Raw genomic sequence first — 72,089 nt, 5'->3', positions numbered from 1 at the left:
AAATATAACAACTGCACTGACCACACATTTCTTTGTGTTCAGTGTTGCCAAATTAGAGTTTATTCTATTGCATACACTATACTTCTCTAACCCCCTCCATATTTAGCCTAAACCTAGGAGCAGTCATTTTATACCTAACTAAATGCTAACGGATTAAAGTAAAAAGATGCCAAGAAATAGAATAATCTCATTTGTCTGAGAGAGAGAGAGAGAGAGAGAGAGAGAGAGAGAGAGAGAGAGAGAGACTGACTGACTTCAGGCTAATTCAAAATTGTTTATCAGAAATAATCATAAGACCATTGAAAGCATGATAACCTTGAGTGTTCAGCAATTGTGTGTTTTGCCCAGCAATCACTTATTGAGTATGTCCTGTGAGTATCACTGCAGTAGGCATTGTGAGAGATACAGAATATATTAACTGAGTCATAAAGTAAGTCCATAAGTGACTGGTGAATTTGGTCTCTAAAAGAGTAGCATATTTGCCTCATGGTTGACTGTGGCATTGAAGATAAAACTGGAGGACCAGGGTCATGCTGTTTGTCCTTGAGTCACTCACTGTCACTCACTTTCTGGTTGGGGGAGTCACTGATTGGTAAATAACTACAGATCCCTTCATGGGATGAGGGCAATGATTAGAAGGGATCATCTTCTGGAAGTTTGATAGCAGTTATAATTATGCAAGTATGCCAGCATTAACTTTTCTCCACTGTCTGACACTCCATGTAGGATATCCAAGAGTTATACAGCATATCCTTAATATTCCTTTTTTCTTTGTACCCTTTGTATGAAACTTCCTTATTCTGATGGTTTCCCGTTTTGGTTTTAAAATGGTGAATTTGTTCATTTGTCTAAGAGGTTACTATCCTTTGCTCCTGGGTCTTCCCTCTGCATCCACAATAGCAAATTTTATCTGCTTCATGGACATTCACATTTGCTTAATCTCAAGGTGACGTCCATTTTTTGTTTTAACTGGGACATGTGGCCCAAATTATTGTGCATTTTTTTTTCATGTGGATCAATTTTCTTTTTAATTTCTCCCACTCTCAGGAGTAAAGGGTAGACCTGCTTGGGGTTCTGTGTATTGGGCTAGTCTCAACTGAGGTCACATAGCCTGGATGAGATCATACAAAATGTGAAATTCCAGGAAAATTAGCTTCAGCTAAAACCCTATAGGGCCCATTTGCAGGCCAACAACTTTCATGTCAAATTCAAACCCAAACATTAGAGACTACAGGGTCACATCATAATCTCAGGGTTAGCAGTGGAGAGAATGCTTAATGATGTCCTGTCTTTCAACTCCTAGTGATTTAATCACACTGTCTTTTATCTTTTATGATGATGAGTTATTGTGAAGCTCTGCCCCCTTTAGGTAAGGCCAATGTTTGAAGCAGCAATAAATTTTCCAAATTCCATTGTCCAGGGTTTGAATTCTCTTTCCACTTTCATAGCTCTCCATTTGTACACAGGTACTCTAAAAGTCATTGAAGACCATGAATTCTACTCTTACATTGTCCCTTGCCTACAGTATGTTCTCTAATTCTCCCAGGTAATTTCCCAGTTTTCCTCTAGGTAGATAGCTTGTCCCTAAGAATTTGAAGGCAATTTTTATCGAAGACTATTTTTAGGAGGCAAGCATAATTTCAGCAATGGAAAAATACAGGAGATATAGAAAGACAGATCTTCCCATCATCTATGGTTCTGTTCTAGACACTACCTCTGTGGTTTGAAATACATAATTGAGGGAATCATCTTTAGTTTGTTACTTTGGGTATCCACCAGACAAAGATTAAATTTTAGAAATGCTAAACCTTCCATCAGTTAGGCTCAAAAAATATGTATTGGTGCTATTATTTGTTTCACACTGTCTTAGGTTTGTAACTGAATTGTATAAGTCAGTATAAGACATTATTCTATTTTCTAAGCTTGTAAACAGGTTTTTGTAAAAAAAAAACTTAAAAATCAAATCAGAGAAAGATAAACAGACTGTATAAATACATACTAGAATGTATGATGTAAACAAGTGCTACGTGCTTTAGGAGACAGGAAATTAATGTTTTGTGGAGAAATCATGGTGGATGACCTGGACAAGTTCTGAGTCATAACTGATCTTAAAGGGTAAGTCCAATAACAAAACGAGTAATAAAGCACATTGGCATTCTAGATACATTATCAAAAGTGTTGACATGGTGTTCTCTTTATTCTAAATCTCTAAACAAGTATTATTTCAGATAAATCTTTAAAACAGTCTGAAAGCAATGATGTCCTTCTGTCACCTGATGATGAATAAGATGCTTATTGGTATCCTTCTCCTTTCTAAAATGGAACTACACATAAACATAAGTATAGATAACCCATACATAAATGGACCTAAAACAGATAATAAACAATTCTTTAGATCATGAAGTAGCTAAAGTAGAAATGATAGGAGAAAGTCTAGAATAGTCTATAGACTATTTACCCTTATCCCCACTCACTGTTTTATGGTTCAATAACAGGCATGTTTGGAGCAGTTATGGTCAGCTAAGAAGGTGTGCAAGAGTAATTATCCTTAGGTTCTTACCTCATTTTCTGAATGTATGCAATTTGTCTTAAAAACATCAAATAAAGTCCTTAAACAATTATAGAAAAACTGAGGATGGTTCTGAAATGTGTGAATAGACCCCATTATGAGGGAATTGCCATTCCAACACCGACTGGCATGGGATAAAGGAAGATCTATCTATGGAAGTTGAAGAAAGAGTCAAAACAAAACAAAGCCAGGAACTACTCTTGGCTAAACAATCATTATTTTGAGAGAAATCATTAGAGTTCAACTTCAAAACCAAAATGTATGTATAACCTTGTAGTATAATTTAATAATTTAAATACAGTTCTATTAGGTAATTAGAATATCATTCAGAGTATTAGTCATTCTTTTTTAAAGGTGAAATGATCACCACAATCAAGCTAATTAACATATCCCTCACATCACATAGTTACTATATACTTTTAAATTCTTTTTTTTAATTTTGGTTTGTGATGAGAACACTTAAGATCTATCCTCTTAGCAAATTTTAAGTATATAATGGAGTACTGCTAATGTACTCACCATGCTATATGTTATATTCCCAGAACTTACTCATCTTGCATAACTGAACATTTGTGTCCTTTGACCATATCTCCCTATTTACTTTTCACCCTAGCCCCTGACAACCACCATTCTGCTCTTTGCTTTAATGTGCTTGACTATTTTATTTTATATTCCACATAAGTGGTATCATGCAGTATTTGTCTTTCTGTGTCTGGCTTAGTTCACTTAGCATAATGCTGTCCAGATTCATCCATTTGTCACAAATGGAAGGATTTCCTTCTTTTTTTATGCCTCAATAGTATTCTGTTGTGTATTATAATGCTACATTTTCTTTATCCATTTATTTGTCAATTGACATTAAGGTTGTTTCCGTATCTTGCCTATTGTGAACAGCACTGCAGTGAAATGGGGGTGCCCATATCTCTTTGGGATACTAATTTCATTAACTCCACATATTATACCCAGAAATAGGTATTGTTGAATCCTATGGTAGTTCTTTTGTTTATTTGTTTATCTGTGTACACACACATGCGCGCGCACGCACACACACACACATATAAGTTTGCAGTTTTATTTGAATTCTATAATATACAGTTAATTAATATACAGTTAGTTAATATACAGTATAATATTAATTACAGGTGTAGATTTAGTGATTCATTATTTACATATAACAACCAGTGCTTATCACAAGTGCCCTGCTTAATACCCATCACCTATTTAACCCATCTCCCCACCCACCAATCCTCTATCAACCATGTGTTCAGGGGCACCTGGGTGGCTCAGTTGGTTGGGCATCTGAATTTGGCTTAGGTCATGATCTCACAGTTGGTGGGTTTGAGCCCCGCACCGGGCTCTGTGCTGACAGCTCAGAGCCTGGAGCCTGCTTCAGATTCTGTGTGTCCCTCTTCTCTGCCCCTCCCTGACTCCTGCTCTATTTCTCTCTGTCTCAAAAATAAATAAATATTTTTAAAAAAATTTAAGAAATGTTTGTTTGTTTGTTCTTTATAGTTTTATGATTTGCCTCTCCATCTGCCCCCCCCCCCATGTTCATCTGTTTTGTTTCTTTTTTAAATTTATTTATTTATTTTTGAGTTACTTCACCTACAGTGCAGTATTGGTTTCAGGAGTAGAATTTAGTGATTCATCACTTACATATAACACCCAGTGCTCATCCCAACCAGTGCTCTCCTTAATGCCCATCACCCATTTAGCCCATCCCCCCACTCCCCTCTCCTCTACCAACCCTCAGTTTGTTCTCTGTATTTAACAATCTCTTATATTTACCTCCCACTCTGTTTTTATCTTATTTTTGCTTCCCTTCCCCTATGCTCATCTGTTGTGTTTCTTAAATTCCACATATGAATGAAATCATATGATATTTGTCTTTTCTGAGTTATTTTGCTTAGCATAAGAGTCTCAAGCTCCATCCACATCATTGCAAATTGAAAGATTTCATTCTCTTTTATGGCACACTTTATCCATTCATCAGTCCATGGACATTTGGGCTCTTTCCATGATTTTACTATTATTGATAATGCTGCTCCAGGGTGTATATATGCCTTCAAATTAGCATTTTTGTATCCTTTGGGTAAATACCTAGTAGTGAAATTGCTGCGTTGTAGGGTAGTTCTATTTTTAACTTTTTGAAGAATATCCATACTATTTTCCACAGTGGCTACACCAGTTTGCATTCCTAGTAACAGTGTAAGAGGATGCCCCTTTCTCTGCATCCTTGCCAACACCTGTTGGTTTCTTGTGTTATAATTTTAGCCATTCTGACAGGTGTGAGGTGATATCTCATTGTCGTTTTGCTCTGTATTTCCCTGATTCCCTGATGATGAGTGATGTTGAGCATCTTTTCAGGTGTCTGTTAGCCATCTATATGTCTTCTTTGGAAAAATGTCTATTCATGTCTTCTGCCCATTTTTTAACTGAACCAGTTGGTTTTTTTTTGAGGGGGAGGTTGAGTTTTATAAGTTCTTTATACATTTTGGATATGAATCCTTTACCAGATATGTCATTCAAAAATATATTCTTCTATTCTGAAGGTTGCCTTTTAGTTTTGTTGATTGTTTCCTTCGCTGTGCAGAAGCTTTTTATCTTGATCAAGTCCCAATAATTTATTTTTGTTTTTCGCCTCAGGAGATGTATTTGGTAAGAAGTTGCTATGGCCAATGTCAAAGAGGTTCATGCCTCTGTTCTCTTCTAGAATTTTGATGGTTTCCTGTCTCACATTTAGTCTTTCATCAATTTTGAATTTATTTTTGTGTATGATGTAAGAGGCCATATATGAAAAACCCACACCTAATATCTTTCTCAATGGGGGAAAACTGAGGGCTGTTCCTCCATGGTAAAGTCGGGAACAAGTGAGGGATGTCCATTCTCACCATTGTTATTTTAACATAGTAGTAGGAAGTCCTAGCCTGTACAATCAGACAATACAAAGAAACAAAAGGCATACAAATTGGCAAGGAAGAAGTCAAACTTTCACTATTTGCAGATGACATGATATTCTATGTAGAAAACCTGAAAGATTCCCCCCCAAAATTGCTAGAATTGATGTAGAATTCAGTAATGTCACAGGATACAAAAATCAATGTACAGAAACCAGTTGCATTTCTAAACTCCAGTAATGAAGCAGCAGAAAGAGAAATCAAGGAATTGATCCCATTTACAATTGCACCCAAAACAGTAAGATACCTAGGAATAAACCTAACTAAAGAGGTAAAAGAACTATACTCTGAAAACTATAAAACATTTAGAAGAGAAATTTTAGATGATACAAAGAAATAGAGAAACATTCCATGCTCATGGATTAGAAGAACAAATATTGATAAAATATCTACACTATGCAAAGGAATCTACACATTTAATGCGATCCCTATCAAAATGCCAACAGCAGTTTTCACAAAGCTAGAACAAACAATCATAAAATTTATACGGAACCACAAAATACCCCTAATAGCCAAAACGATCTTGAAAAAGCAAAGCAAAGCTAGAGGCATCACAATTCCAGACATCAAGTTATATTACAATGCTGTAGTGATCAAGACAGCATGGTACTGAATCAATGGTACTAGATCAACGGAACAGACAAGAGCACCCGGAAATAGACACATATCTATATGGTCAACTAATCCTCAACAAAGCAGAAAGAATATCCAATGGAAGAAAGACAGTCTCATGCAAAATGCTAAATAATGAAATTGGTAGTTCTATTTAAAAAACAAAACAAAAAAAACAAAACCCATCTCTACACTATTTTCCATGATGCCTATACCAATGTACATTCCCACAAACAGTGCACAAGGGCTCTCTTTTCTCCACATCCTCAATACGTATTGTATCTTGTCTTCTTGGTAATAGACATTCTGACAGATGTGAGGTGATAACTCCTCATGATTGGTGATATTGTCTTCAGAAAAATGCCGTTCAGGTCTTTTGCCCATTTTTAATCAGATTATTTATTTTTGTTTGTTTATTTGGTCTTTTTTTTTTTTTGCCACTGAGTTGAGTTTCTTATATATTTTGGATGTTAACCTCTTGTTAGATATATGGTTTGCAAATGTTTTCTCTCATTGAATAGGTTGCCTTTTCACTCTTTGTTTCCATTGCTGTGCAGAAGCTTCTCTTAGTTTGATATAATTCCACTTGTGTATTTTTGCTTTTGTTATTTATGGTTTTGATGTCTCACTCAAAAAATCATCACCAAGACCAACATCAAGAAGCTCTACCCTGTTTTCTTCTAGTAGCTTTATGGTTTCAAGTATTACATTTAAATGTTTAATCTACTTTGAGTCAATTTTGTAAGTAACATGAGATAAGATCCAAATTCATTCTTTGGTTTGTGGAGATTCAGTTTTCCTAACATCATTTATTAAGGAGACCATTTTCCCCCATTTTGTATTCTTGGGAAACTTGTCAAAGATCAGTTGACTATAAATGCATGGATTTATTTCTTAAGCAGTTCTTGAGGAATTCTTTTTTATTTTCTATTAAAGAGAAGTAGTGGAAACTTATGAATCCAGCCAACAATTCATGAAAGTGTAATAGTACTAACAATGGTCAGAAATATTTAAAAAAGAACAACTTTCAGAGAATTACACATGAACAAGGCTTATTAACTATAGGTTTGCCACACATTATCTAAATTAATTTTTTGAAAAATATGCAAAAAAACTATTTTTTACTTTTTTTTAAACTATCAGGTGAAATCTGTAAACCTCAAATGCCATAGCTTTCTTTAGAAGAATTCTAGAAATTTTTGTACATTTCCAACTGGTGACAGAAGCACTAACTACCTCAAAAGAACCTTTTCAAAAATGTTTTTATTATTTATTTATCTTGAGAGAGAGAAAGTGAGAGAGAGAATGAGCAGGGGACAGGCAGAGAGAGAAGGAGAGAGACTGCTTGGGAGCAGGCTCTACCTTCTCAGCACAGAGCCTGATGTGGGCCTTGATCCCAAGAAACATGAGATCATGACCTGAGCAGAAATCAAGAGTCAGCTGCTTAACTGACTGAGCCACCCAGGCATTCCTCAAAAGAACCTTTTTAAATGATATCTTCCTTCCATTTTTAATTCCTGAAGGATTTATATGTTTCATATAGTCATTGAAACTTCTGAGCACCAAAAACATTCCTAACAGTGATTAGAGTTGAAAATAGATTTGTTTTTACTCTGTTATTCTAATTTATGTAACTTTGAAATCAAAGTATTTATTTTTATGTGTTTATTCTTTTTTTCTCTATTACTAATTATCAAGTATGATTTCAAGATATATCAAGGGTACACTGAAGAATATTTTTCATAGTTTACATTCCTCAGATGGTTTAAAAGAAATACATAATTGTGAGTAGGACTTTTGAAAATTCATCAATCCTATTTAAAATATAAATTCAACAACCAAACTCGATTAATCTGTATTTAAGATAGGTTATTTTGCCTGAAATTTTCTTTTAAAAATCTTGTGCCTGACCACTGGATTTCTTCCATTACAAGATCAGTAATTCGTTGCAGAAAAAAAAAAAAAATGACCCATGAAATTTAATGGTAGGTCATCATAAGTTTATTAAAAATATCAAGTTTTCCTCAGAAAAAAAGGCCATTTGAGTCTAATCCAAAAGGAAAAATATGAAAAAAAATAATAATACCTTTTTGATAAGCAGTCTAATTGATGTGCTACTTTGAGTACATGGGACTTTAGAATTGTGATATTCTCATTCATTCATCTCTCATATATTAAATGATTTTTGAATACCTACTGCAAACAAAACATCATAAATATGTACATGTTATTTAACCCTTAGAGTAACAGTTCACAGCAGTAAGTTAGGTAAGAGCTGTTCTTGTTTGTCATATGGAATTCTGTTTATTATTCACCTCTGTCAAACATGAATAATATTTACCCTATGGAGTATTACAAGTAAACATTCCTCGGTTTTAGAAGTCGAAATTCTGATAGGCTATGCAGAAGATGCAGAAATGTACAGCTTCACTTCATTATACACTATATAAAAGTGTGGATAAGTATTATCTTGATAGAGAGATGAGAGTTGGAGTGATGGTATTCAACACAGTTTCCTGTGTGCTTTAAATTGCAACATAAGGGAAATAAATATTGCACACAATTCTTTCGGGGGAAAAAGATAAGGAAACTTGATTCCATAATACAGCACTTTTCTTGAAGCTAAATTTAAAAGACCTAAGGTAGACAAAAAGGAGGAGATGTGTAGGGAATATAAACGAGGCAAACCTGGTTTTATAAAATGATATTTAAGAGAGAAGGTACAGTGCCATGTCCACAGATTCAAGCTAAGGAGCATCTCTGCACATTTCTGCCTTTCTTATTTTTCAAGAGAAAGGGTTATATGCCACAAAGCTGACAATAAAAGAAGTGTTTGGAAATTCAGTGCTTTTATCTTGAATATAACATCTAAGAGAAATGGAAAGCCTGCATTTTTTATCTGTGCAAAAGCAAATTCAAAAGATTATTACTTTTTATCCTCTTGGTGATATTGCCATAGGCTTTAATTAAATATTTCTCCCCCACACCTACCCTTTAAATTTGTGACTGAGTGCTTTAGGAAAGAATGAAGTTGAATAGTCCACTAGACAGGTCATGATTTAAAGCCCTGCTGACTCTTATTCACAAAGTGTTAAAAATGAAAATCTGGAGAGAGAGTCTAATCCGCATAAAACCTATAATGCTCACGGCAAGGAAAGGAGGGAACCCAAAGGCAGCCATGAATGGCATCAGGATTACTATACCCCAGAGAACAAAATCACATTAAATACTAGCTTTCCCTTCTATTATGGCCTACAAACTTTAGGTTAGTTCTTCTACGAGAGTTTAAAAAGAAACATCACTTGGCTAGAATACAAGTGGATCACTAAAACAATATACAGTCTCCTTCAAGATAAAGAGAGCCCACCAGTCATTTAGTCCACATATCAGGTCTTCAAAATCTTTTCCATCTTTTTTTAATGTTTATTTATTTATTTTTGAGAGAGAGAGAGAGAGAGAGAGAGAAGGGAGACAGAGGGAGACAGAGGGAGACAGAGGGAGACAGAGGGAGACAGAGAGGGAGAGAGAGGGAGACAGGATCTATCTGTAGCAGGCTCTGTGCTGACAGCAGAGAGCCTGATGTGGGTCTTGAACTCATGAATGAGGAGATTATGCCCTGAGCCAAAGTCAGATGCTTAACCAACAGAGCTACCCAGCTACCCCTTCAGTCTTAAAGGGGTCAAACTGCTCTCAAGTGTGTCTTCTCTTCATATAGACATTGGTTTGTAAGTTGGAGTGTTTAAAGCTTTGAATGGAGGATCCTCGTACCATTTTCTTTTCTTTCAATTCTGGTCAAATAAGCCATAGGAAATAGATTCTTCTGTGATTAAGACTTTCTGGAATGGAGATAGCAAGATAGTGAGGCTGAGGTTTAGTGTATGTGTAGAGTATGTATGCTAATGGAGATGCTCTTTTTAGCATAGGCACCTAATACATCTGACTATCATGTTTATTAGAATCAGTCTTTCACTTCATGACATTTGCAGCCCCTCCTGTGTTCAGGCATTTCTTGTCATCTTACTGTGACTTCTATAGTAATCACATGTGTGATAATTATGGTTAACAATTATTTATAACTTACTGAGTAGATAGTGTTTGAAGTACTTTACATTATTATCTCACTTAAGACCGATTAACAGCCCATCAGTTGAATACTATTGTTTGTATCCCAATTTCAGAGGTGATGAAACTGAAGCCTAGAAAAGTTCAAAGACTTGCTGTGGGTTTCAGAACTAGTAAGAAGGTGAAGTCAATATTTAATCCCAGCCATGGTTTTAGCTACTATAACATTCTGCTCTTGATTCCTTCAGTATTTCATATCCTTACCCTCAGTATTGTTCTCTGATTAGCACTTATTTCTTTTTCTTCCTTTCTCTCTCTCATCTTTCCTCCATTCCTTCCTTTCTTCCTACTTCCCTTCCTTCCTTTCTTTCATATATATATACATATATATATAAATATATATATTTATATATATATGTATATATATATATTTAATATGTATGCATGTGTTAATATATTAATAACTGGTAAAAATTACCCTTAGGAAAAGGAAAATGCTTTAGATGTATGTGGAGTTAGTTTGTAGACCTGTACAATACCTGGAAAAGAGAAAACTGATTTGCACTAGACAAGAGAAGGAATTTTTATTTATCCTGAATTGTTTTGATATTAAGAATGAAGGGAAGATAGAAGACGAAAGAAGGCATTGGGGTAAGTGAGCCAGGGAGACTGTGGACTACTCAAGTTCTACAATGTAAATGCCACCTCAGGTTCCCTCCAAAAAGTTCAATAAGGTTCTACAAAAATCTCAAAGCAAGCTGATTTTCAGTGGAAACTGATGTAGGATCTGTCCAGTGCATCCAAGGTTCTGTTTTAAAGGGCAGTGAACAAGAGGACTTGGAACAAGAAGCCAGAGAAAAGTATGAGACATTATGTCTTTAAAGGCATCAGAGTCTGCAGAGGGCTTTTGCTTTTCAATGTCAACAGAATAGGGTTTGGCCAAGTTTACATATATCACCAAGGGTGGGGACACAGACTAACACTGTAACATCTTCCCTCTTTCATTCCCTTCCTTTCTGCCTGCCTGGTTTTTTTGTTTGTTTGTTTTTGTTTTTGTCATTCTCTTCCTTTCCTCCCTACTTTTCCTTTATAAATTTTCCTCCTTTCCTCCTCTTCCTCCTCTACCTTTTCTCTCTCTAATTTAACAAATACAGTAAAACCTTGGTTTGGGAGCATAATTAATTCTGGAAACATGCTTGTAATCCAAAGCACTTGTATATCAAAGTGAATTTCAGAAACCATAGGCTTAGTTGTGATCATGTGACATTCTGCATCACATACTACTCACATTATGAGACATCACTCATTTCTCAAGTTACAATTTATTAGAAATGTTTGCTTGTCTTGCGGAACACCCACAGAACAAGTTACTCACAATTCAAGGTTTTACGGTAATTTCAGTTGCGTTAAAAAATACACAAATTATAAATAAAATTTGGACCTTTAATAACAAAGTTGAGGAAACTTCAGTCTGTGTAGAAAACAAGACAAAGGGTAAGATGCAGCCACTGATATGCAGGTTATAGGAAATGTTTTATATGGCTATGCTGAAGTTGTGCTATATATTTTAGGGTGAGCTCCCTTTTGGCTAAAGCAATAAATAAAAGGAAATAAATGACTAGTAGATTCATTTTGAACATAAGGAAACAGTGCATCATTTCTTGGAATAGATACATTTTTTTCTGTTATTTTCCTTATGGCTTTGTTTGATTATGGAATGTGACAAATTTTCTTCTTTGGATCATGTGACACGGTATAAGCCTAATGCTTCCCAAGTTTTAAGAGGTTTTCCCACATTGACCAAGGTGACTAGCCTCTCAGTTTTTAGGAATATCTTCATTCCCATATGCATCCTAGCCCATCCCTGATTACAAGGCCCCGAAGGACAGATACTCTGATTGGTAGCAAACTCTTCAAGACTTTGAGGCAGTTACATTGTTTAGCTTTTTTTCTAAGAGTAGATTAATACCATTTCATATATGGAGGTTTTAGGATGCAGTGGACTGAGAATCCATTAATTCTACATATAAATCTTTGTTGATATATTTAAGCCATCTCCAGTGTTGCAATTCTTTACTAGAAAAGACTTGTCTCTATTGCAAACTTAGTTGGAAGAGTGAACATCAGCTTTCTTTATTGTGATTGTCTAGGTTCTCAATCTATAGTTGGAAATAAACAGCATATTGTTTTAGATATTTACAGGTGAAATAATCAGTGCACAGGGTGAAAATGCAGTAAGAAATGAATCCCATCAATATTTTTTACAAAAGAAACAAAACTTAGAATCTCACATGAGCTTTCTGTAAAGAGATTATGCTTGAGTGCCAGTAATACTGCCAGCACAGCACTTTTTGATGGTTTATGGGAATTCTCTACAATCTTAAATTCTTTCAACTTAAATTGCACTTCAAAGTTTCATTCATATCCAGTAAAAATGATATAGTTAAGTTTTCAACAGGGAATGAATTATTCATTAAAGAAGATAATGGTGTTAGGGCTCAACCAAGGAGCTATAACATTAGCATAAAGAATTCCCTATGCCACATTAATTGTTAAAATTGAAAATATACAATACAAAAGATATTGAGTCAGAGATATTTTTTGTTAAATTAAATAAACTCAAGTCTTTTATGGTAACCTTTTTATCAGATTTTTATTGTGCTACTTGGGAGTTTACAAACCCTTTGATTTTACTTATTAATGATATTAGAGCAAGAAATACACTTCTGTGCAGGCTTAATGATAGGTTAGGGTGGTTTGGGTTTTTTTGGGAGGAGGCCTTATGCAAATTCTACAAATGGATTATTTGGAGAACAAAAATAACCTATGTGTATATGTATCATTTCATTTCTTTTCTCCCTGAAACATGTTGATTTGTAAGTGGTGGCTTACAAACGCTTTGACTGGATTTTATAAGAGAAACAACATCAAATGGTAGTTTATTCAATAAAGATATCCTAATTGAAGCATTCAAAATACATCGCTGACCCAAAAATTATGATGTAATACCTAAAATGTGCCAGATACGACTTTAGAGAGTGTGAAAGACAGAGATAAATTTGACATGATTTATGCCCCTAAGAAAACAACTATTTATTTGAGGAGAAAGATAATAAAAGGGAGAGGCAACTTTCAGGAGAATTGGCTTCCAAACTTACTCACGTGGCTATTGGCAAGCCTCAGTGAAGAAAAGAGAAAGAGAGAATAGAGAGTGCTCCTGAGATAGAAGCCACAGTCTTTTTATAACTTAATATTAAAAGCAACATTCTATGTCTACTACAGTATTCTAATTATGAGGTGAGTCAGTCCAGCCCATGACCATGGGGAAGGAATTACACAAAGATGTGAATACTTGGGGATAGGGATTGCTGGGGGACATTTTAAAGGCTGCTGACCTCAGGCCTGTGCATTGCATGAGCCCTTGTAAAGGAATAGTATAACTATGTTAGAGTTCCCCAAATACCAACAGAAAATTAAACAGGAAATAAATGGGGGTAACACAATAGGCATAGAAACTTTAACTTGTGAAGTCTTGGGAAAGTCCCATTCTGTTTAGCAATTCCTTCCTTCCTTCCTTCCTTCCTTCCTTCCTTCCTTCCTTCCTTCCTTCCTTCCTTCCTTCCTCCCTCCCTCCCTCCCTCCCTCCCTCCCTCCCTTCCTTCCTTCCTTCCTTTTGAGAGAGAGAGAGAGAGAGAACAGGGGTGGAGGGAGAGGGTAGAGGGGACAGAGGGATGAAGAGTATTAAGCAGGCTCCATGCTCAGCAGAGGCTCAACTGATTGAGCAACCCAGGATCCCCCTGAGTAGCAAATTCAATTCAACCCAAGAGAAGTCATTTTTTTAATTATTGAAGGAATGCAGTTCATCTTTGTGAGCCAATATGATGCCACATTATTTTAATTAGTGAAGCAATGAATAAACAGAAAAGCCATAGTTCTAAACTGTTGGATTATCAGTCTATGTCCTTCTGAAGATTCTCCTTCCATCTTGAGATTCTGGAGTTGTTTTTATTATGGAAAATTGCTTTTCCTTATAAGAAAGTTACTTCATAAAACCAAAAGAGCAGCAAATTTGGATTTAGAAAACCTGACTTCTAAATCTGGCTCTGCCTCCTACCAGCTGTGTGACCTTGGATTACTCACCTGCTATTTTTATATCCAGTTTCCTCAAGTGTAAAAGAATGGAAGAATGCAAAATGATTAAATGCTATGACAGTAGTACATGCCAAAAGCTAGGAGACTGCAGAGAGAGGAGGCAAGGATATTGACTACTAGTGAGGATTGTAGGGTAAGCGTGGGGTTCAACAGTAGAAAAGGTTAATTCCTAGTGCTGTGGGAATACAGAGTTAACTAGGTATGGAAGAGCAAGGATGATGCCCCTGCTAAGGTTGGGTCATGAGAGTTTCTTATGGAGCCAAAGGGAACCACTTCCCCCATGGCTTCTGGAAACTTGTTCAATGAGCTGGAAGCAAGAGTACTGATGGTGAGGTGTGCCTAGAGTTGGGATTCCCAAAAATGGTACAATGGGAGATCAAGGAAGCATAATAATCTGGGATATTAATGAATGGGAAAAGATAGTCCCTGGTGTAGGCCTTTCCAGTTGTTAAATTTTGAATAGATAGCATTCTAATGCCACTGTGAGACACTGCTCACAGAAGCCTCTTATATCAAAAAACATGGTCTGTGTGCCAAGACATCTACTCTCTGTTCCCATTTATGGCCCCAACACATGGCAAAACACATAGATTGCACTGATACAGACAACCTTTTTAAAATTTTTTTTTAACGTTTATTTATTTTTCAGACAGGGAGAGACAGAGCATGAACGGGGGAGGGGCAGAGAGAGAGGGAGACACAGAATCTGAAACAGGCTCCAGGCTCTGAGCTATCAGCACAGAGCCCGACTTGGGGCTTGAACTCACGGACCACGAGATCATGACCTGAGCCGAAGTCGGACGCTTAACCCACTGAGCCACCCAGGCGCCCCATGATACAGACAATCTTAAGTGACTGAAAAAAGCACTTGGCTAGCTATAGGCAAAACTGGTAAAATTATGTTTAAAGTATTATACATCCTCTGTGCCCTACACTCTTTCATTGTTGGGCCTTATGCCTTTTGGCCCACATGTCTCAGGGTGACCCTTTTAAGCCTATCACAAGTCTCAGGGTGACCCTTTTTATTTGTGTAGGAAAAACAAGTCTGATTTAAAAAAAAAAAACATAAAACAAAAACAAAGTAGGACCTTCAAGTTGTAAGTTCAATACCTTTCATGTGTATCACATCTGCCTATAAATACAAAGCTTTATTGTAAGGATTTTCATAAAAGGCCCTCCCTAGGAATAGCAAATCTGGGACTCCAGACTGAGGCAGGTAGCCTGTTTTGAGAAGAAGAGACTTTAATTTCTATTACAAACTGGCACGATGAAGGTCAGCTCAAAAAAAGTTCTAAGGTTGAAGCCCTTACCTATTTTTAAGGTCTCCCTTTTCTTTTTCAATGGATGCAAGGCAGGACTAGAGCTATTTTATCCATTAGTCACAAAAGGCATAGTGCTTAGGAACTCAAAGCTTTTCAAAGGCCTGCGAAAATGTTTGAGGTTCTAGAAAAACATTTCACTTAGTACAAAAGAAGAAAGAGAAACCCTAAAATTAAAATTAATTTTAATTCTATGTGTTCTAAATATAACATCATTGCAACCTCATTAATTATTAATCTCAGTGTTAACAAAACTATACTTTTGAAAATACTTAGTCACTTAGGCTTTTTGTATAATGATTGTCAAAAATTACATGATTATCATCAAAAGTCATCTTAAATTATAAACTGAATAAGTTATAACTAAATAAGCCTAAATATATTAATTTTTATTAATTCACTTATTTTTTAATTTCACATGCATTTTATTCACTTCACAAACACTTAGTTTATACTAGGTCAGCAGTGGTCAATGTAGAGCATTAGTACCCTTAGAAAATGAGAAGACTTTATAAGAAGAATATATATATACATAGTTTTAAGTGAATTCGTTTTCAAATGTTCAACTTTTATATGTTCTCAATACAGTTTCTGATCTGTGTAAGAACAAGGGTGCTCCTCTGGTTCCATTATCCTACCACCTCATTTACAATCAATACTCTTTCTTCCCATTGCAATTAAAAGCGTGCATCTAGAACACACACACATGCACACACATGCACACACTCACACCTAGGGTGGTACAAATATTACTATAGATGCCGAAGAACTGAATGACTGTATTGCTAATATAACACATCTTTAGAAAATACCAGCACATTTTTATTGATGTTGTTTTGCTTTCAACATAGCTGAGGTAGGAACAAGTTGTATTTCACATAATTTTTATTGCTTGATCATTGTGATTTTGGGGGTGGGAGCCGTATAACTCTGTAGAAGCTTAAAGATGTCAGTGACATCACTACAAGAAAACTCCTTCCATTTATACCTAATTATTTAGACAAATGAGTTATCTCAGTGTTTACACTGATAACAACCAGATAGTGGAATTTGAATTGGTATAGGAACCTGTCTTCTTCTAGCAATGTGATAAATTGAAAAAGAAAAGCTCTACCCATACCTGTAACAGATTGATATCCAACAATTTTTTTGTTTATTTATTTTAAAAATCTTAAATTATTTTTATCATTTATTTATAAGAGACAGAGAGAGACAGAGCATAAACAGGGGAAGGGTAGAGAGAGAGGGAGATACAAAACTTGAAGCAGGCTCCAGGCTCTGAGCTGTCAGCACAGAGCCCAACGTGGGGCTCGAACCTGTGAACCTTGAGATCATGACCCAAGCCGAAGTTGTATGCTTAACCAACTGAGCCATCCAGGCACCCCGCATTTATTTATTTTGAGAGAGAGAGAGAGAGAGAGAGAGAGAGAGAGAGAGAGAGAGAGAGAGAGAGAAGGGGAGGGGCAGCAAGAGAGGGACAGAGAGAATCTCAAGCAGGCTCTGCACTGACAGTTCAAGGCTCAAACCGTGAACTGTGAGATCATGACCTAAGAGGAAATCAAGAGTCAGACACTTAACCAAATGAGCCATCCAGGTGCCCTCCAACAAATTTTTCTGGTTTAAATTACTTATCAAAATTTAAAATACAATTTTTAATCAACTGTGACATTAGTAATAATCAGTCCAGAGGACATTTTTCAAAGCTGAAAATCTCAGGATTACAGGATTTTTTTAAAAATTATTTTTTCTCTCTGTAGGAGTATACAAATATTTTGTTTTCTTTTTGTTGTATAGAATATGATAGTGCAATCAAAAATATTTTTATGAAAAATATATTAGCATAAAATTATATGAAGGAAGTTAATGGAAACATACGTTTATGGAAAAAGAGTACCTATTTTAAAATTTCTGAATGCAAAAACAGAACTCCTTCAAGTATTTTTTCAGTGGATGGTGGTGACTATTAAAGCACTATATAGTATTTAGAGTTCTTTGAAAACATTTAGAAGAATGATGTGAAAATTTTATTTTTAAATGTTAACATTTACAACACGGCAGAAATTATAATTCCTATAACCATTTACAATTATGGTGCAAAATTATAGATTAAAAATAATATAACCCTAAAAATGTATAAGCAAGCAAGGTGTACAAGTTTTCAAAGTTCTTTTAGGGTCACTTGGGTGTCTCAATCGGTTAAGTGTCCAACTCTTGATTTTGGCTCAGGTCATGATCTCACGGTCATGAAATCAAGATGAGCCCACATCAGGCTTTGCACTCAACATGGACCCTGCTTGAAATTCTCCCTCTCCCTTTCTCTCTACCTCTCCCCTGCTCATGTGCTTGCATGCTCACTCTCTCTAAAATTAAAAAAAAAAAAAAACTATAAAATCCAACACACAAAGTTCTTTTAGAGGAAATTCTAGAAAATTGCTTACAGTTCTCTGCACTGGATACTGTGCTCAGAGCAAGTTTCCATGCTTTCCCATCCTACAAGAACTCTTGTAAAACATTTCTATGGCACATTCATATACTCAGAAGTTGCTCAAAGGGAAGAAGGCAACACAAACAGATTTGGAAGCTTATTATCAGATATGCAATACAGTTATTGAGAGAAACAGTCAAAATTAGTAACAAGAATCACTTCTTTATATACTTTCTTAATATAATTAACAATTTTTTCTTCTTGGTACATTTGTGGACCCTATTCTATATTCAGGTTGTTCAGGTTATTAATCTTAAAGGATAAACTTGGAACTGTTGTTAGTCTAAAATGTATTCTTAATTAATGTATACAGTATTCTTCTACCTTACTTTAGGACAATCTTTCATTTATTGAATCAACTAACACTGAAGAGTCCATAATGTCCAATTATATCACAAAGCATTGGGAGTGGGAGGTGGCAATGGCTTAAGGGGGAAGGGGTTATGAAGAATAATAAAATATGTCCCCTAATCTGGAAAATCGATGTTCCAGTTTTGTTCTTTAGTTTTCTACCAACAAAAAGAAAAATGATACATCTCTGCTTATAACCCCTGAATTCCTCTTAGTTCATCAGAATAGAAGAAAACAGACGCCATGATGAACACACAACATTATCTATGTTTCTCTGCCTTTGTATAAATTGTGTCATTTACTTCAATGCTGTTTATGTCCTTATTTGCCCAATAAATACTCACTGAAATCATCCCTGGTATGTGAAGGAAAAATTAGTCAATGTTTTTATATCTATTTTGGTTTAGAATAACAGACTCTTAAAGAATTGCTAGCTCTGGGCAGCGACATCTATTAAAGTAAGGCAGGAGAATCTTACTCATGGCACAGTTGCAAATAGGTCTAATCTTATCTGACCAGTTCTGAAGCTGGGATGTCCTTCAAACTTGTCCCAAATTAAGGAAAGGGGATGAACTGTTTGTATCCTAGCATCATGCAGTCATTGGACTTAGGGCACAACTCTAAAGGATATACAATCTCGGGCAATACAGTTACTGGAGCTGAAGGCATTATCCAGTGGCGGACATGACTCTAAGCAGCTATCAACGGCCAGTAGCTCCAGAAGTATGGGTGCATTGCCTGGGAAGAAAAGCTCTTGATGATGCACCACAGCATATATTCTAGACCTTACAGGTAAATTATAATTCATTCATTTAAGCAATACTTACTTTATATAAACCACATTTTCTAGGTGTTTGGGAACACTGTTGATAAAAACAGCCAAATATACTTGCCCTATGAAACTTATGTTCTAGTGAGGAATAAACATTACCCGTGGTAAACACAAAGATAGAGGAAATTGTACTGAATGTTAGAAGATTATATATACTATAGTAAGAAGAGAAGGTAGAGCAGGAATAATAGTTTTTACACAGGTTGGTTACATTTTATTATGATTTAATGCAATGTTCACACATCCCCCTAGAAATTTAGTTTCTTGAAGACATTCTTTCTACACCTTATGCCTAGAATGAAGTCAGGGTTCAACTTGTTACTGGAGTGAATGAGTGAGACAGAATCTGAGAATATTCTCCTTAACTTAGAAATAAAAGCAGAAGGGATAGGGAGTTGTGTCCTTTTGGCTATAAACTGATCTGATAGAACTTGATAGAACATTCTGTACTTGACAGAACATTCTGTTCATATTAACAACTAGGTCAATGAAATTTCCGCCTTTTTTTTCTCTTTTCTTTGATGATCTTAATTGTTACTCACACATCATGAGCAGAGCTGCCTTGGTGTTTAGAGTAAGTGGTTGCCTCTAGGGTATGATTTGAAAAACTGCATAAAAAACCCCTCCCCACAGAAATAGACGAAAGCATCCAAGTGGCCAAGTGTTAAGATTCCACTATTAAACTACAACAAGGAAAATTAGTAAGAATTGTCATCTCCCTACCTTAAAAGCCAAGACTCCCTTTGTGATAACTCACTGAATCACTGAGTAATGTGTCTTCCTGACTACTGTGTCCTGAAAGAATTTAAAGTGTACGTGGTGGAATCCAAACTTGTTAAGATATGACTTAGAGCAGAGGCCCTCACTATCATAAAATAAGGAGAGGAAAAAGAGAAGAAGGTAGAACTAAAAGTTGTTTGTTTATACTTCTAGAAAGTGATGGACTGAGTTAGCTTGAGTTCTCCCTGGGTGTTCAACTGGTCATTAGACTTGCATACAATTTCCCTGGAGTACCTCATGAAAAGTCTTCTCCAACACAACTTCAGAAAAGAAGTCAGTCCACCTTGAAATTTTAGGACTGGGCAACTGCTATGTTTGGAGAATGACTGAAATATTGTGATGAAGGATATAAAAATTGTACAGCACTTCCTTTCTAATTCTTCTGTCACACAACAATAGATAAGCCTCCAGGAAGGGGTGGAAAACTTTGTTCTCTCAGGAGTCAATGATTAATAGGAATAAAAAAGAAAGGTGCATACATATCTATAAATGTTGACTCTATGTCTTATATTTTGTTTAAAGAGAAAATTTTAAAAAATATTTTAAAATTGCAAAAAGAAATTATAACTAAATCCAATAATTATTACATATGATTAAACTAAAATATATTTATAAATATATTTTGACTAGAAAAGGAAGAGAAGAAAAAAAAGTCAATAGAAAGGAAAATAATAGAGAGAAAGGAGAATGGGCATAAGATTCTTTAAATAAAGAGGGATAAGCCAGATAGAGTGGTAGGATACAAGTGGAGTAGAATACCAATAACATAAAGAAGAAAGTGATAGACATAGAGGAAGAAGAATGAGACAGAAACTAGCAGCTGGAGGCAGAGTGGGAAAAAGAAAAAAAAAAGATAAAGAAACAACTATGAACACATGATGAATGTAATGGCAAGTAAATGATTCTTGATCCATATCTGGTGCCCACTGGGTTTTGAGCATTATGTTATCACTATTGTACCCAGACTTGTAGCATTTCCTGCTGGCTGAAACACTTAACACAACACTGGGAAATAGGTTTGCCATCAAATTTAAATTAAGACATGATTTTGGAATAAAGTTTTGTTTTCTTACGGGATTCAGTAAGTTTTACATGTGTGTGAAGAAAACACACTTTACTTTTATGGGCCAAATAATTTATTACCAATTGGCCAAAGTCTCTACGATATTAAAAAGTGGAATTGTCTTATTTCAAAATACCTGCAAGCAGCATTTTATAACCACTCCATTGATTTTATCTTTTATTTCTTTTCAAATTAAATTTGCTAAATGTAGACTAAATTATAATTAGTCTAAGGATATTAAAAAATATGCAGTAAAATAGTTTAGAAATATCCATTATTTATCATAAGTTCATATCTCTTAAATTAAAAGTGCAAACACATGTGAAACAACTCTAGATATTGTTTGTTTTGAAATAGTTCTCTGTGGTAGAAGCCATGACATACAACCCAGATTCCCCTTTCTGGAATGAAGAGTTTATTACTTTCTCTGGTATCTGCTGGGAATGTTGCCAAAAGAAAGCCTTCTGCTGTCAGCCCTTTATACTATCATGGTTACTTGAGATGAAGAGAACCACCTCTCCCAGGGTAGGTCCTTTTCCCAGGGTGACTGCTCAAATGACTAAGATCAATACTGCCCTTAGTCACAGGAAGGTGGTGACTCTACAATCACTGTGACTCAGGGCTCTCAGGGTCTTTTTGTAGTTCCTTCCTCCAAATATTCTAAGTCCTCCTCCAGTGCCTGGAACCAGCTGAGGCCAATTGTGCCATCTGGGTGGGATTCCATGATCCCAGAGCTAGATGTGGACCAATGTAGATCCAGTCCCATCTTTTCCCATTTAGGGCACTAATCAATTTTATACCAACCCATCCCAGCCCTGCACAGGGTTTACCTGTCCAGGACTTATACCTATGTGCTCATCCTAAGGCCCCACAAACATAGCTCCCATCACAAGAAGGTGGTTAGAAAACATTATATTTTATGGTATCATGAGAGGTTTGGTCACCAGAATAGGGCTGGGGTACTGATCTGGGGTGACTTTCACATTGGACATAGAATGAGTTTAGGTCTTTGTACTACCAACAGTTTGCCATCAGTTCTTGAGCTTGAACTGCTTGGTATATACCCTTGTTGGTTTTTACCTGTTCTTGGTTGTAGAGCAGTTGTCTGTACCCAAGAGAAATGAGGATAGCAATAGGCATCCTTTGCCCTGTAAACCTCCTGCTGCTGGTACCCAGCATAGTCCCTTTAACTCCTCCACAAGTTCTATGCCACAAGTTGGGTAGTCCATCAGGTATGGCCACAACTAAATCCTTTAATGGCTTTCAATATCATTGATCCACAACACCAATGGCCCATCCAATCAATATCCCCCTTTTTCCTCAAGCTTTCCTAGGTCAATTTTAAATTGTGTCAGATGAGAGATGGGTATTCCTTATGCGAGAGTGAGCATTCTTTTTTCTTATCCCACAGGCTTCTCACCTATTCTTCCATTATGTATACAACATAGGCAATTAACTCTGAAAGTGTTCACATTCAAGGTACAGAAGGATTATGTCCTAAAGAGTTTAAGAGGAAAAGATTAGAAACTACTCTGTTCTGTACTTATGTTATAAAATTCTTAGTAGTAAATATAGCATGAACACAGAATGCATTACCATTCAGATTTTCTGGTGTATCCTGGGTAAGACTTACAATTATAGTCATCATCAACGAAGCATAATAACAACCTAAGAGGGTCACTGGAAGCCAGTTTTCATAAATAGCATAATGGAAGACACAGCATCACAGTTATGATGTAACTATCATTAGACAAATGATACAAGGGTACTGCAGAAGCAAGACGATTTATATTGCTTCACTATAGACTCCAAAAATCCATGACATTTTGAGTAAAAAGAGTGTTGCCACCTTCTTTTCAAAGAGGGTAGGTTGGAGAACAAGAAAGTATCCATGACTGACCCATTTGGCAATAAAGAAGGCAAAGAGATAATTCCTGAAACTCATCAGAAAGATTTGGATTCTGAACACTTTGTAGATTCTTCACCAATTGACGAGAATGAAATACATAACTCATCTCTGTTATTCTAAATCTTCATCAAGATATCACCAGGTATCACATGGGCCTATGAATTTTGTAAGTCATTTTTTTTTAAAGTAAGCTTCATGCCCAGCATGGAGCCCAATTCATAACCTGAGATCAAGACCTAAGCTGATATCAAGAGTTACACACTTAAACAGAGTCACCAAGATGTCCCTGTAATCCATTTTTTTAAGAATCTTTTTTTAGTGTTTATTTATCTATTTTGAGAGACAGACAGAGAAAGCATGGGTAGAAGAGAGGGAGAGATAGAGAGGGAGAGGCAGAGAGGGAGAGGGAGAGAGGGAGAGAGGGAGAAGAGGGAGAGAGGGAGAGAGGAAGAGAAGGAGAGAGGGAGAGAATCCCAAGCAGGCTCTGCCCAGTGCAGAGATGTGGGACTTGATCCCACAGCTGTGAAATCATGACCTGAGCTGCAATAAGAGTTGGAAGTTTAATAAACTGAGCCACACAGGCGCCCCCACCACTTTGATCCATTTTTAAAATCAAATTGTTTATATAGACCTCACAAAAGTATTTGTCAAGGGCCTCAAATACCCTAAAAGTGACCTTGACTTAACAATATGGGGATAGGTAGGTTTAGCCTTCCCGCTCAAACTTAGGACAAATATGAAAATCATTCCAACTTCAGAGTTTCACACAGGTTTAGCTGAGGCATCTCCTGAGATTTTATCACAACTGAATTTCTCCATCTGCCCAGACCTGCTCCCTTCCCTGCCCACCCTTCCCTTCCTTTGCATGGGTATTGATCATAAGAGCACTCACTGTCTAATAAATGTCCAGCATGCTAATCTCTGTGTCAAGGGTCTGCTTACTAAGCCAGCTAACCTGTGACATACTATCATTTTCAGTTGAGCATGGGTTATAAAATAAAAACCTGATTTTCCTAATTTGGGAAAACTTTGGAATTAGAACACATATTTGGATTAGAAACTGTGTGTGTATTATTGAGTTGTATTTATTGAGACTCCAGTATTTCAGATTTCACTATTTCATACAGAGAGGCCTTTGACAGTTTACTTAAATGAATGTTCTTTGTTAAATAATTTTCCAAGGACCTCCTAAAATGGTATGAAGCAAGAACAGTTGCAGAATGAACTAAAATTATAGAACACATAAGAGAAGAAACACATGGTTTTATATGTAGAAGTCACAATACTCAGTAGCAAGAATTTAAAAGGAGATTTCAAAGACACTTGGGTTGTTCCCATATCTTGGCTATTTTAAAAAATGCTGCAATAAACATTGGGGTGCACTTATTTTTATTATTGTTTTCATTTTCTTTGGGTAAATACTCAGTAGATGAATTGCTGGATAATGTAGTAATTCAATTTTTTACTTTTTAAGGAAACCCATACTGTTTTTTGAAGTGGCTGTACCAAGTAGCACTCCCACAATAGTGCATGAGGGTTCCTTTTCCTCAACATCCTTGCCAGCCCTTATTATTCCTTGTCTTTTTGATTCTAACCATTCTGACAGATATAAGGTGATATCTAATTATGGATTTGATTTGCATTTCCCTGATGATTAGTAATATTGAGCATGTGTCTATTGGTCATTTGTACATCTTCTTAGGGAAAAAAATTATATTTAGGCCCTCTGCCCATTTTTAATCAGATTATTTGTTCTTCTGGTGTTGAGGGTCCATCAGTAGAAAATTGTTTAAAGAAGATGTGGTATGTATATACTCAATAGAATATTATGCAGTCATAAAAAAAGAATGAAATCTTGCTATTGCAACAACGTGAATGGACTTAGAGGATATAATGCTAAGTGAAATAAATCAGACAGAGAAAGACAAATACCATATGATTTCATGCATATGTGGAATTTAAGAAGATAATGAACAAAGAAAACATAAAACAAAACAAAACAACAACAAAAACAACAACAGAACACTTAAATACAAAGAACAAACTGGTGGTTGCCAGAGGAGAGGTGGGTTAGAGGATGAGTGAAATAGATTTAAGAATACATTTATTGTAATGAGAACTGGGTAATGGATAGAAATGTTGAATTGCTATGTTGTACACCTGAAACTAATTACACATAATGTGAATTATGCCCCAATTATTTTTAAAAGCTAAGAACCAAAAGGTATATAAACATGAAAATAAATCAATAATAAAAGGAGATATCATTGTAAATGCTTTAGACATTAAAAAACATAAGAGAAATAATATTATGCCAATAAGCTCTTAAATTTAGAGGAAGTGAAAATTCACTTACCAAAACTGACATAAAAAGAAACAGAAAATATGAATAATCTTATAATTATTAAATAAATTGAATTTGTGATTATAATTTCCTTATAAAGGAAACTCCTATTCCAGCTAGCTTCCCTAAGGAGTGATTTTATTTAAAGAAGAAAATAATTTAGGGGCGCCTGGGTGGCTCAGTCGGTTAAGCGTCCGACTTCAGCTCAGGTCACGATCTCACGGTCCACGAGTTCCAGCCCCACGTAGCTCTGGGCTGATGGCTCAGAGCCTGGAGCATGCTTCCGATTCTGTGTCTCCCTCTCTCTCTGCCCCTCCCCCGTTCATGCTCTGTCTCTGTCTCAGAAATAAATAAACGTTAAAAAAAAATTTTAAAAAAAAGGAAATAATTTAAATTTGAAATCATTTCAACTTTACAATAACTCTGCTTTATGAAGCCAGAATGATGTTCATGTCAAAACTTCTTGATATAAGATAATATAAACAATTATAAGCTAAACTTATTGTTTGACATAAATAGGAAAATATTTTTTAAACCAATCATACTGAATCCAGAAATCATCAAAAGATTAATTCATGGTAACTAATTTGCATTTATAGAAATATAAGATTAAATTAATACCTAAAAGCCAATCAGTATAATCCACAGTAATTAACAGAAAAAAAAGAAATATATATGATCATTTTAATGGATGTAGACATACACGTGATAAAATTCAATCTCTATTCACAATAAGACACCAGAAAACTAGAAACAGGAAGGATGTGTAACAAAACTCATGGAAAATACCAATTTCAATGGTGCATCACTATAAACTTTTCTTCTGAGATCAAGGAAACAAGGATGTCATTATCACTGTTTCTATTATACATTATACAATAGATCAAGGCCAAGGTATAAGAATTATAAAGGAAGGAAAAACCGTCATATATATTCTATACAATCAATATATAGACTGATTCCATATGTAGACAACTCAAAGAAACTATAATCGAAAATTTAAAATTGAGAAATAACCTTAATAAAGTTGCTGTATATAACGCAGATATAAAATAGAAATCAATTGCATTTCTCTCCACCATAAGCTAGAATAAACTAAGCATTTTAAATATATTATTTTTAAATAGCACAAAAATATCAAACATTAATACAACCACTTTAGAAAACTACTTGGCAACATCTACAAAAAGTAATTATATGCATACTCTAGGATGCATACTCTGCAATGCCATGTCAAGGTATGAAACCAATAAAAAATTATATATATACTTATAATAGCACTATTCATAACAGCCCCAAACTGGAAATCTCTCACATGCTCATCAATAGAATGGATAAAATAATGTATGTGTTTACAAAATGTTATATATTCAGCAATTAGAATGAATGAGTAAAATATAAGTAAAATTATGAGTGAATTTTGTAAATATAATGTTGGTTAAAAAAAAATCAACCAAAAGAAAATTTACTGGATGATTCTAATTATTTAATGTTCAAAAGTAGATTAAAAGGGAATAGAGCAGAGGTTTCAAGAGCATTGGCAATATTCTAGTTCTTGATTCGGTGCTAGTTACAAGAGGTCTTTTACCTTTAAAAATGTATTAAATTGTGCATTGGTAACTTATGTGCTTATTCTGATATTATATTCAAATATAGTAGTTGTAATAGTAAATGTGTAAAATTTCTTTCAGAAATGTAAAACATGGATTGGAAAAATCCAATGTCATAAAGGTATCAGTTCTCTGAAACTAATATACAGATTGAATTTTGTGGAAATTGACAAGTGATTCTAAAATTTATGAGGCAATGCAATCAGTCAAGAATAAAAAGACAATCTTGAAGAACAAAATGTGGTATAAGGACTTTCTCCACTGGATGTCAAGATTCAAATTGCTATAGTAACTAAATAGGTCAATTATTTGTTTCTGGGTAGACAAATACAGGATAGGATAGAATAGAATAAAATAGAGCACAGAAACAAAACCGTGTTATGACACGGTAGAATTATGGGAAAATTATCCTATTAAAAATATTGCTGGAAAAGTATTCATTTGGGAAAAACTAAAATAAAAATCCATTGTAGGTGAATTTTAGAACTAAATATGAAATGAAAACCAGTAAAATTATAGAAAAGAATACAGCATAGCTACATAATAATATCATGACATAGAATCATTTTTCAATATTGACATAAAATTATTAAAAATATTAAAAAATGAGGCTACATTAAGATGCAAAATAATGGGGCGCCTGGGTGGCTCAGTCGGTTAAGCGTCCGACTTCAGCCAGGTCACGATCTCGCGGTCCGTGAGTTCGAGCCCCGCGTTGGGCTCTGGGCTGATGGCTCAGAGCCTGGAGCCTGTTTCCGATTCTGTGTCTCCCTCTCTCTCTGCCCCTCCCCCGTTCATGCTCTGTCTCTCTCTGTCCCAAAAATAAATAAACGTTGGAAAAAAAAAAGATGCAAAATATGAATAAAATTATAAATAGAAATAAAAATGTCATTAATAAAAGAGTGCAAAGGAAATGCCATGTGGAAAAAGAACTGCAACACATAACACGAACAATGGGATCCTATTTGAAATATATAAAGAGGTCCTGCAAATCAAAAACAAACTACTAGACAACTCAATAGAAAACTGAGCAAAATACTTGAACATGCTTTTCACAAAAAAGAATATCCAAGCGAACACAGCTTGCTCAATATCTTGATTAATCAAATAAATAAAAATGAAAACCAGAGTGGAATACCATTTAATACCCAAGATAATAGTTAACATAAAAATGATATCATATGTTGGCAAGGAATGGCCAACTGGGAACTTTCAGACGTTGCTTGTAGTGCATAAATTAAATATAATAATTTTGGAAAGCTATTAAGCATTATTAATTAAATCTGAAGATCTTCCTATCGTATGATTCAGTAATTTCACTTTTTTGTTATGTTTTTTTTTAACGTTTATTTATTTTTGAGATAGAGAGAGACAGAGCATGAACAGGGGAGGGTCAGAGAGAGAGAGGGAGACACAGAATCTGAAACAGGCTCCAGGCTCTGAGCGGTCAGCACAGGGCTCGACACCACGGACCGTGAGATGATGACCTGAGCTGAAGTCGGAGGCTTAACCAACTGAGCCACCCAGGCGCCCCTAGTAATTTCACTCTTAAGTATACCCCAAAAGAAATGTACGTCCATTTACACCAAAGAGATATGGACACGAATGTATGTAACAACAAAATTCGTGATAGCTTCAAAATGAAAGTAACTCAATATCTGTCAGTATTACAACAGATAAATAAATGAGGTATAATTATACAGGGAAATAGTATGCAGCAAAGAAAATAAGTGAAAAATTGGTACAAGTAACAACATGAATGAATCTCACAAACATGATGTTGATGAACAGTGCTTCAGTACACAATAATTTCATTTATATAACAGAACGCAAGAAAAATATGCTGTTAAATATGCACACTTGTTAAAACTTTATAGCTTTATAGAAATATTGTTTTTATACAAATGCAAGAACATGATAACCAAAAATATTAGGCGAGTGGCTACCTTCGGCAGGGCGAAAAATCAGACTAAGGGTAAGCAAGAATATAGAATTGAGACTTTATGTTACTACTAAGATATTTTTTGCAATTTTAAACAATCCCAGTTAAAGACGTGTTAACCAGACCTATAGGACAGCCACATGCTGCACAGTCACTACCTAACTTTAAGATACTCTTCATACGAGCTGAAACATGCAGGATGCCTTCTGATGTTATGCACAAAAATGATCCTGCCAGAAAGTCCAAATAAACGAAATAGGTTTTCCTCTAATGCATATTGATTTAATCTCAGGATTCTCTTTTATCATAGTTGTGGCATGAATAAAATGTTTGTGAGGGCTCCAATTACTTGAGCAACAATAGGTCTCTTAATATGATGCCATTCATTACTTATATTTATTTTGTATCTTGGCAAAAAATTGCTGTGATGTTTTAATTCAGTAGTTAAGTAAATAAGAGGTTTATTTGGCTAATTTTATGTCTTCCTGACAATTCTATGATGTTCTTACCATGTCCCATGCAGACTTGGCTATACAGTACACGGGAAACTTGAGTGGAAGTTTCTTCCCCATGACCACTCAAAGTAGGCCTAGGATTTACATTTATTTACTTTTTTTCCCCAACATTTTATTAGGAAAATGTCAAACACACAGCTAAGTTGAGAGAATTTTACACTGAACTCTAATGTAGGCCCCTACTACCATTAATATTTTATTTAACTTGCTCTATCACATAGCTACCCACCTATCTATCCCTTTACCCACCCATCAGTCCATCTCATCATACAATTATTAGTTTTATCATCTCAGTCATTTATCACAAGGTAATCCTCAATTAAAGCACCACCCAAGTCAAGAAATACATTTTTTACAATAACATTGTCCACCCTCCCTATTTTTTTTAGTCCTTAGGAAAGTAAGTGATACTAAAGGGAGGATTTTTATTCATAAATGTGGAATTTTAAGGAAATTAACTCACTTTGCCTTCCTGTTCTCACTTTTTTTTGGTAGGTTTGTGTGTAAGTCAAAATGAAGAAAGAATTTCACAAAAAAAAATTGTGCATACAACTTCTTCCTAGGTTTTCTAGTACTTTCCCTAACATATATTTGAATTTCTTAATACTTCAAAACCCATATTTTAAATATTTTTAAAATCATCAAATACACTGGGATAAGTCAGTAACAAGTAAGAAGTAAATCTCTTTAGTAAGTAAGAAGTAAATGGAATATTTGCTAATGTAAGTTTTCTAAATATGGGCAAGTTAGAGTTTGTATTTGCCATTATCAGGTGAAGCAGTTTGCATTGAACCTAATACAACCTAATGTTTTTTAATGTGTGATTTTTTTTCTGAATTCCCCTTGGACATGAATGCAGAAAACCACACAGTGAAGAAAGCTTTCCCTTTTTTGCTGTGGAATGATTTGACTTCTCACACTTCTGTTGGAATGAAAATTAGATTCAAGGACAGCTCTGTACCCGATAACTCTGACAAGGTGTGAAATGCTAAGGTTTGTATGGCTGCCATGAACATATGCAACATTTTTTTTTTCTTTTCCTTTTTTCTTTTTCTTTTGTGTGAAGGCTTCAGGCTGTCTGTCCTGGAGTAAAGAAATTATACACTTGTGGCTCAGCTATCCTGTCTGTAATGTCCAGGCTCTCCAAATGCCAGCTCTATCAGGGAAATGCCAGCTCCCTGAGGGTTTCTTATGAATTAGGTAATTGTTTATAAGGATTGACAATGTCCATGGCTCTCCTAGTTTATTTTCTGAGCTTCTCCATTCTCACCAGCTGGCACACCTTGGAATCGTATTTGAAAGAATGTAGCAAAATTTTAGAACTTCCATGAATTAACAGAGGAAAAGTTAGCGATGCGTTAGAAGCAGGAAGGGACAAATGGGTGGATTTTTTTGTTTACTTACATGAAAATATTACTATTTCTATATGATTGTGAAGGGTGGCATTGACAATTTATATCCAGAGTACATTAAGATTCATATATTTGAGTTGAATATGATTTTAAATTTTTGATGAAGTCATAAGATAAAAGTAAGGCCTATAGCCCTGTCAATGTGAAAAGTAATTATGAATATATGTCCACTTAAGTCTGCCATGAATCCACAAGTGAAAAATGAAGCCCTGGGGATGATGAACATAGAAGCTTAGTGACATCGACAGATAACCTCCAGTTCTTGGACTTTTTAAGCCAAAAATAAAGAGGATAATTTAAAGTTATGATACAAGATGAATATACAAAAATCAGTGTATTTTTTTAAGTTTATTTTATTTATTTGGAAAGGGGGGGGAAGAGAGAGAGAGAGAGAGAGAGAGAGAGAGAGAGAGAGAGAGAGAGAATGAACCCCAAACAGGCTCTGTGCTGACAGCATACAGGGCTCAATTCCATGAACGGTGAGATCATGACCTGAGCTGAAATCAAGAGTTGGATGCTTAAGCAACTAAGCTACACAGGTGCCCTGAAATCAGTGTATTTCTATAGACTAGCACACACTAGCAATGAATAACATGGAAATGTGATTAAGGAGAAATTCCCCTGGAAACATCATGGAAAAAATAACCTTACCCAAAGAAATGTAAGACTTGTACACTGAAAGCTACCTACCATTATTGGAAGAAATGAAAGAAGGTGTGAATATGACTCAGTAATTCACTACTGGGTATTTACCCAAAGAAAATAAAGACACTAATTTGAAAAGATATATGCACCCTATGTTTATTGAAGCATTATCTACAATGGCAAAGATATGGAAGAAACCAACCCATCAATAGATGAGTAAAGAAGATATAGTATGAAGTGGGAGAATAGAATATTCCTCAGTCATAGAAAAAGAACGAGATCTTGCCATTTGTGTGAACGGACCTAGAGGATACTATGCTAAGTGAAATAAGTCAAAAGGAGAAAGACATATGATTTTACTTACATGCAGAATATAAAAATAAACAAAACAAAAAAAAATAAACCAAGAAACAAACAGTAAACAAAACAAAACCTCTTAAATACAGAGAACAAACTGGTGGTTGCTATAAGCGAGGTGGGTGGGGAGATGGGTAAAATAGATAAACTGCAGAAATGAAAAGCACAGCATGAAGGAATATAATCGATAATACAACATTGTATGGTGGCAGATGTTCACTATCCTTATCATGGTGAGCATTCAGTAATGATAGATTTGTTGATAAATATGTTGTCCACCTGAAGCTAATGTAATACTATATATTAATTATACTTCAACAAAAAAATTATAAAAAATAAATAAAGAAGACAAACAAATGCAAAACCATCCTGTGTTCATGGGTTGGAAGACAACATTGTTAACATGAAAATACTTCTTATTTTAGTCTGCTTATTGCTGCTATACCATTTTACCACAATTTAGTAGTTAAAAAACACACAGATTTATTCTTTTACAGTGCTGGAGGTCAGAGGTCCTCCAGAGAACAATAAGAATGGGGGTCTTAGATGCTAAAGCCAACATGTTGGGAGAGATGTTTCCTTCTGGAGGCTTCTGGGGGAGATTCTCTTTTTTGCCTCATCAAGCTCATAGAAGTTGACTTCATTCCTGTTTGTGGCCATATTACTTCATTCTCTGCTTCCATCATCATATTGCCCTTTCTTAGAGTCAAGTCTCCCTGTGCTTTTCTCTTATAAGTACACTTAAGATTATGTTGGGCTCGCCAAAATAACCCAGGAGTATCTTATGATCTTTAACTTAATAACACTTGTGAAGTCTTTTTTGCCATGTAATATAACATATTCACGGGTTCTAGGGATAGTTATATGGACATCTTTTGTAGGGCTGGGGGCCATTACTCATTACCACACTCCCAAATTCATCTACAGAGTCTATGCAATGTCTCTCAAAATTACAATTGCTTTCATTGCAGAAATGGAAAAGCTAATTCTAAAATGTATTTGGAAACAAGGAATCCAGAATAGCCAAAGCAATCTTGAAAAAGAATAAAGTTGGAGAACTCACATCTTACAATTTCAAAACTATAATGCTTTAGTATTTAGGACAGTGTGGACTGTCATAGACATACAGATCAATGAAACAGAATTAAGATTCCAGAAATATGTACGTCTATGGTTAATTGAATTTGAACAAAGATGCCCAAACCATTCACTGGGAGAAAAAGGGTCTTGTCAACAAATGGAGTAACTGGATATTCATATGCAAAAAAATGAAGTTGGACCTTGCCATGTCACGTTATTAAAAAAAATAGCTCAAAATGGATAAAAGACCTAAATGTAAGAGCTAAAACTATAAAACTCTTAGAAAACACAGGTGTAAGTCTTTGTGATTTTGAACTGGGCAACATTTTCTTAGATATGATGCCAAAGCATAAGCAACAAAAGAAAAAATAGATAAATTGGACATCATCAAAATTAAAAGCTTTTGTATGTCAAAGGACACTATCAGAAAAATGAGAAAACAAATCACGTAATGGGAGAAAATATTTAAAGTCTTTTATCTGACAAGAGTCTGGTATCCGATATATATATAAAGTACCCTTACAATTCAACAATAAAAAGACAAATAGCCTAACTTAAAATTAGGTCAAGGATTCAAATAGACATTTCTCCTACGAAAATATACAAAATGGTCAGTAAGCACATGAAAATATATGCAATGCCATTAGTCATTAGAGACATGCAAATCAAAATCACAGTGAGACATCACTTCATAGCAATTAGGATGGCTACAGCAGTAATTTTTTTAAAAGGACAATAAGTACTGATGAGAATATGGAGAAACTGGCACCTTCATATGTTGCTAGTGGGAGTATAAAATGATGCAGCTGCTTTGGAAAAGTTAGTTCTTCAAGAAGTTAAACAGACTTACTGCAAGACCCAGCAATTCCACTGCCAGTTATATACCCAAGATAACTGAAAACATATGCTCCTGTAATATTTATAGAAGCATTATTCATAACAGCCAAAACCTCATAGGAACAATCCAAATATCCATCAACTGATGAATGCATTAACAAGATGTGGTATTTACATACGTACAATAAAATCTTATTCATTCATAAAAAAATAAAATACTGATACGTGTCATAGGATGGATAAACCATGAAAACATTATGCTAAGTGAAGGAAGCCAAGCTCAAAAGGCCGCATATGATTCTATTTATATGAAATATCCACAATTGGTAAATCCATAGAGACAGAAAGTACATTAGTAGTTGCCAGGAACTGAGGAGAAAAATGATGGGCAGTGACTGGTAATAAGATTTTTTTTAATTGCTAAACATATCCTGGAATTAGATAGTGGTAATGATTGAACAACCTTACAAATATAGTAAAAACCGGTGAATGTAAAAAAATTAAAGTATTAAGGAGTACTTGTTGTGATGAGCACCTAGCTGTTATATGGAAGTGGTGAATCACTATACTGTAAACCTGAAACTAATACTACACTGTATGTTGACTGTAATTTCAATAAAAACTTAAAAAAACAAAGTATGCATTACAGATAGAAGGATGGAGTTTAGAGTTATTCCTAAGTCCAGGAAACAAATAAGCTCTCTATTCTCATACTTTGAATAATGTTGACAGGCTTTTTATTTTACTGTGTATAACTTTTTGGGAATACAACCAGAGATACTGAATATCCAAATGTTAAAAAACTCTATGGTCTGTTCTAGAGTAGGGAAAAAGATATCTCGTGTTTTCAATTCTCTTTAACAGGATAAGAAATTGATGTCTCAAATACGGAGCCTGTGTATCCAGACTGTTTATATGTAAGAGTGGCAAGGGACATGGAGTGTTTGTTACAGAGAGGAAGGTTACTATGTGTTATAGACCAAATGTTTGTGCCTCCTCAAAATTCATATGTTGAAACCCTAATCCCTGATGTGATAATATTTGGAGATGGTACCTTTGTGAGGATATTAGGTTTAGATGAGGTCATAAAGATGCTTACCCTCTGCAATGAGATTGTTGTTCTTCTAGGAAGTGGAAGAAAGACCATAACTTTCTCTCTCTGTAAGGACACAGCGAGAAGGCAATTGTCTGCAAACCAGGAAGAGAGCCCTTTTCCAGTACTGAATGAGCCAGTACTTTGATTTTGGACTTCCTAGCCTCTAGAATTGTGAGAAATAAGAGTGTAAGCCAGTCACTTCCTGGTATTTTGTTATAGTAACCTAAGCTAACTATTACAATATGGAATAAAATAGGAAAAAGAGAATGGGAAAAAGAAAGTCAGGGAATAAGAAATATATTTGTTTAGTATAACAGAGTTCAGGCCAGAAAGAGATTTATAAAGGCAATTGGTGTAATATTATTTGTTGTTTTATTTTTTTAATTAAAAATGTTTCCATGGACCACAAATAGACTGTAGATGGAATATAACAACATTGCTCTGTTGATCTAGGTCTCTTTAATTCTTTTTAAAAATGAAATTCTAGAATAGATATGCTTATTAATTTTTATCCATGTAGGAGTCATAGAGAGAATGTTGTTTTCATTTTGTATATTGTGATATAATTATATACACACAATTTTTAATGTCCTTTAGGAAAATACAATGAAGCAGGCAAAGAAAAGGATCTGTTGAATTCTTTTTATTTGAAATGGTTGTTTTATTTTTCTTTATTTGTTTGTAATGAACTGGGTCATTCAGAATGAGAGTTCAGGGTGAGTAGGAAGTAAAGATTGCAGATTAATGGGGCAGAAAATGAAAATAACATGGCAGAACGAGAGCCTTGCCAATGGTAAGGGCTATGGCCAAGTGTGATAAGATGGAGAATTCTCTGTACATTTGAGAATAAAGCTCCCTCCCATAATGAGACATCCAAATGATCATCCTATCAGCCATTTAGACCAAGTGTCATTTTGCTATTCCTGGGACTCCTTCAGATACATACCACTGTACAGGCTAGCAAAGAATAGCAACAAACCTGAGTAACTAAATAAACAAATTAGAACAATAGGTTACTAGACTTTTGTAAATAGTAAAGTTGTAAACAGAGATAGATTCAGGCTTATATGCAACCTGACTAGTTTCTCTAAATATATACTACCTTACCTTCACGCCAACTGCATTCTTTTCTGGTCTTCATGGGGAGTTTGTCTTTTCAACTTCAGTTCAAAGTGATGCTTCCATGAAGCATCACTTAGAAGTCTGTCCTAGATTTGTCTTTTAAACTCAGTGCTGATAGCTATGTGAACTTGGGGTAAATGATTTATCCTCTTAAGCCTTATTTGCTCATCTGTAAAATGTACATTTTTGTCCCAGAAGCATAGACCCGCAGAGATTAAATAATGCCTGTGAAGTATTTTGCACAGTACCTGAAGGAGTAAGCACCCAATTAATATTACATAGCTAGTGTTTGTTCAACTCTGAGGCTCCATATCAGACATTACATTTTCCTTCTCCAAATATGCATTAAACCTAGTTAATGTTCCCATGTTGTTCTCAAGGGACATGTTCATAAATGACGTTAACCTTTCTCTTTTCCCTTAAGAGCTGTGATCTCTTGAGCTCTTTCCACTCAATTTCTGTATTTCACAATCTCTGCTCTTGAATTGGCACTGGTGTCTCAATTCCTTGCCTCCTTCTAATTCTCTTATATCAAACTCTAATCCTCAAGCTTTACATGTAAGAAGCATTCAACAATTTTAGGCAGATTCTTTTCAAAGTGCAAGAAAACTAGCCATGTACTCTGTATTCCTTGTGCTACATTTTTGGGCAGGAGAAACTAAAAGAAAAGCGATGAGGCTCCTGGAAGTCCTGAGAGGGTTTCCATACAGGAACTATAAAGGCCTATGCCTCCTCACTGACGTTTGCTCTCTCAATCATCCGTGCCACACCATTACTCCTCAGAAATTGTTTTTTTCCCCCAAATTGTGTTAAAGATCAAAGATATCTGTAAACTACAGATGAGCACCTTACAATGCATGCAGAAATAGATTCTGTCAAACATAAATACAGGTACTATTTGTGTAGTATTGCTAAGGGATTTCTCAAACTTCAATGCTTAATCATCACTTTATTAAAGATGCAGATTCCTAATTCATTTGGTCTGAAAATAATCTCAAATGAATTTAATAGAGGTAGTTCATGTACCACACTTTGAGAAATGCTGCCTATGAAATGCTACCTAAGAATTTACACCTTAAGAAAAAAAGCAAAAGCCCAAAGATGTTTCTATATGCACTAACAGAACATAGTATATAAACGATTTACATATTTGTAAAAACAAAAAAGCTTTTGCATGTACCTTAAACAATTTTACTCTGTATCTTAAGCATTTCATTTTAATTTAAGCTAGGTAAAATAAAGCAATCCTTTGCTTATCTCAAGGACTGTATTCTTGCAACATTCAGAATGAAAGTGCTAGAAGTAGAAGTCAATTCCCCATGAGAAATGATATAAAATCCGAGGATTGCACACCCTTTTTTATGAATTACAATCCAATGGTGACTTTGCTCTTATTATCCTTAGGAAATGGCTTGCTTTTGCCAAGATTTTCAGAGAAAACTCTGAGAGATCGATTCTTAAGACATCAGAAGAAAATATCATTAACCACTCAGAAACTGCAGGCAATAGGCAAAGTCCACTAAATGGGAAAAGTTTTCCCTAGGAAGAACCTCATTATAGTGTTTCATGTGGGTGCTTCAAGGAAGAAACTGCTAGGTGACAAAATGATTTTGATATTATGGAAGTTCATTTAAAAAGGATTCTGTCTGTAATGAGATGGGGGTGCATGACCCATGGAAGGACTAGAAGCAGCAGCTGAAGAATAGGTGATGGCAAAGGGAAAAAAATAAAAGCAAAGCTGTGATAACCTTAGCAATCAGTAATGTCTCATGGAATTGAGAGAACGAGACCATCAGCGAGAATGAAAAAAAGGACAAAGCATATAAATTTTGGTTTTAACTCTTCTCTGTCTCTGTCGCTCTCTCTTACACACACACACACACACACACACCCCAGAACAGGGGTGCTGCTTTAAAATTCAACAGAGACCATTGAAAATTAAAAGTATTCAGGCACTTTTCTTTTTCCATTTACATATAAAATTTTAACCTTTTCCAATCTGGGTTTTATTTTCAACTGAGTCTAAAATCTCTCCAGAGCTAGCTAGTGTTCTTTTTCTGGACAACATTAATATTTTGATTCATTGTTTTCAATTTTTTTGGCAAGGTCTTACCCTCACCTCATTTATTTTTAAAACTTTAAAAAACGTTTATTTTTTGAAAGAGGCAGAGTGCGAGCAGGGGAGGAACAGAGAGACAGGGAGACAGAGAATCTGAAGCAAGGCTCCAGGTTCCTAACTGTCAGCACAGAGCCTGAAGTGGGGCTCAAACTCACCAACCATGAGATCATGACCTGAGCCAAAGTCAGATGCTTAACCAATTGAGCTACTCAGGCACCCCAACCTCATGTATTTTTAACCTTTACTTCAGAAACTTAGCCACTTCCTTCATTCTAAAATATTACTTTTTAACTTGATTTGGTCCTTTCCCTCTTGAACTCACTTAGATTTATTTTCTTTGTTTGAATGTTTCCCTTTCCCTTTCCTTTGCTTCCCTTCTCCTCTAGTAATCCCTTCTCATTATTTCTTTGTTCTTTCTTTTTTTGCTTTTCTCTCCTTCCCTCTCTTCTTTCTTCTCTTCCATATTTTTCTTCCTTGTCTTCCTCTTCTTTTTCCTTCTTCTTTGAGGTTCACTAGGAGAATTCTATTTATTCCTTTTCTGTACCCACAAAGAGATCAGTTCATTTATAAATATCCATTTTCTACCTTGGTAATTCACATTCTCTCTAGGTCTATATTCTTCAGTCTATTTTTTTAAACATATCTCCATTTTGCTGTCCAAAGTCTAAAATGAGTCAAATACAGGTATATAGTCTTTCTGTAAGATAACATGCTCATTTTTTCCCATTATGACATTGGCACCACCATTCCCCAGATTTTTAATACCTAAAGTCTTAGTCATGTTTAAATATGTTCTCTTTCTTCCATGGCCTAATTACTAACAAATAGATTGGTTCTTTTGACCATCATTGATAACTCCCTTACTTTTCTACTTTTATATTTATGACTAAATCTCTAACTCTCACCAACTCATATCTGAACCATTATATGGCATTTTACCCAATATCTTTGCCTGTAAGAGTAAAGAATCCAGAAATCAAATCTTACAAGAACACATGGAAAGCAAAGGAGATTATCCAAAGAAGAGCGAATTGAGAGAAATGATATTAGTGGTCATATCTCTTCCAACACTGGCATTCCATGGAATCTACTAACTTAGGTTCATGGTTTTATTATATTTATATTTTTACTTACTATTACTTAGTTTTCTGAACCTGCCAGGAAACAAAAAATAAAGACCACGGTATTGTGAGATATTGTCAAACATCACCAAAAAGAAAAACAAAAAACAAAAACACTCCAAACCTAGTGGTAAGACAAAGCTGGGTTTATTGCTTACTGAGGCAGGGACAGCAGTGCCCTGACAGTATATTAGAGGGAAAGAATAAATTCGGGATATTTAATAAGATTCTGAAGTCAAGTTTAAGGTGCATTTCCAATTTAGGAACTTGTTTTAGATTGATTAAAATCATAAAATAATAATTTAGAGTTTGTAGATATAGAAGGTCAACAGTTTTGAGTAAAGAAGTTCTAAGAGTTAAGGTATAAGTTGTCCTATGATCTTTCTCTTTTTTTATATATTTATTTTTGAGAGAGTGTGTGTGAGTGTGAGTGGGGAGGGGCAGAAGATCCCAAGCTGCTCCTGCTGACAGCAGAGAGCCCAATGTAGGACTCAAACTCATAAACCCTGAGATCGTGACCTGAGCTGAAGTCAGACACTTTACCAACAGAGCCACTCAGGTGCCCCTGTTTTTTGCTCTTTCTATTAAGTAATTGATGAGTCTTTCAAGAACTCTTGGGGGGAACATTTAGTCATTTGTAGCTTTTATCTTCCCAGACAAGGGTTTCCTGAGATAGTAAAGTTATGTCGAACTTTTTTTTAGAGTCTCCATCTCTTCGCAAAGAAGATTTTAAAACACTTACATAGGGTTTTAAAACATATATTACAACTGCAAAAATAAAATTTTATGAGAAAAATGAGCATAAAATCTCTCACTTCCTGGAAACAGGTGCTTCTGTTTTTCTACCAACTTCAAGAAACTTATGTTTTCAGCAGTTTCACTTTATAGGAGAATAACATACCTAAATCAAGACACACAAGCTCAAATGCCCAGTTGGGCCAGGAACAAAATATTAATGTGTCAAGATGTGGGTTCCAAATAGTTGTTAAGGACTGTAGGAACGAAGGAGCTAGGGAACATTCTCCATTTAAAACCACTCACATACAAGTTAAAACATTATATTTAAAAAAATAATGTTTATTCATTTTTTGAGAGAGAGAGAGAGAGAGAGACACACACACACAGCATGATGGGGGGGGGAGCAGAGAGAGAGAGGGAGTCATAGAATCAGAAGCAGGTTCCATGCTCTGAGCTGTCAGCACAGAGCCCCAAGAGGGGCTCAAATTCACAAACTGTGAGATCATGACTTGAGCCTAAGTTGGACCCTTAACCCACAGAGCCACCCAGCCTCCTCAAAATTAAAACATTTTAAACCATGTCCTGGTCAGACACAATCTATTTTCAGGCTATCTTCTACTTGAAGGCCACCATTTGCAACTTTTTTTTTTTCAGTTGGAAGGACTGTGATAATCTTAGAGATGTTTGATATTGATTATAAAGTCAGAAAAATGCTTGTAAGAGTTTCCCTGTGTCCCCCCAGCCAGTTAGCACTAGATATGCATAGCCCTTCACAGTTAATGAAAGGGTTAAGTATCACCAAGCTCTCTAGTGACACGGAGAAAAAAATGTCAATCCTCACAGCTCAGAATAAAGTGAGAGGATAAAGAGCTATAATAACATTTGGAGAAAAATCACAGTTCCTTTGATTATGGAAGATATTCATTCTTTAGCAAGGCAAACACAATTTCACAAATGCTTTTATTTTTATGTATTTGTGTTTGTTTTTCAACACTGATAAGTATTTAAAAGCATTTGAAAGCCTGTGCCTCTTCACAAAATCATCATCTTCCACTGTAGATTTGAAAGAAATAAAGTAATTGGGGAAAACAACATTGGCAAACCTCTTCAATAGAGCAATGAAGTCAGCTATTACTCTAGCATGATTCCTGGTGTGAGCGTGTAAATGATCATTTGGTTCTTGGTGTCAATGTTTTCAGATCTGGGTCTTTTGGTGTATGAATCTTTAGGAGTTACATACAATATGTTGATCATATTCTACAGCAGCAAAGGCTGTAGTGATCTGCTTTGTCTAAGATCAGTCTCATTGCCATTATTAAGAAAATCTCTCAAAACCTTCAAAGGTAGGCTGCTAGTCCTAAGTACAAGCTACTAAACTGTGGCATAAAATTTAGTAAACCCAATTAAACTGGGACTGTTAGTGGAGGTAATTTATTAGTCATGTGAATGCCCCTTCTCTTGGGTCACTCTGTTTATGTTATGGACTAATCTAGAAAATCATACGGGGCATAGTTCTGTTAAAAGCCTCAATCAGTGGGCTCTGTATTGCTTGAAGTGTTTAATATTCCATTTAAGATAACCCATTTCAGGGCAGTTGGAAAAAAAACAAACAAACAATGCTGCAAGTCCATCTGCCAACTGAGCAATTTACATTTTTTGGATGACAATGCCTTAGCATTTGTTAGTGGCCTCCTTGAAATATGGAGAAATAAAAGATGCACCTTGTCAGCAGAAGCAAAGGTGGCCACATAATGGATGCATTGTTATCCATTTCCAACAGAAAAGCTAACTCTTATCTCTGCAATCTAAGCATGCAACATGGGCTCTCAATATGCCAGCTTTGGAGTGTAGGGGGCAGTGGAAAGGTGGGTAACAGCGTTGGTAGCTGTCATTCTAAGCCAAGGAAAGTCTATTAGAGATGTGTGCATTCTCTAATCTGACTGCTTTCAGAAGGCTGCTTGATGTCTCCTGAATAATGTATAAAGGAAATAGGAACCTCTGTTGCTCCATGATGCCCCCTGAAACTGACCTGTCATCGGAGGTTACTTCACCATCTTCAAATTTTGGCTCTCCCCACAGGGCTGGCAGTGATATCATTTATATGAAGTCACCTCAGTCTTCCCAATATAGTAGAGTTTACTCTGTTGACTGCATTCCTCACTTATTTTTGGTAATACAAGGTATTCACATGTCTCAGATAATTTAGAGCCAGATGGAAGCATTTTATCCTTCAACGTAAATTTTAGTGAATGAGAAGTGAACCAGAGGACTTTGGTGTTCTCCAACTTACAAATAGGCTGGGACAGAAACATATACATAACTGACAGAAAACTGAAGAATAATATAACTTTCTGTTGTTTTTATTTATTTATACACTCAGATCCTGCCAGGTATTTCTTTTGGACGATGGTCTGAAACTAATCTATTTTAGATCTAAACTAGAATGATATTATGTAAGTTTTGGAAGAAAAATTAAAGGCATCTAATTACCTGATCAGATCATAGATTAGACAACACATTAATGGAAGAATCAGATGCTGTCATTAAGGGAAGGATCAAGTGACCCAGCCCCAGAATTTTCTGCTTGGTCATTTTACTCTACCATACTCTCCCAAACTCCATTGTCCTGAAGGCCAAGGATCTTTTCCTCTCCATATCAAGCCTAGTTTCTGGCCCAAAGTAGTCTTTTTGAAAATGACATGAAAGGAGGAGACTGAGAGGAAAAGCTCCTCACTGTATCAATGGTGTTGATGTTATAATTATGAAAGCAAATTACTAATTTATATACAGTTTGACATAAGACATCAAATTCCTATTAGAACAGAAAATGCATGGGTGCTCTTGGGTGGTTCAGTTGGTTAAGCAGCTGACTCTTGATTTTGGCTCAGGTCATGGTCTCCTGGTCATGGGATTGAGCCCCACACTGTCAGTGCAGAGCCTGCTTGGGGCTCTTTCTCACCCCTCTCTCAGCCTCACCCTCACCCCACTTGCGCACGCTCTCTCTCTCTCTCTCAAAATAAATAAACATTTTAAAAAAGAACAGAATGCATAGGAAAATAACCACTCAATTCATAGATGTCAAAGTATAATTTGGTAGTTATTTACATCACACTACCTTCAGTGTCCCCCATTCCAAGCTTATTAAAGCAGCACATTTAGGATCAGGGCTTAGGAATTTACATGTTTAATATATTTTCATAATATTATTCATACTGATTCATCTTCACACTGAAGTTTGAAAAACACTTTATTCAGCTGTTAAGGCTCCAGCAAGGATCCTCACATAATTTCCAGTGAGAAGTTTATTTTATCTTACTTAAATAACTAGATGTATGGGCAGGGATGGTAATACTGAGTGCATGTATAGATGAGGACATCCCAATCAGGCAGAGTCAAGAATTCCCATGGAAGAGGGGACAGAGAAACAGTGACCGTGGTTTCAGGTTCTGGGGTTGTCTCCTTGTCTGGGTCTGAAATTCCATTGAGCCACAGGGAATTGGGCATAGCAGTAACCCTCATTCATAAAAGTTGCCACCTTCCCTGATATTTCACACACACACACAGAAGTTTCCTGATATTTTGAATTAAGACACCCTCCCATCCCAAGGGAGCCATTTTCCCCTATTTTCAGTCATTAGCAATGAACTCCTTTCTTACTGTTATCTGGAATTTGTATTGAAGATTTCAAATTATCCCTTAGTTCTTAACTATGTTAAAGAAGTAATTTTCAGTTAAAACATGAGTCACTACAAAGGTAATCCTGTATAAAGTATAGAAATATAGGCAGTATAAGGGGCGCCTGGGTGGCTCAGTCAGTTGAGCGTCCGACTTCGGCTCAGGTCATGATCTCCCAGTGTGAGTTCAAGCCCCGCGTTGGGCTCTGTGCTGACAGCTCAGATCCTGGAGCCTGCTTCCGATTCTGTGTCTCGCTGTCTCTCTGTCCCTCCCCCGCTCATGCTCTGTCTCTCTCTCTCTGTCAAACTTTAAAAAATAAACATTAAAAAAAGTTTTAAAAACAAATATAGGCAGTATTAAAAAAATTGTATTTATTTAGCCACATGTATCTTTCTAACCTATTTATAGGCATAACTGAAGTATAGCTAACATACAATAAACTGCACATACGAATGCCTATCATTTGACAACTTTTGACATCAGTATACATCCATGAAACCATCATTAAAATCAAGATAGTGAACATATCTATCAACTTGTAAGACTTTCTTGGGTCATGCTTTTTTTATTCCTTCTCTTCACTCATTTCAGCCCACATCTACTTACACACATTTAATTGCTCCTAGGCTTTATGTCACTATGAATTAGTTTGTTTTACCTAAATTTTCTATAAATAAAATCATATAGTATGTACCTTTTACTGTCTGGCTTCTTTCACTCAGAATAATTATTTTGATATCCACCTATAATATAACAATGGTTCACTACTTCTTATGACTGAATAGTATCCCAGAGTATGGATATACAGTAGCTGGTGTAAGCATTCATTTCTTGATACCTTTGGGTTGTTCTTAGTTTTTGGCTATAACAAATAAAGCTGCTGTGAACATTTGTGTACAAGCCTTTGAGTATATTGCTTCTTTTCTCTTAGGTAAATTCCTAGCCTGTATCAAGTGGTAGGTGTGTGTTTAATATTATAAGAAGCTGCCCAATTGTTTTCCCAAAGTGTACCATTTTATATTCCAATCAGCGTCTGAGAGTTTTAGTTCTTCCACATCCTCACTAATTTGAAATGGTATTTGAATTTTAGCCATTATAATAGTTGTACCACATCATGGTTTTCACTTGCATTTCCTTGATTATTAATGATATTGAGCATCTTTTCATTTTACTCATTTCCTATCTCTGTATTTTCTTTGGTGACATTTATCTACTGAATGTCTTATTTTCCTATTATTAAGATCTGAGGCTTGTTACACATCCTGGTTAAAATCCTTAATCATATGTGTGCCTTGCAAATGTTTTCTCCTACACTGTTGTTCTCTCTTCACTATCCTAGAAGTATTTTTTTCAAAAGCAAAAATTTTAGTTTTGATGATGTCTTATTTATCAATATTTTCTTCTGGGGATCATGCTTTTGATGTCATATCTAAGAAATCATTGCTTACCTGGAAGTCACAAAGATTTTCTCCTCTATTTTCCTATAGAAGTTTTATATAGGTTTTACATTTATGTTTATGATCCCTTTTGAGGATTTTTTTAGTGTTGTTTCTTTGGTATATTCTATGAGGCATGGCTCAAAGGACAAATGGCTTCTTCAAAGATCTGTCTCAATGTCCACATTCTCCAGGCAGGACTCCTGTATTGTTATCCATGAAGGGCATCAACAAAAATTTGAAACCTATATGGAGTGACACAGGCTGAATCCAAAGCACATACACAACCAGAGTTTATGAAGGTAGGAACACAGGATGACTGCTACTTAAATCCTTTCAAGTTATGGTTTCTCTTTTTCTATTCCTACTGAACAAGATATTTTTTACTACACTTGTTTTAATGTTTATTTATTTTTGAGGGGGGAGAAGCAGAGGGAGAGGGAGACACAGAATCTGAAGAAGGCTCCAGGCTCTGAGCTGTCAGCACAGAGCCTGATGAGGGACTGTGAGATCGTGACCTGAGCGGTACTTGGAGGCCTAACTGACTGAGCCACCCAGGTGTGCCCTGAAAAATATGTATGTATGTATGTGTGTGTGTTTGTGTGTGTGTGTGTGTATATATATATATATATATATATATTCTCTAGCCCTGATCCTGATGGAAGTATCTGGAGAACTAAAAACCGAGATTGGAAGGGATGGTGCATAGAACAGCTTCCTGATACTATTAATATATATTCTCTATCTGCTACAGTTTTGTAACAGAAGCAACTCCCTCCTCTTAACTTCTTGCCTTTTATCTCCTCAGCCTGCTAACCTACACACTGAGAAATCATGGGGAACAAAGAGCCTAGGGCATTAGCCCTCTGATGTGAAACAAAGGGAGGGTGTGAAATACCTCATACCACAATTATGAAAACATAAACCTAGCAACTTATGAATTTTTCTGAATTTATTTTAAAATATTTAATTTTATACAGGTACTCAGCTGCAGTTTCTATACATAAACATTCAGCCAAAGTACCATTTTCATTAACAAGATTGACTGCTAATGAGAAAATGTCTATACCACATTGTTAAATGAAAAATTTGGGTATGAAAAATAGGTAGAGTTATGAGGCTGCTTTGAAAAAACACTTTTTTCTACGCATATTATAATACTATACGTGTATACACAAAAATGACCAAAAGATATCTCCCAGTGGTAAGAAAGTAATTTTTATTTAATTTTTTGTGTTTTCCTGTTATTAAATTTTTTTCTAACAACTGTTTTCTTTTATAAAATTATTTTATATAAAGTATCTAAACAGCCTTAAAAATAATATTGGAAAAACATTGGCAATTATATAACCACAGGTTTCTGTAAACCTGCTAAACAGAATTTTCCTCAATAATAAAATGTTTACTGTGGTACACATATCAGCAAAGTAGTGAGACTGTGGGCTGGTAACTGTGATATGAAAAACAGAATGCTAAAAACATATCCATTAAGACATTAAATTCTACAATGGAAATATTCTACCTTTATCACTCACTATTTGGATTGCTCAGTTCACGTTAGGCCCTTGTTAGAATTCCAAAGGGTTTGTTGCAGGAGGAGAAGCTCTCCCACATCATTATTTAATATCCCTCTGTGTCTTCACATGTTTGAGTCTGTAAAACAATTCTGTTCTAAGACACTGAAGATGAACTCCTGAGGTTGAACAAAAGGATTCACTTGTCTCACCAGAAATTCAAAGTCGTTATGAAACAGAAATCCTGCTTCCCCTCAGTAATAGAGTAGCCATGAATCACAGCATCCGCTGGCTTGATCATAATCTAACACTTCATGCGTCAGACAATAACTTGATTTGTCAAGAGAATATCCCTATGAGGGCTGCCAATAGTATTGATGCCCACTGAAGAGGATATAGTTAAGCCCTTGGTGAGCTAATTTCATTTTCTTTTTTAACAATGTGGGGTGCATAAGTGTAAAATACAATATAGAAGGTGCTAAGAAACCTTGCTGCGCCCAAATCCAGAACAAGGGTTTAACCTCTCTTTGATCTGATAAAGGATGTTTAGAGACATTCAAAACACCCTTTCCTGAAATATCCCACACTCACAGGATATGTGTTTGTTTCTACCAACTAAGCACCATCAGGCTTTCTCCATGTAAAACTGTTTCTTCCAAATTAACTGCAGAAAAGCTTAGTGCTTCATGTTTGTTACCTGCTTCCGTTATGGCTTGAGGACAGAGAAATGGATTCTGATTCACTTTACCCTGTGAGCAGTTTGGAGTAAAGGTATTTGTTGATTAGGGTAATTTCTTAGAAGCTTGTTATTTACTTGGGAACATCCATTACCCAACAATTGGAAGGATAAGGAGTTGAATCAGCCATATTTTTAGTTAAGATAAAAATTTTATGTTGAGACAAGCAAGTAGCAGGTTAATAGTAATCTTAATCATGCCCGTGCAGGGATAAACTGTGAGGTTGCATGAGGGAAGTTTTCAACTATGTCATCTCTATTACAAATAAATAACATCTATATACAAAATTCTCTTCACCTTTTACCTTTCCCCACCTTCCTTAACTAAGCATAATTCCTTTCAAAACACTAGGAAGGAGTTCATTACACATATTGCACATCTTGGTAAAAAATATTACATTAGTAGGAGGATTGAAAGAGCTGCAAAGATTATTTTGAGTTCAGCCCCAAACCGATAACCAATAAGATAAGCATGTTGATTTAGTAATTTGTACCTCTCTAAACCCTGGGCTCATCCCTGCTGCGATGCACAGGCTGCACGTTATGCCAGAGCCTGAGTCAAGGGCAGGGTGGGGAATAGCCCCTGCATAGAAGTCCTCACAGTGTGGTGGCAAAGCCAGATTGTTAGTGAGAGGAGGAAGAGGATTATTGAAATATATTTTAAATTTATTACCTTATGGTCAGAGCACATCTAGGTGGTCATTGTGCCCCTGACATACATACATACATACATACATACATACATACATACATACATACATACATACATTTAGGTTCTAGAGGCTCCAAAATTATCATGGTACAGGCAGGGCCAGTAAGCAGGACAAACCAAATCTGAATTTGTTCACGAGAAAGGGCACAAAGAGAGTGAATGTAATGTACAGGTCCTCACTTGCCATTGTTGGTTATTTACTCTCTTTTTTCCTTGTCTTCCTATATTCCCAAATTTCCAGAGCTTTTAACCTCCTGGGTTCTCCACTCTAAAAGGAGATGTTATCCAAAACTCTATTAACATTTCTATGCATGTGTTTAATAGGTTTTGTCCTAGCTTCATTGGAAGTTTCAAAAGGAACAAAGAGAGAAAATATAAACAAAAACGAACTCCGACTTGTGGCACCTCAGTTGGGGAGAACTTTGGAGGCAAAAGATCTTCTCTCAACTTCCTACCTCAGGAACCATGAGGACTTCTCTATGTATGAGATCAGCTGTGATTTCCCTCATGGGTTGTCTGTGGTGTTTTATTCTAAAAGGTAATTCAAGATTTGGGAGGCCACACATGTAATGAAGAGAAAAGTGAAGAAATGAAGACAGTTTTCTCTGCCATCGGTCCACAGTGTCTGAATACACTGCGAATCCTTTTAAAACTTCCTTGCAAATAATAATACCAGACTAATAGTGTTTTAAGCAAATAGTGGTTTGTTTCTCTCACATAACAAGGAGTCCAGAAGCAGTCACTGACATTAAGCATCACGGATCGACACATAGACCTTTCCTTGTCATATTTCTTTTTCTAACTTCACCATTTTTGTCACAGACCAATCCCTGAAGCTCATAAATTAGCCCTAACCGTTTCCCACGTTTTTATATTTGTCTTTCTCTCCTGTATCAGAAAACAACAACAATAACAACAAAAACCATCAACTGTTCAGGAAATGTATCTAGACTGACTTAGGAAGGTACCTCTTTATCTGGGCGATTCCTCCCATTGGCTATCCCTATTTCTGTGTTTATCAAGCTTGTCCCACTTGGAATTTGTTTTGTTTTTGATCCCAGTACCAGGCATTCTTCCTTACACACTGCTTTCCACTCCTCCCCCAAACAAGTTTTCATAGATTTTGAAGCTTCAGGGTTTTGAATTTTTAAAAAACATTACCATTTTAGTGTTCCATGACAGCACACCCCAGTTCTACTACAGTTCTTGATGTTTTATGAGTGTCCATTGCCTTAACTGCTGATATTATCAAATGTCTCTCTTTTCTCCTTATCCAGCTCTATGCTACATTTACTTTCTCTTTTAATTACCTTCTCTCATCCAAACACAAACTCTTTGTTGGTCTGCTGCATCCAACTTTGCATCTATAGCCAACTCTATTCTCCTGACATTGGGAATGCTATTTATAATTGCTTTCTCTACGTCTCAACCTAAAAGGTTCATTAGAACCTTGTTTTCAAATTTTCAAAATGTAATTGATGGCAAACAATCTACATTAAAAGTATGTTCAAAATCATTAACCATTAGGTAAATGCAAGTTAAAACCACAATGAGTTATCCACCTGCCAGAATGACTAAAGTAAAATATAAATGCTGGCAAAGGTGTGGAGACACTGGATCACTCACACATTGCTGGTAAGAATGTAAAATAGCATAGCTTTTCTGGAAAATGGTTTGATGCCTTTTTGCAACTATCATGTGACCCAGATATCACTCTTGGGCATTTATCCCAGAGAAATGAAGAATTATGTTCACCACTAAAACCTATACATGGATGTTCATAGCAGCTTTACTCATAATAGTCAAAAACTGAAAACAACCCAGATAACTTTTAACAAGTGATTTGTTAAAGGATACCATGGAATAATATTTAACAATAAAAAATAATGAACTATTGACATATGACAAATTTCTAGGAAATTGATTACACTTAGTGAAATATGGCAATCCCAAAAGATTACATACTGTATGACTCCAATTATATAACATTTTTGAATTGACAATATTTTAGAAATGAAGAACATATGGTTGTGGTTCCCAGGGGTTGGCATCTGGGTGAAGTGGGGACAGGGAAGAAGATATGATTTAATAAAATGTCCATATGAAGGATCATTGTGCTGATGGAAATGCTGTGTATGTTAGCTGTATGAATGTAAATATACTAGTTGTGTTCCTACTATACTTCTGTGAGATATAACTGTTAGATGGGGAAATGGTAGATGGGATTTCTCTGAGTTATTTCTTACAACTTCATGTGAATCTACAATCACCTTAAAATAAATTATTTAATTAAAATTTTAATCACATTTGTTTAGGATAGTGTACATAAATAACCTGTAAAAGTTGAGACAGCAAATAGAAACTACTTTATTTCTTAGAATGAGAAAATTCCTCTTAAAAATTACATTGCATAAGTGTATCCTTTCTTCTTATTAAAAATATTTATTTATTTATTTATTTATTTATTTCAAGAGAGCACAAGTGGAGCAGGGGGGAGACAGAGAAAGGGAGAAAAAGAATCTTAAGCAGGTTCCTCGCCCAACACTTGATCTTACAACCATGAGATTATGACCTGAGCGGAAATCAATTATCTGATGCTGGTGTGCCTGAGTGGTTCAGTCAATTAAGCATACAACTTTTGATTTCAGCTGGGGTCACCATATCATGGTTTGTGAGATTGAGTCCTGTGTCATGCCAGAGCCTCCTTGGAATTGTCTCTCTCCCTCTCTCTGCTCCTCCCCTGCTCTCTCTCATGTGTTCTCTCTCTCTTCTCTCTCTCTCTCCCTTTCAAAATTATAAACATTAAAAAAAAAAAAACAATCAGATGCTTAGCTAACTGAGCTGCTCAGGTGCCCCTACATCCTCTCTTCTAAGTTATTTCATCAAATCTTACATTAACGTATTGGAGTGGAGGTGGGCAGCAGGATGGGTTAAGTGGTTGCTGGTTATGAAGGAGGGTGATTATGATGAGCACTGCGTGTTGTATGTAACAAATCACTATATTCTACACCTGAAACTAAGAGTACACCGTATTATCTAACTGCAATTTAAATAAAAACGTGAAAAAAACAAAAAAATAATTTTCTCCACCTTGATATGGAAACATTTGTATGACTCTCTATTTTCTTCTTAGACATTCTACAGAGAATCAATTTATCTTGGTTTTTGGTTTTCTTTTTTTCTTTCTTTCTTTTGGAAGAAATCATCTCTTAAACCATAAAACAAAAACTTATTAGGAAATGTCTTTAAAATGTATTTCAAATATTTCAAACATGTCTGATATTAAACTGATGCCATTTGATTAATAGTTTTAGTAACCTCATACATCTTAGATAAATGTTTCTTTGAAAAATACTGCTTTTAGGGGCACCTAAGAGCTCCCAACTTCAGCTCAAGTCATGATGTCACAGTTTGTGGGTTCAAGCTCCACATTGGTCTCTGTGCTGACAGCTCAGAGCCTGAAGCCTGCTTCTGATTCTGTGTCTGTCTCTCTCTCTTCCCCTCCCCCACTCGTGCTCGTTCTCTCTCTCTTAAAAATAAACATTGAAAATTTAAAAAAAATACCGCTTTTATTGAGTAGATACAAAAGAATGTTTATGATTAAGAAAGCCATTAATGAAACCCTAGAAAATATGAAGAATTGAGGAACGAGAAGAAACCAAGGAATTGGAGAAGACAGAAGAACTGAGAAAGATTGCCATGAAGTATAAGGCATAGACCGTGTTATACACTGTCACTGTGAACATAATTTCTTCATATTTATTCTCCATCTAGCTGACTCCCTCTTCAGCTGCATTTTCACTGATCTTAAAATTATCCATTAAGCTTATTTTAAAATTATTTTTAAGTAAACATATTAGTGCGGCACATCATATATAAAGACAAGTATACATATTCTAAGTCTTTAGTTTAATGAATTTTTACCAGGTGAGCCCAGCCATGTAATCACCACTCAGATCAAGAAATATATCACCAAAACCCTAGACGCCTTCATTATGCTTTACCCCAGTCACAAACCAGACTCTCCCCAAGGGTAACTAATATTCTGATCTATATGACTTATAGATTATTTGTACTCGTTTTTGTATATTATACAAATGGAATGTGATTACCTTTCCCACAATCAACCTTCTTCCTTAACCATTTCCTATTTTGGTTTTCTAAATTAGAATGCTTAAGATCATCTTATTTTTCTCCTCCTCATTCCCTATTGCATCAACTATTAGCTCTGGTTTTTAAAATTTCTCCTGATCTTTGTTACTATTAGCACTAATTTAGGAGGTTATTAAAAACTATTTTGGAAATCGATATTCAATACCCAAACTAACTGTCCCCCTGCCCTCAATATTTTCCTCTCTGCATTAATATTTTCTCCCTACTTCTTCCAACATGATCTTTCTAAAACAAAAACCTAACCAGTCACTCATATGCTTGAAAGCAAGCCATATCTTTGCTTTGACTTCCAGGGGGGGGAGGACAGAAAAAGAAAAAAGAGAAACAATTAATCATTTAACTTGTTTGTAAATCCCTTGAAGATCTGTCCCTGGCATATTTCGCTGTGTTCACTCTGCCTACAGATCCCAGCATGCATTATACTCCAGTCGTATGGTATTATTTGCAGTCTCAAAAACATAGTCTTTCACAAACCTCTAAGTACTTAACATGCTCAGATGTCTTCCCAGGATGCTTTCTACTTCTTTATTTGCCTAGTGGAGAGCCTATTCAACAACCAAACCTCAATTAAAATACCATCACTATCCCTCGTCTCACCCTTAGAGACAATTAGGAGCAGCATGATACTCATTCCAATGTAATCCATAGCTGCCTCTTTGTAGCACTTTTAACATCGTGCAATGATTTCTAGGCATCTCTCTCTGCTCTGTGGATTGGGAGTTTTTCCCACTTTTTCCCATATTCTCCATGTTTTGAAAAGTATACGATAAAGAGTTTTTCTATTTGAATGAAAGAACAGTAAAAAAAAAAAAAAGTGATGTAATATTCTCAAAAAGCATCTAGGAAGAAAGAAAAGTATATGCCCTCACACAAAAGGGAATTTAAGATCAGTCTTAAAGAATGTGTATAATTTAGGTAGGCTGAAAAGGAGGCATTTATCTGTCATTACTGAAGATCAGAAACACTTCTTGGGAAAGGTATACCTAGTGGATCCCAGGCATCAATGAGAACATTTTAGACAACAAACTGCTTCCTTGGGCCTCACCAAGACCCTCATCCAGCACCTCAGCCACCCAACTCACATGCTGGCCCTGGCTCATGGATGTATTTTGACAACCTGAAAATCATAGAACAAGCATTGGCCTGGGATTTAAACAGTCCTAGGTACAAATCCCTGCTGTTTGCAGGTTTTGTTTGGCCCGTTCTACATCTCCGTTTCATCATCTCTGTGGTGGGAATAACATGTCCTTTTTCAAAGGGGTTAATGTGAACATCAAATGAACTAAGGTTTATAAAGTATCTGGAAGAACACTTGGCAAGTAGTGCCATAGTATTGTAGTTCCCTTTTTTGTTCACCCAATGGATGCATGTAATTTTTTTTTTTCTTTCTATATATTGACTGTGTGTTGCAGGCTGTACATCGTACCAGGCTGAGTAAAGGGGACGGTGGGGGTTGAAATACTGTGTGCATTAACTGTGTGGAAGGCTGCATGGAGGCGATTGTAACACCAGCCAGGGCTGAGCACCAATAGTAAATCCTGCTATGTTCAATGTGTTCTGTTGACCCCTGAGATTCCCTGGAGGCCCAGTATGGCCTGGATTGCTGACACCAACATGGTGAGAACAGTGCTGCTCAGGGCAAAACAGCTAGCCCGCTTCACCCGATTTTGCACAGATTCAGAGCACCACAGTCATTCCATCTGATCTGTGCTTTGAAGACATACAGAGGAACAAATGTCTCAAAACAAAGCCCACATGCTAAGTCAGCTAGTTCTAAAGCTCCAGTCAAGGTTGCACATAAATGAATCTGTTCTTGCCTACAGAGTTTCTATTCCTATGCCTTTCAGCAACACTGTCTAAGTATCTCATGCAGACACAGCTATATCTAACACTGGGAGAACAGAGGGACCCGAAAAAGCAATGGAATTGCCCAAGATTCAGCTGCTCAATACATCTGCTACTTGAAAAGAAATATCAGCCACTGTAGGTTTTTTTTCTATATGATACCATGTACATTCATTTATTTGACAAATACTTTTTAAGCATGTACTATATACTAAGCGCAGTGTTACATGCTTGAGATTCAACGGGAAACAACACAGGTAAGGCCTGTGATCATAACACTTAGTGTTGATTATCAACCAATAGTTGATCAACAACTAATTTGAGAAACTCCCTTGTTCACAGAACCAGTAAAATGTGCAGAGAGACAAAACCACAGAGGAAGCATAATTATTTAGCAAGATACATATTGAGCTGTGGCAACCAAATGCCATAAAAAAAGAGAATACATACAAATTGGGAAATGATTTGCTTGCAGATTTGTTATAGATGCGGATGCAGGATCCGAATGGATGATTTGAGTCACGAATCAGTGACTGCAGATAAGGACATTGCGAGTAGAAGTAAGGGTCAGAGTCAGAGTGACATTATCAAAGATAATAAGACACATTAGCCTGTATTGATTTTCTAGTGCACGTAACAAATTGCCACGGACTTGAGGGTGGGTTAGCTGGGTACAATGCTCAGGGTATCATAAGGCTGCAAATAGGGTGTCAGCTGGCTAACCCCCACGTGGGGGCTCAGGGTTCTCTTCCAAGCCATGTGGCTGTTCTTTACCTAGGAGCTGTAAAGTCATGTACACCGTGCTCTCTGGCTAGCAAGAGAGGGAGAGAGAGTCTTTGTAACACTTTGCCTGGTTTTAAAGAGCTCATCTTATTAGGTCAAGCCCACCTCAAGATAATCTCCCTTTTTATTATCTCAAAGTCAGTTGATTAGTAATATAACCACAAGAGTGATATTCTGTCAGATTTCCTGACCGAAACTACACTCGGCTGTATGTGTGACACACAAATGTTATTCAGGCATGTCCATCATGGGGCATGGAGGAACCGTGGAAACCATGCTAGAATTATGCTTAAGGTCAGACAGTCATCCATAAAGGAAACTTCCACAGTTAGCTGTATTTATCCTTCATATGCTTGTTTGTCCTGTGAGGAGGAGACTTGCAATGTTGAAGAGTAAGACTCCAAAATTGAACCACTTAGCTTCAAATCCCAGCTTTACTTCTTCATAGCTGTGTGACCTCAATGTAAGTTACCTAACCTCTATGATGGCAACAATGAAGAGTTGACTCAAAGGATTTTGCTTTGGGGCACGTGGGTGGCTCAGTCAGTTGGGCGTCCAACTTTGGCTCAGGTTGTGATCTTACGGTGTGTGAGTTTAAGCTTCGTGTCAGGCTCTGTGCCGACACCGCAGAGTCTGGAGTCTGCTTCAGATTCTGTGTCTCCCTCTCTCTCTGCCCTTCCCTGCTCATGCTCTCTCTCTCTCTCAAGAATAAATAAACATTAAAAATTTTTTTAAAGGATTTTGCTTTGATCCTATGCAGATAATAGTAAGTGAACTATGATTAAAAGTAGTACAAATTTCACCACTTAGCATGTATAGAGAAAAATTCCTTAGTTTCTGATTGGTATCTTTTCCTTGGGAATTAAGTAAAAGAGATTGAGTACTCGCTGGTTTTATCAATAGCAAATATTATGATTAGAGTGAAAAAGCAATGACCTTACCTTATTCTGCACTGAAGATCACAAAATATTTCACTGTATTAGGCACCAAGAGACTGATACCTTAAATTAAATTAAGCAAATGAGTCTATAAGAATCATATCCCTGCTTCTAAGGAGCAGGTCTTCAGCATAACTGAGCCAAAGTAAATACATCCTTCTCTTCTCACACACAACTATGGAAGGATCGGGCATTAAGGAACGTATTTCCTACTTCAGACGTCTGTGGAGAAAGGTGGCTAAACTGTAAATACAGACTGGTGCAACATAAGTGGCATCTTGCTAGTTTCAAAGACACACGTGATCCTAGCTCAGTTCTGTGTTTCACTCAAAAAATAACATTAATATCCTCCAGAAGACACAGTCATCACATCCATCAAGATCCACAGGATGTCAAAGGAGGAAAAGTCATCTGTGAATGCATTCTGCCTTGGGGACAAGGATTGTATACTAGGCATACCTACAACTGTTCCACCGCACCCTTGTTTGTCCACTGCATCCACAGTTTTTCCTTTTGTAAAAGTCTCTAGTGTTAAATGCTCAGTAGGATGGGTCTACACAGGAATGCCACGAAGAATTGAGCTAGGCTGTCATATTCTAAGGCAGAAACCCATGGAGAGGGCGATATAGCTGCTGTTCTCATAGTGCATGCAACTGACTGGGTCTAGAGCGTTGACCCTCAGTCTTTGGTATGCAGGTTCTCACACAGAGCCTGTGGTGTGGCGGGCTGACTTTTGGTGTGACACCAGTAGTCTTGAAACCATACTTTAAGAAACACTGTTCTACAAGCAGGCAAATTAGCTGGCTATAATTAGGCAAAGGCCATCTGGGCCTAGGCTACAGTGATGCTGGGGATGGGATGAGGTGGGGCTGGCTGTTTTTTGGTTGTTTGTTTGTTTGCTTGTTTGTTTTTGGTATTGGTTAGTACAGGCTCTCCTTTTGAAGCAACGAATTTCGCGTCACTCAGAATGGATATTTAGCAGAAAAAAAAAATTACTCTCCCCCTCAATCTCTTTCAGCTCTGAGAGCCTGCATTTTATCATTTAGACATGGAACATCAGAGAATTCTATAATACAAGGTAACAACATAATGCAAGTAAATGACACAGTAACGACTCCCTTAACATATATTTGTAGTATTACTTATATCTATGTGCAGCTGGGAAAAAAAGCCACTCAACTCACAGAAAAACTTCTCAGCTTACAAAATGGCAACAAATCTGAGTGAACTACAAATGCTTAAGACGTGTGTGTGTGTGTGTGTGTGTGTGTGTGTGTGTGTGTAATCACAAAAGAAAATAGCTCATTTTGAAATAAACGTATTTTTATTCATCAACTAGAGAGAACTAAATCGCCTTTTGGTCATTCTTAGCATCTCTCATTGCAGTAACACTTCCACCTTGAGAAGACCTTGTGGAGGCTGAAACATTAAGAATGGAGAAAAAAACATAAAAGTGAGACCTAATTAATTCAGATGCTTTCCTCATGGTGACAAGCACTGTGAGGACTCTAGGGTGTACACTCTTCACTCCTTAAGCATAAATTTGATGTTTATCTCCACAAGACTGCTTTTTCCTAAAGGGTAGGGCTGCTCAGCATTCTGGAGGTCTAGTATCATGTCATCCCAGGGAGGGTGGGCCAGGAGGAATGTAACAGAATGACGGATGGACCTTCTATCAGCCTGTCCTTTCTGGAAGTGGTCCCTTCCAGAGCTGCTGGAATTTCAGTGGTGGGCAGTGCCATGTGTGAAGAAGGACAGTGGTTGAAAGAGACTAGGGAACTGAACTCTTGATCCAGAGTCACCTGTGCAACTTTAACCTAGCGAGGTCACCTCCCTGTGTCTCACTTTCTTCAACTCAAAATCAAAGCAGTTAGGCTAATGAGAGCTAAAGATGCTTCTATCTCTGCCATCCCATTATCCTGTTACTTAAAGCTAAATTTTAAGTGTGGGGAATCAGAATAATCAGAAATCACAGTACGTAAGTATTAGAATAAAAGCCCCCAAATCCTGGTAATCTGCCTGCCCAGATAATTCTAGACATGGTCTTTCTTGCTCCATATACTCTGCACAATCCCATTTTTTCCTAACATAAGGCCTTTGCATATTCTCTTTCTTCCTTCTCTGAGACTCTCTCACAGTCCTTAGCCAGGCTATCCTCTGTATTCTAACACTAATATTACTTTCTCGGGAAGGCTTTACTTGATTCTCCCAATCTAAATTAGGTTCTCAGTGAATATTCCTTCCTACAACCATTTTTTTTCCTTTAAACAACCAGTGAAGTTTATAATTTATATTTAACTGTGTTTCATTTGTAAAATAACTTTTTTCTTCAGAAGACTGTAGAGTCCTGAAGGAATAGAGGTGGGGCCAACTACGTTCAATACTGGGTCTATCAGTCAATATTTAAAACATAGTAAACTATTTTAAATAGATGTCAAGTGAGTGAATGAGCAAATGAAAAAAATCAATCACTGTAATTCCTTTCCCTACTCCAACATTTGAAATAAAATGCCCCCTCCTCATCCCCTACCTCAGACATTAATGAGTGAGATGTGTCCCTATGTGTCTTTTGTCTCCGCTCACGAGGGTGCTCTGAAATCTCCCCTCCTTTGATGTCCCCCTATCCAGGTCTATAATTCCTTATAATTTATGCACAGCAAGTTTCCATCTGTCTTTTAGCCCCCAGTGATTAAAAAAAGGAAGCACGCCTCTTCTATGTTCTCCTTATGTATTTCATGAACAGTAAGATTCCCTGCTGTATTAGCTTCCTATTGTTGCTGAAACAAATGATCACAAACTTGGTGGCTTAAACAGAATTGTTATCTCGTAATTCTGTAGGTCACATTCAAAATGGATCTCAGAGTGCCTGGGTGGCTCAGTCAGTTGAGCATCCTACTTCAGCTCAGATCATGATGCTGTGGTTCCAGAGTTTGAGCCCCACGTCGGGCTCTGTGCTGACAGCTCAGGGCCTGGAGCCTGCTTTGGATTCTGTCTCCCTCTCTCTCTCTCTTCCCTTCCCCACCTTGCACACACACACACTCTCTCTTTCTCTCAAAAATAAACATTAAAAAAATAGATCTCAATGGGTGTCAACAGTTCTGTGTTCATTCTGGAGGCTCTTGGGGAGACTCTGCATTCCTTGGTTCACAGACCTCTTTCATCATCTTCAAAGCCCCAAAGGTGGTTTGAGCCCTTCTCACACTGAATCACTCTGATCTCTGCTTCTGTAGTTGTAACTCGTATAAGATACCATTCACAGGTTCCAGGGATTAGGACACAGACCTCGACCTCTTTATCTGAGGGGTGAGAGACATTATTCTACATATCATACCTCTACTTTCTCCCAATATACCTTTGAGCACAGAGTGTTCATAGTGAACCCTCAAAAGTCTCATTTCTACTCCTTTTCCTTTTCTCCTTCATAAGATTTTAAAGAATATTGATCCATATGAAGGAGGCTAGGCAATAGTCACTTGTAATTTATATATATGAATTTCATAGTTTTAACTATTTGCTAAAAAAAAAAAACCTAGAAAGTTCATTGCATTTTGTGTTATAATTTTGCTGAGGCACAAATTTTAATCAGTCTTGGAAATATAATTTTTAGTGAGAAAATAAAACTAGTCCACTCTACATTCAATGTCTGTATTTACCATGGCTCTTTCAAATACTATAATGTTATATGGCAAAAATTATATTCTGTAGTGTATCCATGTTTGCAGCATTTTGTAAAGTCTATTATTCCTCAAAGATAGAGTGAACAAAAAATATAATTATCTATGTCTAACAAACACAGACATATGTTAATTAAGCTTTAGGACATAAAATACACATTTGACCTTATCGTTTATTACACAGCAATCCTGCTGGAAAGGTTTTACAGACAGGAAACAGAAGTTCAGAGATCATCTGCAGTTTACTTAATGCCAAACACCTAATAAAGGACGGGGTCAAGATTTGAAGCAATTTTGGTACATGAAGTTCTTTCCACTCCCTCAGATATCAAACTGTATTTATGCGGTTTCCTTTTGTTAATTTTGTCCTGTAAAATTGCTGCAGCTTTCAAGTGGCATAAGCAGATTGGGTCCTAACTGAGGTCTATCCTGAGTTGACACTCTTCTTCTGGAGACCCAGGTAAAGGCTTCAGACAACTTTAAAACCTTCAGACATGGGACAAAGGGTCCTTTCCACAGCAAAAGGAATCTCACATATTGGCAAAAATGATGTTTTTTCAGGAGACCAGGATGAAGAAAGAGCATAATACAGGAAGTAGATCCAATTTTAGTTGAACATCAGTTTAGAATTAGGAAGGAAAGCATTCTGGAAGAAAGGAAGTCATCGTTACAGCAAAAAGTATGGGGTGGTTACTAAGTAGGAAGGTGAGCTTAATAAAAAAATAACAGAATCTAATTAGCAACGGCATCTCTGAGGCCCCAGAAATGACTGAAGATCAAGCTATGTAAGCTGGATGGAATACCTACACTGACTATGGTAATGACTGACATTTCATCCTTATGATAAAATCCAAGGAATGAATGAATTTGAAATAGAAAGCTGTCCAAAATTATCTATTTTTCTAGGTAGCCTTCCATCAGTTATTAAAACATATTTTTCAAAAGATTAAAAAACATAACCAACCTGTAAGTATACAAGGAATACATGTCAAAGATGAAAAAAAGAAACTAGCAAGAAACCAGCTCCAAATTCATTTGAGGAAATGGAGATTTATACACAATTTAACAAAGAATGATAAGAATAAGACCATCATGTTGGATGCAAAGTTAATGTTCAACAGGGCACTGAATCATAACTTTGGAGTTCTTTTTTCACTTTTATTGTAAGAAAATGTTTAAGTTAACTTCTCCTAGAGCAGGGTTTCCCAAATCAGCTGGCATTACTGACATTTGGTTGTGGGGGGCTATCTTGTACATTTTTGGATGTCCACGAGCATGTGAGAATGTTTCCACTCATAGTGATATTCTCCTGAGGAAGGAGCAAAATTGTTTTACAGAGATCAAGACTGTCAGAATTTATCTAAAACTTGGAAACAGGCAAAAGAGATTACTGGGTCTTATTTTAGTGCTGTGCTGGGCCTGCATCTTTGAGTTTCTTTTGACTGGGCTACTCTATGTAAGTCGTATGAAAAAGATTTTGGTTTCCAGAGCTTTTTTGATATCAGATTTTTGAATTAGGGATTATGACACTAGGGTGATAATAATAACAGCAACATAATAACAGCAACAACAATATCTGATATGTCAGTATTTCTTGTGAGGCAAGCCCTGTGTTGTATTATTACATGTGATTAGATCACTTCAAGCCTCCCACAATCTTATCAGGTACTTTTATTCTCATCCCTATTATACTGATGAAGTCTAAAGATTTAGGCATTTACTCAAGGTCATGCAAGATTTAGACCTAGGAAATTTGATGTTGGACCCAGACTGTGATGTTGGACCTAGGCTAAACCCTAACAACTATAGTCTCAATTTTATACTCAGCCTTTCCTTTTTTGCTCTGCTGGTCCATTAATCAACCAACGAAGGGTCCAGAACGTATCTTTAACATATCTTAAAGCTTCCTATCAAGAATTTCATAAGCACAAATCAGATGCTCAGTATGAATATAGAGAAAGTTGGCGATCCATATTCCAGCTCTTTCCAAATGCATTTCTCCCGCTGATACAGGCTCATGGAAAGTTATAAACCACATGACACTTTCACAACATGCTTCCCAAATGATTTTATCAAAAATATTTTTTTATGGGAAAATTCAGCTGAAGGACTGATCTAAAGACAACCTAGTTGGAAATAACAGAGTGGCTAGAATATGAGCCGCCTTCCCCCATGGAACATTAATAAGCAGTCATCTCATAATAATATTAATATAGAGGAAGGTGATTCTCTCCACTTTATTTTTCCTTGTAAGATTGTTTTAGAAATTTCCAAATATTTTTTTAAAAAAGAAAAGGAAATTAATTTTTTGTTATTTTAATTATTTCTGAGAGAACACACGTGTGGGGGAGGGGAATATGGAGAGAGGGAGAGGGAGAGGGAGAGGGAGAGGGAGAGGGAGAGGGAGAGGGAGAGGGAGAGGGAGAGGGAGAGGGAGAGGGAGGGAGAATGAATCTTAAGCAGGCTGTCCAGCATGGAGGTCCATGTAGGGCTCAATCTCATGACCATGAGATCATTACCTGACCTGAAATCAAGAGTTGGACGGTTCATTGACTGAACCACCCAGGCACCCCAAGTCTGCATCTTTTTGTATAAATTTTAGAATAAGGATACCTATGTCTACAAAAAAAAAATCAAGGATTTTTTAATAGCAATTGCATTTAATGTATATATCAAGTTGGGAAGATATCTTTAATTTTGCATCTTTATCTTATTTAGATTTGATCATTTCTGTTGATTTATCCTGTTTTCACTGTTTATTTTTTCTTCTGCCATTCTCAATTTACTGTGAGTCATTCTGGTGAATTCTTTAATTATTGTATTCTTCCAATCCAGAATTCCCATTTGTTTATGTTTTGTATATTGTCTGATACACTTAGATTCTCTATTGGTTAGTTCATTGTTATCATACTTTCTTTTAATCCTTTAAACATGATTTCCTTTACTTATTTGTACATTTTTACAATAGGGACTAGAAGTCTGCCAAATCTAAAATCTAGACACATTCAGAGAGTTTTTGTCTCTCTTCCCCCATAATGTAAGTCACATTCCTGATTTCTTGTAATGTCTCACAGTTTTGCCAAAACTTTGACATTTTAGATAATGTATTTTGCAACTATGGATTCTAATATTCCTCCCTGAAGACTGTTGTTGTTTCTTGTTTGTTTACTTGCTTGCCTATAATAAATCTAATAACATGTCTACTCTGTGCTTTATAAGCTCTGACGTCTGTTCTTATTTTTAATTATTTTTACTGTTAAGTTTAACGTCTTAAAGGCTTTTCCCATGTCCATGTCACTTAATGTTTAGCTAATAATTGGACAGAAGTTATTTTACATTTTGAGCTGCTAAGGTTTGTGTGGTCTGCTGACAGACCTGTCTTTGGGTAGGAAAATGATGTTAACTCCAGACTATTTGGACATCTGCCCTGGGTTTTACTTGCAGACAGGCCTTTTTGAGTCTCCTATACACATGTGTTCAGTCTAGGGATGATCAGGACTGTGTTTGAATGCGTGGACCCTCTCAATTCTGGGCTGTTCATGCATGTCCTAACTAAATAAACCCATAGCCTCTGGCCAGTAGACTTGACCTATTAGTGCTCCCAGACTCACCTGACTCTGAGAAGACAAGTCAACTGTTAGTGCCACATGGCATGGGCAATGCTCACTGTTCTAAAGCAGGAGAGTCCCTTTGATGGCAGAAAAGATCTGCCACTACTCGTTACCTGCCCTACCCTGCCCTGGTCCAAACTCTACACTAATCAAGCTAAGGGGAAAAAAGTAGCGGTCCCAGGTCAGAATCATACGTTCCCACTCTTCTTGATCAAAACTCAACAGTTGTAAGAGCATAAATACTACCCTTTTTGTTGATTGTTTTGATTGATTTTCAGAGCACTGAAATGGCTATTTTGGTCAATTTTTCTCAGGTTTATACAGTTGCTTTTGTGAAGACAGAATTTGTTAATTTCCTCATTAGGCCATAGCCCAAGTTTTGCTGTTAAGTTTTGTTAGGGTGAATCAGGGCTCCCTTTAGAGCTAATTTAATCCTACTAATAATGCAAAGCTTTCTGTTTTATTGAAATATAATTCACATACTGTAAAATTTACCATTTTAAAGTTCACAATTCAGGGGTACCTGGGTGGCTCAGTTGGTTAACTGACTTTGGCTCATGTCACGATCTCATGGTTTGTGAGTTTGAGCCCTGCATCAGGCTCTGTGCTGACAAGCTCAGAGCCTGGAGCCTGCTTTGTATTTTGTGTCTCCCTTTCTCTCTGCTCCTCCCCGACTCAAGCTCTGTCTCTCTCTCTCAAAAATAAATAAACATTAAAAAAAGTAAAGTGCACAATTTAGTGGGGTTTCCTTATATATTTATGAGGTTATGCAACCACCATCACGATCTATTCCAGAAAAATTTCATTACCAAAAAGAAACTTCAGACTCCATGCTATATAGTAGTAACTCCATATTTCTCCCTACAAACAACTCCTGGCAATGATTTATTTTCTATGTAAATGGATTTAATTTCCCTGGAAATTTCATATAAATGGAGTCTTTCAGTATATGGCCTGTGGTATCTGCCTTCTTTCACAAAGCATACTTTCAAGGTTCATCTGTGTTGTATCATATATTCAGAATTTCATTGTTTTTTTAAGGCTGGATAACATTCTATCACATGTATATACCCCATTTTGTTTATTCATTCGTCAGTTGATGGTTATCTGTGTCGGTTCTACATCATGACTATTATGAATAAAGCTGTTAGGAGTATTTGTGTACGTATTATTTTTAAATTTATTTAGTTATTTTGAGAGACAGTGTGAATGGCAGAGGGGCAGAGGGAAGGAGAGAGAGTGAGAGAAACCCAAGTATGCTGAGCATGGAGCCCAACAAGGGTCTGGATCCCACAACCGTGAGATCATGACATGAGTGGAATTCAAGAGTTGGATGATTAACTGACTGAGCCATCCAGGCACCCCTGTGTACATGTTTTTTAATGAACTTATGTTATCAGATTTCTTAGGCATATACCTACAAGTGAAAATTCTGAGTCATGCAATACTTTTCTGAAGGCTCCATCCAATGTCACATATTTTATGAGGTCTTTCTGTTTGAACAATGAACATTCTTCATCTTTAGGAGCTCCAAAAATTGTTTGAGCACTTGTCTTTCCATGGTTCTTTTCAGGAACTTTGGGTAATTTCTTCCCATGAATGCACAAATTTATACTCAGCCAAAGATATAAGAGGACTCCTCTGCAGAAGTCCATTGCTTTCTGTGTTCCCTTCCCTCCAGTACATTGCTCTATGCATGAGCTGGAACTTTGCCTAACTTCTAATCTCTTTCTTTTCTAGTCAGCAAGGACACTAAACTTTGTTTGAGTTCCTCTGCTCTGTACTTCCTCCAGGGATCTGCATTCAGACTATTAGCTTGGGCAAATACAGGGTTCAACTTGTTTATTTGTGTTTCTTCACTTAGAAATCACAATCCTTTTCTGTCTGCTGCCCAAAGTCTGAAAACTACTGTCCTATATGCTTTTTTTACTGGCTTTCTAATTGTTTGAGGAGGGAGGATAAATCTAGTTCCTGTTATCACATTGTGGTAAGAAGCAGAAATCTCTGAGTTTTATCATTTTAACTTTAAAGAGTAGATTGAAGCTCAGAAAAGGTATTCATCGGTCATCACTTTCTTATTGATTACCTATAAATTTCTAAGAAATGTTCAGGCCTTGAGAATTTAACAGTATATAAGACTCAGTTCATATCCCCAAAGAGTTCTAACCTAGGAAACTATTATAAAGACTTCAGAATACTTTTTTTAATGGTAGATAACCAGACATTAAAGAGGGGTCTTTAACACAATAAAAAAATACTTTCTTCAAAGCCATTGTTCTTAAACCTCTACTTTTCCATCTTCCCAAATATACATATGGGGTATAATATATTCTTATAAATACTAGTGATTAATTAATTTATAATATTATAAGTACTAGTGATTATTCTTATAAATAATAGTGATTTTCAAGTAGGAAAGGAAAATTTTCTTTTCCCAAAGAGAGAGAGGGGTATTTATCAGAATCATGGGAGGAGATTTAGTTAAAAACAAAACAAAACAAAACAAAACAAACAAACAAAAAAAAAAACCTCTTGATGGAGCACCTAGGTGGCTCTGTTCAATTAAGCATCTGACTTTGGCTCAGGTGGTGATCTCATGGTTCGTTAGTTTGAGCCCCACATCAGGCTCTGCATAACTGCCAGTGCAGAGCCTGCTTGGGATTCTCTCTCTCCTTCCCTCTCTCTCTGCCCCTACCCTGCTCGTGCTTTCTCACTCTCTCAAAATAAACAAATAAACTTAAAAAAGAAATCCTCTTCATGCAATTATGAAATGCCCCTTCCCTAAGTAGATGAAACATACTCCATTCCTGCTTCCCAATTACATCACACACATAATCATAGAGATTTGCTGCTCATGGTATAACTAGCTTATCAGTACTGTTTTTAATAAGCAACCACAAGCCACATGTACTGCACAACATGGGGGAGTACAGGTGGGGATGAATGTAACCATAACGGAAGAGTACAGGGAATTTTTTTTTTGAGGGATGTAACTATTATGTATCCTGATTGTGTTGATGATAGCATAAATCTACATGTGTGTCAAAATTCATAAACTGATACACCAAAGATAAGGTCAATTTTACTTTCTAACAATTTTTAAGATAAAAATTAAAAATAACTTAAAGGAGAATGATGAGCTCTGCTAGGAAATTCTATTCATAAGCAGCCTATGAATTGCTGCATACCAACCAACACCAAGCTTTTAATAAATTAAAGTGACACAGAATAATCATCAAGAAATGAAACTCCTTCCCTACTGGATTCACAATATTTTCTTTCAACGAGGCAAATTTTTCAAAAAGAATGCAGGATCCAATTCTGTTTATATCTATGTTCAGACTGAGCAAGCCAATTTCTAGTAATATATATATTTGAGCAATATATCATGCAAAGTAATCTAGATGGTCCATGTAGTTCATCACGAACATATTCAAACTTTATTTAGATTATTCTCTTTAGTCTCATTACTAGTGAAAAATGAAAGAAAATGTGTACATTATGATTTTATAGATATAAATGATATAATTGAGGCATAGCATATATGACTCAGTATTTGTTCTGAACACAATATCCTTCATTTTCTTCTTGAAAGGCCACATTTTCTTTGCCCAACATGTGCATGTGTGTGTGTATGTGTGTGTGTGTATTTATATATTACTTTCAGGTATAGAATTCAGTGATTCCAGTGATCATCACGACATTTGCCCTCCTTAATACCCATCATCCATTTAACCCATCCCCCCTCCCTTCAATAGCTATCAGTTTGCTCTCTATAGTTAAGAGCCTATTTTATGGTTTGCCTCTGTCTTTTTCCCCCCTATATTCATGTTTTGTTTCTTAAGTTCTACATGTGGGTGAAATCATGTGGCATATGTCTGTCTCTGCCTGACTTATTTCACTTACAATATTACTCTCTTGCTCCATCCATATCATTGCAAATGGCAAATTTTCATCCATTTTTGTGAGTGAGTAATATTCCATCGTATACGTATACACCACATCTTCTTTATGCATTCATTAGTCAATAGACATTTGAGCTCTTTCCATAAATTGGCTATTTTAATAAAATAATATTTTTATAAAAGTTGGTTTGAGACATAAATTAATTTTTCCTGTATGAATTTGGTTGTAAATGTACCCAAATATTATGGTTTCAGGTAGTTATAGTAGTACCAAATGTAAGAATACATTTATCTACCTTTCTCCCCCTAAAAGCCTAGAATTCCAAATCAAGTTGGAATCAATTCCAAGAGTTGTTATGGACAACTCTTATTGTTATGCACAACTTAAATAGTATTCAACTAATATTGTTACTTACTTTGGTTTTTGTTTGATCAATTCTTGGTAATATTCATAATTTCAGGAGATACAGATTTTTAATTTACATCTCTAGAGGAACCCTTTGGGTTTTGTGCTGTTTGGCCATTAAAACTTTGTTTTATATATTCTAAATAATTTTCATTGTTTTATAAAAGATTCTTTTACCTTTAAATCAAAGAGAAATTGCTGGAGTCTAGTCTTGAAAATCTGTCATATAAAATTAATGAACTAGTTTTGTCTTCATTTCAGAATGCCAATATTCATAAACCATAAGCAGCAGACATTTCCATGCACACTACAACTAAGACTGAGTGTTCACTCTCTGAGAACTGAAACCTAAAAAGTTAACAAAATAGGATTAATTTAATTATAGTATTTAGTTGAAGATCCAAGACTATAAAACACCCTAAAGCTTTTTTGTTTTCTTTGGTTTTTTTTTTCTGTTTTAAATACTATCTGCTAATTCTACTAGTTCTACCCTTGACCTTTGTTAGCTTTTAGTCAGAAACGTAATTTAGTTTAGTCTTTCTAAATATTTGACATAAAAGCCACCTATTATGGATCGTGACTTCAAAATTTTTCCAAACTACAAAAACAACTACTGTAACCATCACTTCCCATTTTTGAACTGACCTTGGATGCTCTAGAGTATTCAGTTTCCAGATATGTAGATCAGTGCGTATATATCCAATGATGTGAACTTTTCCCATCCATTTTCTCCATTTGCTGTACTGCCTTTGTTTTGAGGGCATGAGTGTGTATGTGTAGTTTTCTTATTCATATTAGAGACGCTTGCCATAATGGGCACAAATTATTTCAAGTGAGATCTTTGGCTACATTATTCACAGCTTATATAATTTTATCACATTATTCTGTAGAAATAGCATGGAATCGAGACCCAAAAGTTTCTTATTCAAATCTTGGGTCTACCACTTCCAGGCTGTATGATTTGAGTAGATAAATGACTTATTTCTGAGCCTCTCTCCTTATGTGAAAAGCAGAGATTACAATAAGTGTTATGGGGAATGAAAAGGGGTAATGTGTGATTTAATTATTAGAGAAACAAGCAAGGATAAGCTACTCAGCAAATAGTAGTTATCATGAAAGCTGTCAACACCTGGGACAAGTACACCACCATCACCACCACCACCACCCCTTCAACAGAGCATGTGTTGCAATTTTTGGTTCACTGAATCTGGTCACAGCTCTGATAAGGCTTACATCAGGAGCTCTCTAGAGACCCTGAATGGCATGTCATTAACAGACTACACAAGGAGCGGTTATGTTGGCAGGGGCCTTTCTACACATATGATACCACTTTGCAGGACATTACATTCCACCTGCTTCTCACATTCACTGCAATGTTCAGCAACATGGTATGATTCACAGGGTAACACCATAGTTCTGGTTAAAATGGCACCTTGATAATGGACAACTTGACAATCTCTTTCTCATTTCCAGAACCCCATACAAATGATAAAGTGATTGAGAAAAATGAAGAAATGTGTGAAGGCCCCCAAATTTGCCCTTGAAAAATCAGCTCAGCAGCATATTGGCAGACCCCAATGACAAGGCCTCATTTCCAAGGCCTGAAAATCTTGAAAGCATAATTCGTCATTTACAAACACTTTGACAGCTGGAGATTTGTATCATTTAAGAGTACCTATTTATCTGGGAGGTTCCTGAGTTTGAAGAGTCACTATCCCAAGAAAAAAAAATTGTCATCTTCGTGAGGTAATGGGGATTTTTTGACAAGTGGGCACCAGTATCAGGAAGAAATCTAGACACAACGATTGAATTAACCAGTTCAGAATTTATACCACACAGATGGGTACCAATCCAGCTAGCTCTGGCATAGGGGTATCTCCATTGAATAAAACTAAAACCCCACAACCCAAATGACCACAAAGATGATGTCTAACTTACCTATCAAGGTCCTTAAACTGTTGCACCCTAAACTGCCTGTATAAATTTGCATCAAGCCAATACTTTAATATTTGAGAATAACTACTTATAATAAGAAGTGGACAAGTATTGACTTCAGCTGTACCTCCCAGTGTCCCAGCTGAACAGAGCCCATCAACCAATAGTGTCCATCTTAGAAAATCAAGGGGCTTTCCCGTTAAATTTCTGTATTGAATTTTCCAGTTGGCTTGCACAGTAATCTAGTTACAGTAGGATGTATTAAGAATTACACATAAGCCATCTTGACCTGCAAGGAAGAAAACTAAGGTAATGCTATCACCTATTATAAGTCCAATCAATGAGGCTGATCTGGATGCCTTCCAGGGTCAAAGAAGGTACAAATCATTCTGTTTTCCAGAGAAAGGCAAGATACTGCCTGTTCCTCAGAGAAAGTAAAATTCTACAGGCATATGTGCTGTCCCTGAAAAGAGAGTGTTGGAGTGTTGCTTATAATTACCCTAACCAAAGTGGTTCCTACATCAGTGAAGAGATTTACAGGTTGACACTACTTCCAATGTGGTCTCCTGACTGGCTGGTAGGCCTTAGCATTTCAAACTGGTTCCAACACAAGAATCTAGTCCTTATTTTACAGGGACCACTTGAGGGTAATCAATCTAATCTGCACTGTCAGTTCATCCTACCAGGGAGCTGACAGTTGTTTGCCTGACACAATGACTAGAGGTTGGGAAAATCATGTGGAAGTGTTTTGTGTGGGTGGTGAAGAAAATGGGACCTTCCCTGCTATTTCCAACAGACTTCTCAAGAAGGTTAAGAGAAATGGTGATCAAAGCATGGTTGGCGCTGTCTCCTGGGGGATGGCAGACACAGCAGTTATAGTGCAGGCACTTGGGGCAATTGCCTCACCAGGAAATTTCCTTGGAGAAGAAAACTTATGGGAAGTTCTGAAAGAGAAATATTATTAATGCCTCTCCTTCTCTCTTGCTTCCAGTGTTCCTTACAACAGCCTCACTCCACCTCCCCTCATGGTGCTGGGTTGTTTCTTTTCCTCCAACACCAAAAATGGGCAAGTCCTATTCTAGTAGCTGTATCTTCACCTTTTCGACAATCACGCCCTACTTGTACCTGTTACCCAAAAGGGTCACTAAGAATGAAAAGAGGGATATAATGAAAAATTGTTAGAAGATCCTAAGTATAAGTCTATGTTATCAATTAGAAAAGAAAATAGGCATGCCTGGGTGGTTCAGTCATGCCTGACTCTTGATTTCAGCTTACAGGGTTGTGGGTTCGAGCCCTGTGCTGGGCTCCGCAATGAGCATGGAGCCTGCTTAAGATTCTTTCTCTCTTTCTCTCTCTCTCTCTCCCTCTCTCCCTCTCCCTAGCTAACACATGCACACACACACACACACACACACACACATGCTCCCTCTCTAAAAAAAAAAAAAAATATATATATATATATATATGTACATATATATATATATAGAGAGAGAGAGAGAGATACATTATAGATAGACATTATAGATATACACATTATATATATATACATATATATATATATATATATATACATACACATTATATATATACATACACACACATTTAATGACACCAGGACATGTTGACAACATAAGATAAGTGGAAATAAAAAGATCCAAAGAGTTTATTTAGTTGAATCCTAAATTGTTTAATGTTTATTTTTTTAAGTTTGTTTATTTTGAGAGAGAGAGAGAGAGAGAGAGAATACAAGTGGGAAAGGGGTAGACAGAGGGAGACAGAATCCCAAGCAGGCTCCACACTGTCAGTGCAGAACCCAACATGGAGCTCAAACTCATGAACTGTGAGATCACAACCTAAGCCTAAATCAAGAGGCAGACACTTAACAAACTGAGCCACCCAGGCACCCCTAATTTAAACCTAATTTAGAAAAAGTTAAAACTCATAACCAAAAGGCTGAAAAATATATTAAAATTTAATGACAGTAATTTATGACTTAATTTTGTAGCTTTAAAGATCCACATTTTTATTCTTTTAGCATATGTGTTATATATGCTATATATGTGTTTTAGTCAAGAGGGAAATACAATAAATGCTATTCTAAAATTCAAATTAAATCAGGAGAAAGTTGTATAACTTCCCACAAACAATATAAAAAGAAATCTATTTTAATTCCTTTCCCACAGCTTCTATCTTTACTTTTAATGCATCTCTCTCGTCCTTCTTTTGTTGTTGTTGTTGTTGTTGTTGTTTAATTCCTCTAACATTTTGGGATCATTATTTCCCCTAATAAGCATATGCCAAGATAAGATTAGACATATAAGAGATTAACTGAAAGAAACACCTGCAAAGAATGAACAGGGTAGCCAGGGAGAGCCTCCCGAATGAGAGGAAGGTTTGACAACTAAGAAAGGAGAGAACAGGAAGGGGTACTAACCAAGTAGCAACATTTATACCAAGTGGGAACAGGTGAAGACTGGAGCCCAGTTTTAAGGACATTCTAGCTGCTAGAGTAGGTGTATCAGCCAATGTTGTCCATTAGAGGATGCCTCCCCCACTCTTGCAGGAATGGACATCAATGCTTCCCTGCCTCCTAGGCTCAGTAACTGGGAACAGTTAAGAGAAAAGCCCAGCCCCTGTGAAAACTCAGAGGTGGATTCAGGGAGGCCTTAATGGTAGGCCCTGGTCACCTATATACTCTCTTCAGTAGGATTTTGGGT

General features: G+C 36.2%; 1 long non-coding RNA gene across 1 annotated transcript; it reads left to right on the top strand.

The window, feature by feature from the left end:
* Positions 1–18,744: 18,744 nt before the first annotated feature.
* On the top strand, positions 18,745–50,490 carry LOC128315951 (uncharacterized). Its single transcript, XR_008299194.1, has 3 exons — positions 18,745–19,299; positions 30,362–30,495; positions 48,427–50,490. It is a non-coding gene; the product is annotated as an uncharacterized LOC128315951 (long non-coding RNA).
* Positions 50,491–72,089: the final 21,599 nt, after the last annotated feature.

This window comes from Acinonyx jubatus, chromosome B3, assembly GCF_027475565.1.
Source record: "Acinonyx jubatus isolate Ajub_Pintada_27869175 chromosome B3, VMU_Ajub_asm_v1.0, whole genome shotgun sequence".
Taxonomy (NCBI): domain Eukaryota; kingdom Metazoa; phylum Chordata; class Mammalia; order Carnivora; family Felidae; genus Acinonyx; species Acinonyx jubatus.
This window is presented reverse-complemented; position numbering and strand designations above follow the sequence as displayed.